Below are 65,079 nucleotides of genomic sequence, written 5' to 3' on the forward strand. Positions count from 1 at the left end.
AAGTTATCCACGTAAAGGTGGTAACCCTTAACTGGTAATGGGTGCACAAGGCCCCAAACTATTTTTCCGCTAACACCCAGAGTGGGGGGACATTCTGGGGGTTCAAAACGGGAATCTCGTCCCTCATACACCATAAAATTGCAAGTGTACCCTGAGGGACTCGCAATTTTTATACATCTTCACCGCCATACCTCACCCGCTTAGTGGGAATGTACTACCGGAAGCTGAGTCTCCCCTTAAAGCTGATGAGAGACTGATCAATAGAGACCTCCCACCCAAGGACATAGGCCTCCCAAAATTTGGGCTGAAGTATTTTTATACAAGCGGTTATATGCGGGATCAGTTCGGAGGGGTCATGCTTCATTATCAGCATAATGCAAACATTTCTGAATGGCCTTGAACCAGGGACCATGGGTCCAGTAGAGGACATCCCTGCTCCAGTCCTGCCTGACACTGGGTTTTTTAACTAGGCCCATATGCAGCACGAGGCCCCAAATGGTCCTCATTTCGGCTGCATTGACGGCGTACCATCCATTGGGTCTAGCCTAAAATGAGCCCGGGTTTGCAGTGACGAACTGTTGGGCGTACAGGTCAACAGTTCAGATTGACAAAGTCGTCACTGAAAAAGAAACTAAAATAGTCTATTTCAGTGAACCCGACGATGTCAATCATGATTTCTGAGTAGCCAACAAACTCAGGAATCAAGTGCTCGGTACGGGGCACCAGTAAACATGGCATGGGACTCACTGGGGGAGGCTTGACTAGTATGAGCACCAGGGGGACTCATACTAGCATGGAGCACAGCGTCAGGAGGAGAGGAGGTTTGTGGCCTCGCATGGCGGCGACTCCGCCGCCTTGGTGGCTCATCATCAGAAGATGATGAGGAGGACGAGGAAATAAGGAAGGTAGGGTCTTCCTCATCCTCTTTGGCGTTTTCAGTGTAGGAAGCAAGTAAGGCATGTGCTTCCTCCGCTGAAAATGCCCTGCGGGCCATTTCCCTACTCTGATGGGGGGTGAAGTGTATGTATGTGTGGGGGAAAAACTTTATTTGTGTATGTGCTGTGTGTGGTTTGTGCTTTACTTCCTGCCCTACCCTAACCCGCCCTAACCCTCCCTAACCCACCACCTAACAGAAAAAATATAAAAATATAAAATAAAACTAATCTAAAAAAAAATAAAAAAAATTTAAAAAAAAGACTTCTAGCGCAAAAAGCTCTGCACCAAAAAAAAAAAAAAAGTTATACCTAATCAGTGATGTGCGCACTGATTAGCGCTTGGTGGCGATAGGCGCAGAAGTCAGTGGGGGGTCCTGCCATTCAGCCCAGAACAGTGGCTGGTGACACGTACACAGACCCCCACACAAAAAAAAAAAAATGTAAAAAATGCTAAGATCCTAAAAAAAAGTACCCGCCTGAAGCCCCAAAAAACGCTGATCAGTGATAAATCACTTACAGCGGTGGGGCAGGCCGCACACACAGCTACGGTCCATCCATACAGCACAGGCCTGCTGCTGGGGGCACGGACCGACTATAGGTGCAAAAATTTTTATAAAAAAAGACTCTTATATTCCCTGAAAAAGCACCTGCATCACAAAAAAATGCTGATCAGTACTATGGGACTTTTCAGCGGTGGGTGGGCTTTAGCTAACGGTGGCAGGCCGCTCTTTTATACTAAAGAGGGCCCAGACACACGATTAGCAAAAAAGGAAAAAAAAGTCTGTGCCCAAAAAAACGCTGTAGGGCCCCTGTAGGGCCCGGGTCACGCAGCTAAAGGTGCTACGGACCCGCGGACACCTACAGGTGGTACGCTGAAAAAAAATATAAAAAATTTTACCACCTAAAAGATCTGTCCCTAATCGCTACTGTGCCAGGGGGCACAGAACAATGCCAGATAGCACTTTTCTTCACTGCGGGGGGAAGATGGAAGCACGGGGCTCTGTTCTGCTCACCAGCTCACAGATGTGTGGTGGGCAGAACGGAGCAACATGCTCCTTCACCCCCCCTCCCCATACTGCTGTAATTGGTGCGGTCACTATGACCGTCCAATCACAGCTGTCCTGGGGGGTGGCAACACTGCCACCTCTCAGTACAGTAGGGAGAGTGATTGGTGGTGTATATTACACCACTGGTTACTCTCCTTTTCCACATCATACGGTCACGTGTGACCCGAATGACCCAGAATCGGCAAAGATCGCCGGTTTGTATTTACCGGCGATCTGCGGCGATCGCCGATATCAGGGAGTCTCAGGACCCCCCTCGGCGATGTGCAGGGATGCCTGCTGAATGATCTCATCAGGCATTCCAGTCCGGTCCTTAAAAGGGTATTCTGGGGAAAAACTTTTTTATATATATCAACTGGCTCCAGAAAGTTAAACAGATTTGTAAATTACTTCTATTAAAAAATCTAAATCCTTTCAGTACTTATGAGCTTCTGAAGTTAAGGTTGTTCTTTTCTGTCTAAGTGCTCTCTGATGACACCTGTCTCGGGAAACGCCCAGTTTAGAAGAGGTTTGCTATGGGGATTTGCTTCTAAACTGGGTGTTTCCCGAGACAGGTGTAATCAGAGAGGACAGAAAAGAACAGCCTTAACTTCAGAAGCTCATAAGTACTGAAAGGATTAAGATTTCTTAATAGATGTAATTTACAAATCTGTTTAACTTTCTGGAGCCAGTTGATATATAAAAAAAAGTTTTTTCCTGGATAACCCCTTTAACTCTTGTCACTACATTCTCATGGCATGAAGGACCTGTTGTGGGGCTTGGAGAATCAACCAGACACCTATCAATTGGATGTGTTCGGATCTCCACAATACAAAAAGGAACCAGTTGGTGATAGATAATTTTAAGTTGACACGAAGTGACAATGTGAGAAATAGCTTGTGGATGTGTCATAGTGGGCACTGGCTGCAGGCAGTATTGTGGAGTAGACAAGTATAGAGTAATTGCTGGAGGCTGGTAGGCTGAAGGCTCATCATCCATATTAGCTGTGCTTGGGATCTTCTGGTCAAATTTTTTTTTTAATATTATCGACTTTACATGTACATTCAGATCCTCAAATGGAACCCTTCTAACTTGTAAGGCTTTTAGGAGGGAACAGCATAGGACAGAGGCAGTTGGAGGACAGGGACTGCTTCCGGGCCATGCCAACTGAGGGTATCAGATGTCACTTATGATGAAGTGGATGACCGAGTTAACCAATCAATCTGCTGGGTTGCTGGTCGAGACATGACTGTTATCTGACACCGGGAGCTCAGGCCTCTCGCAGCGACTCTTGCTGGCATACGCCCTTACTCTGCTGCGACCTCTGCCTGCGCCTGATGAATTTAGGCCTCTGCCACTCCTCTGTGCTGGATGGCAGACCTGGATAAGCGGACCCCTACTAAGAGTATTTGAGTACACTCGAGCACAGATTTCAAGGATCAATGTAATGCAATAGCATTACATTGATCTATGTAAGACATCTGATGATGGCTTATCAAAGGCCCCTAGGGGGGACAAAAATTGTGTATTAAAAAAAAGTTAAAACATGTTTTTAAAAATATTTTTTTTTAAATCCCTCCCCTAATAAAAATTCAAATCACCCCCCTAACACACATCCGTAGGTGGAAAAACAAAAAAGTTATAGGGGTGAGAACATGGTAATGAAAAAAGTTTATTTTTTACTTTTCAAGGTTTACATTTTTTTTAAACCATAAAACGAAACAAAAATGATTCAAGTTTAGTATCATTAGAATCGCACTGACCCATAGAATAAAGATTGAATGTCAGATTTACCTTATTTTGAACCCAAAAAAAAGTATTGCCCTACAAAATTGTGCAATTCCATATATTTTTGTTACAATTTTGTCCTACATATAATTTCTTTCTGGCTTTGTAATACATTGTATGATAATAAAAAAAAGTGTATCAGTGGAAAGTCACGTTACGCAAAAATAAGCCCTAATAAAACTTTGTCAGTCGAAAAATAAAAAAGTTATGGGTCTTAGAAGGTAGGAAAAACTTGAACCAGAAAAAAAATTAGCTGAGTCATGAAGGGGTTAAGGATGGTCGGGTTTAAGTATGGAGGCGTGAGGTGAGCTCTTTAACCCTGCCTTGGCTGAGGAGCCAAGATTATTCTTTTACATTCAGTTGGCTGCAACAAACCTTGTATTATAAGCTCCATAATACAACCAAGTAATAAAGAATTGTACATTGTTTGGCGGGAGCTGGTGTCTTGGAGGTGATGGACTGGGGAGACTGGTCAGCATTGGCTGTAGTGGATCAGCTGACTGAATAGACCTTTCCCTGTCAGGGAATGGTGCAGCTGATGGGCCAAGCATGCCACAGATATGCCAACTACTAGACAAGGTGTGATTGTCAAAGCCTCAGCAGGAACAAAAACCTTCTTCCTAAGGGTGTCTTCACGCCACGATTTTGCTCTACGGTTTCGGAATACGGTTTCGTTTTCAAAACCATATTCAACTGTACCGAAAACTGTGTCCATTGACTTCACATTAAAAACTGTATACCGCATTATGTATACGGTTACATCCGTTTTGAAATTCATCCGTTTTTTTCCCATACTCAAAACCATGGTCTACCATGGTTTTGTGTCCGAATCTAAAACCGTATTCTAACCGGATACAGTTTTTTTTTTAACATAGCAGTCTATGAGAACCGTACATGTTTACAGTTCAGTATGGTTTTCTGAATCCGGTTTGGACTTTTGCACGTGCGCAGACGAAAGCTGCAACTACCTTCTGGAACGTGCTATAAAATGCCCCTTCTTCCTCAAGCCCAGAGAGCTCATTTTCCTGCCCATCAAGTGAAGTCAAGTCATCAAGTCCTCAAGCAAAGCCACATGGCAAACCCCTCCCACTTGTTGGAATTTCAACAGAACAACTGTAACTTTATTCAAATTTTGAAAATTTTTTTAGTTGTATTGAAGAAAATCGTATGCAACCGTATTTAATCGGACAAAAAAAATTCCAGTTTGAAAATGTATACGGTTGACTTTTGGAGCATACGGTTATAACTATACGGTTGGATCTGTTTTTGGGTAATCCGGTTTTGTACATAAAACCGTATTCGGAAACTGTACAGCAAAATCGTGGTGTGAACCCAGCCTTAGGGTGCGTTCATGTGCTATTACATTGATATAAATGGGTCCACAGACAGTGCGCAATAGTGTCAGATTTGCGCACTGACCACGGACCCATTCCAATGAATGGTAGCATAACTCACAGCAGGTTTCCCGCACCGTTGCTAGTTACTAGAGTGTGAACGCACCCTTAAGCAGGGTTTTCTAATTGTTAACAATTGGCAGCTAAATGTTGCAGATCAGCAGCAATTCAAGGGTGAAATTGTTTCCCAGAAACCTGCTGGAGCTGTTGTAACTCCGCCTGGCCGCCAGGGTGTGCTGTAGCCGAGACTCCCACCTTAGTCCTGCACTCCAGCTTTTAACAGACTAACTAGAAGGGAGAAGGAGAGCTAGTGGAATTATGGCTGAAGGGGGAGCGGAAACAGAAGCAGAAGTGAGGAGTAGACTGCAGGTAAGTGTGGGGGAGCTCGGGGTCTACAGGACGGCCATCTCTCCTAGTGGGAATGGGCGCTGCGTAGTGTCGCTGTCTCCTCACATGCTCCAGTTCTTATGACTTGTGTGCACGGGTTCCAGGCTGCCCCTATAATGGCTGTCTATACAGTGTGCGAGTAGTGTATGCAGTGCACAGGGCAGGACTGGCGTGCCCCGATACAAAGTTTATTACTCCGTTTACTGTCACTTCTCCTTGGTGCCTGTTGCTATAGCAACCCCGACTGTCGGCGTCGGTCTGTAGCCAGGACTGGGCAGGGAGGCTTGTGGGGCTGGAGCCTGGGCACACACTACAGCCTGCCAGCTGCCTTGTGTAGGAGCAGTGCCAGGCATGGCGCCCTAGCAACAAGTCAGGACTGGGAGCTGCCATCTGACCAGCTGCCATAGGCTACTAGGGGTTGTCTGGGAGATCTTGCTGCCACCCCAGTGTGCCCAGCAGGGCCTGCAATGATTACAGTATGTACATTGTTTACATGATCTTGCCTCCGCAGGTTCTGCTGTAATGTATGGCGCATGCCCACTCAGCCCACAGAGCCAGGGAAAGCTATTCAGGGGCATTAGAGTGACGGAGTGTGTAAGGTTTCCTTTTATGTTCTGCCTGTACACAATTTCTAAAAATCTTGGAAAATCCTTAAAGGGGAAACAGGAGCTAATTTCTTCCAGAAACAGCACCCCACTTGCCCTCTGGTTGTGTGTGATATTACAACTTTGCTCCATTCACTGTAATACCAGACAAGACATGAACGCTCTGTGACAAGTATACCCCTCACAGAGCGTTCGTGGGCTTAAAAGCTAAGCCCACACAATAGCGGCGGGAGCCAGCTGTCATACATAACCGAGGTCCAGCTGCAACTGTCAGGAGAGGAGTTCGGATCCTTACAGTTAAATAATACCTGTCACTAAATAAAGTTTTCTAAACTAACTCAGGCTATGTTCCCTAACTATTCAAACACCCCCCCCCCCTTTGTCCTCCGAGCACAGCACTCTCACCTGTCCGAAATCGTGAGTCCGAAATCAATGCAAAAGGTCAGGGACCCCTAGGGAGACCCCTAGTGGCTGCATTTTCAAAATGTAAAAAGACATACAAGGAAGCATTATTATTTTTTTTTATTTTTATGAAATCCTATTAGAAAGTTTGTTTAATATGGAATGATTTATAACATATACTTTTTTTTTTTTTTTTTTTTGATGATGACAGGTACTCTTTAACCCTGTGGATCTGCAGTGAGACTGCCGCAGATAGAGTGCAGACAGGGGGAGGGGTCTCTCCCTGTCACCCATGACATACCCTGCAATGCAATTTGCTGGGTTCCAATGGTTGGCCGAATCATGGCCTCAGTCTGCCAGCTACAGAAGCCTGGGAGGTCCAGCCACAGGCTGAATGTCAGTGTATACTGACCTTTATATTATGCTACAGTACAGATGTACTGCAGCATAGTATAACAGCATATTTGATTATGTTTCTAAACCCAAGAAAAATAATCAAAAGGTAATATGTATCACAAAATGTTACCAATAAAAAGTACAGGTTGTCCCACAAAAATAAGCCCTCACACAACCCAGCCAGCCTGAAAACTTTAATGTTATGGCTGTCAGAATATGGCAACACAAAAAAAGTAAAAAAAAAAAAAATGTAAGTGGTTTTGTTGTCAAAAGAAAATCATTAAAAAAAAAGATTTTTATATAGATATATGCTTTCCTGTAGCACCCCATTAAGCCTTCCAGTACTTATCAGCTGCCATATACTACAGAGGAAGTTGTATAGTTCTTTTCTGTCTGATCAGTGCTCTCTGCTGACACCTCTGTCCGTGTCAGGAACTGTCCAGAGCAGGAACAAATCCCCATAGCAAACCTCTCCTGCTCTGGACAGTTTCTGACATGGACAGAGGTGGCTGCAGAGAGCACTGTGGTCAGACTGGAAAGAACTACACAACTTGTGTAGCATACAGCAGCTAAGTACTGGAAGGATTAAGATTTTTAAATAGAAGTAATTTACAACTGTTTTAAGTAATTTTCCTCTGGTTTACCCCTTTAAAGCGTCCTGAAGTTATTAGCACTTAAAGGAGAACCTGTTGGTACAGGCTGGTGGTGATAATGATACATTCCTTTCCCAGATCCGTGGCCCTGGTTGTCTGTTATCGTCCTCATTCTGGCGGCAGGCTCCTGCTGTGCTTAAAGCCTGATGCCAGAATAAGGAGGAAAAAAGCGAACAGGAGCATGGATCGGGAAAAGGTAAGTATTGTTATCAGTGTCATCTGCACGACATGCCTATACTAACAGGTTAGTACGGGTGACACTGATGACAGATTCCCTTTAAAGCGGGAGAGGTCAAATTTGAAAAAATGGATCTTGATCCTTAAGACCAAAATAGAAACAGATTAAGAAAGAACATGTTTCAGTATCTGGTTTTTAATCTGTAAAAACAAATTTAGGGGGCAAGTTCCCTTATAAATCTAGGAATACATGGTGACATGGGTCACACAGGCAATGATTGCTATTATGCTCCCTGAAAAGCTCTGTATTGGCACTGATGCAAGTTATTGGGATCATTTTGTGGCCCCTGCCATAACTTACATTAGCCGCGATGCAGCAGAATCATTGATCTTTGACCTTGTAACATTGTTTTTTGTTAAGGTGGGGTTCACAGTGCATTATTTCGGTGAGTCCAAGCTTTATCATGGATCCTCTTAAAACATGGATGCTGACCTATACTGTGATGCGCTGTAGTGGTGCTGTTTGATGGGCTCAGTAGCGTGGTCTGCTGCGCTCTTGAGTTCAGCAAATAAAATGTATTAGTGAAAATCGGTCTGAACTTAGTCACCAGCTGACTGTGTTTGGGCCACTGAAATGAATGGGGGCATGCTGCAGTGGGTCACAGTATACGTTGGCATCACTGCTTTGAAGGGATCTGACTTTTGGCTTAGACGCATTGCATTAGTGCAGTGTGAACCCAGCTTAATCAGTAGAATGTATATCTTACTTGTAACAGCCACTTACTTTATTGCAGGAACTAGTAGATAAACTTTATCATTTTCGGGACCACTATTTTGAAAGTCACAGTGTTGAAGATGCTATACGGAAACAGTATGATGTGAAGGAAGAAATGGAGCAAACCATTGCTTTAATGGATGAGACTGATGGTAAAACAGCATAGTAATCCTTCTGTACTATGTCTCCTTTTTGTTACTAATGGTCCTCGCTATTTATTTTGTGTCTATTTTTCCTTATTTGTAGATGCCTGGAAGAACAAGGCCTTCTTTTTAATGCTAAAGGGGAAGGCTCTTAATGTGACCCCCAACTATTGCCCAGAATCTGAAGAAGTGCTTTCTAAGGCAGTTAAACTGGACCCAGGACTAGTAGAAGCTTGGAATCAGCTTGGAGAAGTATACTGGAAGAAAATGGATGTGACAGCTGCAAAGACTTGCTTCATGGGTGCTCTGAATCATGTAGGCATTAACAAAGCGTGCATGAATGTGTGCTAGCTTGTAGTGATCTTTTATCTTCATTCCTGCAGATGTAAATACTATTTTTATTTAATTTTCCTTTTGAAGTGTAAGAACAAAGTCTCTCTGCGAAACCTCTCAATGGTGATGAGGCAACAGCGCTCACAAGATGCAGATGAAAATTCTCGAAATATTATGGATAGTGTAAAGCAAGCTAAGCAAGCTGTTCAGATGGACACAAGAGATGGCACCTCCTGGTGTAAGTATTATGCCTATACTCTTTTTTACTTTCCAATAAAAAAGTATTTACATTCTCATGGTCATAGTTATGTCCCAGACTGTACTGTAGTCCCTCATGTTTCATGGGCCTCAGGTCACAATACTTTCCTTTGCTTGTCCATTAAAACTGAAAGACCACCTTCAGTTTTTAGCATTGTTTTGCAGCCAATGTGATTGGTTGGGCATTTAACTAGTTAAATAGGTCATGACATGTATGCTCTCGCTGGCTATGTAGTAGTGCCTCTCTGGGGTACGGTATTAGTCAAAATCATTCAACCTAGTGTGGTTTATTTGAAAAACGTGCAAGCTTACAGTCAGATTAGAAAAATATAAAAAGCTCAATATAGCTGATATATCGAGTGGATTCTCCAAATTCAGCACAAAATGGAACAAGATAAAAAAAAATGTCTGCGGTTTGTTTATATGGTTTTCAGCATATTTAAATCAACTTATCTTGTGGTTTGGGGTCAATAGAAGTGTATGCCTTGGAGTTTTAGGCATGAACACCTTCAACATTTAGTCAATATAGAAAAAGCAGGAAGCCTGGCACCAGTAGTATAGGACTCAATGGGTATATATATATTCCTTATATGTAGGATCACCATAGGAAGTAATATGCTTGCTAAGGATGGTGCTCACACAATGCGGTATAGTCCATATAATGTAGATGAAAGAAGAGGAATGAATGGGAGCAACTCACCCAAGAGGAGGTGGCAAAGTCTTTATTTTATTGCATATCGTGCAGACATAGGTACAAACCACGGGGGGCAGATGTCACAGTGGGGGAGTAGAAGACAGCGGCGGGCCACGGTCCGTATCGTGCTTTCAAAGCACTTTGTCAGGCCCCATTTAGTATACGGCTTTTATGTGCAATGGAAAACCTTAGAGCCATCTGCCAGCAAATCTTGCTTTCCGTCACTCCATGGTTTTTGACCACATGCCTTCTCAGGAATCTGGCCTCAAACTATGACTGCTTCCTCTTTCTGCCACATCCAGGTAGCATAGTCAGTGACCACGTGTCTATAACTTTTATCATCTAATAAATGGGACTCTTGCACTGCGTCTTCTGAGCTGGATCTCTGTTATTCCATTATTGATCAGGTGCTGGGCCAGCATCATTCAAGTCTTTGAGAGGATCACATAGGGGTGATATAAACATTGCTTTGCTGTTTATCTTACAAGAAATTGTACAGTGGTCCCTCAACATACGATGGTAATTCGTTCCAAACGAGCCATGGTATGTTGAGGGATTCGTGCAATGTTAAGTATAGGAAGCTGTACTCACCTGTCGCCGCCACTCCGGACCGCATTCCGCCGCTCCCGATGGTGTCCCCGCCGCTCCCGATGGTGATCCTGGGCCTCCGCTGGGCTCTCCTGGTCTTTTCCGGTCCTCTGCTGGGCTCTCCTGGTCTTCTCTGGTCCTCCGCTGTCTTCCGCAAGGCCTTACTGGGCCTGCGTAGCGATGTCATTACGCCGCTGCTTACACCGTTCCTATTGGATGACGGGACGGCGTGCGCAACAGCATAGTGACGTCACCGGAGAGGGCCGAGAAGACACCGGAGGCCCAGCGCTGGACCCGGAGGGCACTCCGGAGCATCGTGTAGAGGTAAGTAATACTTACCGCACCACACGGGGGAACATTAAGCTGCTATCCGGCAGCAGCTTAAACATTTTGCGCTGCCGGATAGCACTTAATGCGATGGCCCCGACATAAAAAAAGCTCTGAGAGGCCATCGTATGTCGATTTGATCATATGTCGGGGCCATCGTAGGTCGGGGGGGTCACTGTATATGAAAACACTGGAATCCACAGTAAACCTTCATGGCCACCATAGACTTGGAAGATTCCTATTACCATGTACACATTCATCCTTCTCATCAAAAGTTTGAGAGTTTTGGTTCAGCTTAAGATGAAGTTAATTTATCACCAATATCAACCTCTCCCATTTGGCTTCTCTCGGGCCCTTGGGTCTTTATGAAATTGGTTGAAGAGATGGCCTCCTACATAACTAGGAACATTCTCCTGATACCCAGGACAATTTTATCATTGTGGCTATGTCAGCACATGTTCTTAATACTCTTGTTTCAAAGTTGAAATATAAACTACAAGAAAACAATTTTGGGGGTGCAGTGTTAATGTTGGGAGTATTACCTCCTGTACCACAGTGGTAAGATGGGCACTGAAGTCTAGACAAAAATTCAAAAGTAAAGAAACAGTCCCTTTTCTATGGTGGACAGAGCTAGGGAACTTAAAGGTTGGTGGTCCATGAGATCTATAGTCAACATCACAACACAAGTCTTTAGGGTTGGAGAGCACATTGTGGAGATTCCTTACTTCAGGCAGATGGCCAACTCTGTTTCTACAAGCCTTGTCAAATGTATAGCCCTACCCAAAAAAAAATAACCTAAAGGGCAAAGACAAGACTCCCTAGTTTCTTAAGGGGTACCTATCATCAAAACTTTTTATATATTAAAGATTGATTCCTAATGAATAACTTTCTGATTGCTTTTAATTAAAAATGTTGCATCCTTTCATGTGGTAGTTTAAGTTTAAAAAATCCACCACTAGGGTTCTCCCTAGCAGTCCTGGCCACAAGCATTTCTTTTGATTTCGGACTCATGGCATGAGTCCGAAATCACACTGCAGCCAGGACACGTACAAGCTCAGCGCAGCTTCCCGTCTATCAGACAGGCGGGAGCGAGCGCTATGCTGGCACTTCAGCTCCTACTACTGCCATTTCCATAGCGCACTCCTGGGCCGGCCGCCCACCTTTTTGTTATTTTACTGCAGCAGGCATGGAAACTCTGTCCTCTGATCTTCAGAGCTGCTGTGCCTGCCCTTTTCTAATACATCAGCTGACGTTATGCTTACCGGGCCACTCCCCCCTCCCTCTCTCTGACATCCGGCAGAATGAGCAGTTTGGGTCATAGTAAAAAATATATTTTGGGTGGTTTTTAACAACAAAAAAAAGCAGGGATAGTGTCAGTCATGGACAGCTGTGAGGAGGGATTAGGGAAAGTTTAGTTGTTAGGTACGCTTTAATCAGCACTTTATCCCAGAAAGAATGGTCCTTTAAAGGGGCACTCCTGTCCTGAGACATCTTATCCCCTATCCAAAGTATAGGGGATAAGATGTCTCACCGCGGGGGTCCCGCTGCTGGGGACCCCTGCAATCTTGTATTCGCCTCCAACCTGTTTGAACTGCACGCCGCGGTGCCAGCTCACAAACAGCTGGGTGGCGACCACGGGGCCGGAGTATTGTGATATCACGACTCCACCCCTGTGTGACGTCACCCCAGACGGACAATACTCTGGCCTCGTGGTCACCACCGCGGTGTGCAGCTCAAACAGGTGGGTGGCGACCCCTGCGGTGAGACATCTTATCCCCTATCCTTTGGATAGGGGACAAGATGTCTCAGGGCCGGAGTACCCCTTTAAGCCCTGCAGTATTTTAGCTGATCATAAAGTGGGTCTCCCTTCAGGGCAAAAATGTTTGTAACCAGAGAGAACTTTTTTTTATTTTTTTCCCTCTCCCCGAATACAAGGGACTGCACCACAATTATAAATTCATTTCCCCAGCACTGAAGCAGAGAAAAGGGTTGTGCTTTTTTATCAATTTGTCTAATAAACAAGGTAATAGGAGGAAAAGGTTGAAAAGGTGTTTATTCATGAGTCTGAGAGCTCTGTCTCAGTAACAAAGGAACTTTCAACAGAGTATAAAATAAACAGGGCAACTCACCAACTGCGTCTTCTTCAAACTTCTTTATTCAAGAACCATAACCAAATAGTGCAAGACAAGGGTGGAAGGTAGAATCGGGGGGGGGGGATGTAGTTTGGGGCTACGGTGCCATTTCGCATAGTATGCTTCAACTGGCCAACGATGTCATCACGTTGGATACACATTTAAATATCCCTCCCCTCTGTTGATACGGTAACCCTCAAACAAGAGGTAAGTGCAATAAAACATGTTAAAACCAACTGTAGAACTAGGATATTATAATAATGCACGGAGTTCAGTTTGTTCGTTTAAACCAAGAGGTCCCATAGCTTCTAAACGTAGAATCCATCTAGTTTCTTTTCTTAATAGAATTTTGTCTTCACACCATTGTAGCAGACCGGCAAACTGGAAACCACACTTATTACCAGAGTGAAACTCATTCATATGATGTATAAATCTGGTGGCTCCTATGCCGGTTCTGAGGGATCTCACAATTCCTGTGAAAAAGGGGATGTTTGGTTTTCCCTATATAAAAGTAATTACATTTACATATCAGTGCATAGACTACATGAGAGGAACGACAAGTGATACATTGTTTTAGAGTGATCTCATTCCCTGCCAATTTTGATTACTCTTTGTTTCATATTCAGCTAACAGAATAAGCACGAGCCGCAGTTATAATCCCCTTTTAGGTCTCTATTCAGACAGCCAATTAGAACTATTTGCATTAATATTCTTTTTTTAGATGTTCCCCCAATTGTTCTATTTTTCCGATATGTAATTATAGGTTTTTCGAATACAGCTTCTGCTATGTCTGTGTCCTCTTGCAAAATTATGCCAATTGTTGTAAATAGCTTTCTTTATAATAAATAATATTTAGCAGAGTATTAGTGAATGAAAATACAAACCGCTTGTTCGTTCTTTTTTTCTTTGTTCTCAGCAGAGTATTTCCTGCAGTGACAATTAAATCTCTTGGGTATTCCCTTTTGTTCTAGTCTCATTTGTAACTCGGCAGCCTGTTTTAGAAAAATATCCTGACTACTATTAATGCGTTTTAGCCTGACTAGTTGACTATAGGGTATGCTATTTTTTACTTGGGGTAGATGGGATGATTGAAAGTGTAAAATGGCCTTTTTTGCAATGGATTTTCTGAAACCTGATGTTCTGACCTCATCATTTGATAATATCAATCTGTACGTCCAAAAATTCAAAATTTTGGTCACCAAAGACGTGAGTAAAAAACATATTGATCTCATTTACTTGATTTAAATCTACAAAGGCAGAAAATTCTTCTTTTGTCCCATCCCAGACAACAAACAGGTCATCTACATATCTGAGAAAAAGTTTGATCTTACCAATGAAAGGATTTTGAGAAGTAAATACCCATTTGTCTTCCAGTATGGCGAGGAAAATATTTGTGTAGGCACATGAGGTAGGTGACCCCCCCCCCCCCCCCATGGCCGTGCCACGGGTCTGTTTTTACCATTCCCCGCCATACTGGAAGACATTATTACACAAAAGTGAGCGCTTCTGTGTTGAATTCTATAAATTCAGGGGATTTTCCTGTTCTCTGCAATATAGTGGCCATCGCCTGTACACCCGCATCCAAAGGGATGCTCTCCACATCCACCGAACACCGCTTGTATCCAGGCTGCCAATGAAAATTGAGGATTTGAATCAAATCTCCGGTGTCTCTTAAATACGACGGCAATTCTCGGAGCAAAGGTGAAATAAGCCAGTCAATATAACTCGACAAAAATTGTCGGTGACCCAATCCCCGAGACCATAGGATATCCCCGGGGGCTGGGTCACCGACTTATGAACTTTGGGCAAAATATACCACCTAGGCCTTTTAACCCTTCTAGGGAGGAGACTCTTCGCTGTTCTCTTGCTGACGACTTACTGAAATTTACGGAGTAGTGTTCTCGGGTTATTAATTATCTGAGGGCAGGGGTCTTTCCCTGATTTCATGTATGTAGTGGTGTCCACTAACTGTCTAAGGGCTTCAGCATTGTACTCGGCAGTCTCTGTTGGAAGTTACACATGGGACTAATTGTCAGACAGGGAACACCACCTGGCGCAAATCAGCTAACAGAGGTACTGACATACTGACGCTATCATATAGGTAGCAGTGTCGAGTGTTTTCTATGTTTAACTGAGGAAACCCAGTAACAAAGGACTTGCTTAGCCAGGGCCCAGTAGTTCACACTCTGGATCCCCACCTGTATTTTAAAGGGTTGGCCACCTTAAACCCCTTAAGTACAAAGCCCATTTTGACCTTAAGAGGACAGCCAATTTTATATTTGCGTTTTCGTTTTTTCCTCCTCTCCTAAAATTCATAACTCTTTTATATTTCCATTACCAGACGCATATGAGGGCTTGTTTTTTGTGTGACCAGAAGTACTTTGTAAATTCATCACTTATTTTACTATAAAATGCATGGTAAACTCAAAAAATAATTTTGGGTAAGTACATTTTTAAATGAAAATCATAATTTTGCTAATTTGGGGCGTTTTCGCGCTGTACACTCTGTGGTAAAAATGACATGTTTTCTTTATTCTCTGGGTCAATACAATTAAAGTGATACCCATGGTTACATACATTTCTATTATTGTACTGCTTTCAAAAAATCTCAAACTTTTTTTTTTCATCAGTATGTTTGTTTAAAATTGCCCTATTTTGGCCACCTCTAACTTTCTTATTTTTCCGTATTCTGGGATTTATGAGGGCTCTTTGTGCCATGATCTGTAGTTTGTTTTGTTACCACATTTGCATATATGTGACTTTTTGATGGCTTTTTATAAAAAAAAATAAATTGCAGTTTGATGTGACAAAAAAGCAGAAATTTTAGAATTTTTATTTTATTATAGTTCACACCGTTCGCAGTAGGGGATCATTAACATTATATTTTTATAGTTCGTACATTTACGCACGCAACGGTACCAAATGTGTTTTTTTTTGTTTTTTTTAATGCTTTTTTATATTAAAGGACAACTACAGCGGTATGACACTTATCCCCTATCCACAGGATAGGGGATAAGTGTTTGATTGCGGGGAGTCCGACCGCTGGGACCCCCCCGCGATCTCCCTAACGGGGCGCCGCCATAAGTGCTCATGGTGAGCGCTAAGGCGTGTAGCGTCGACCTAGAGGTCGACGGTGACGCCCCGTCTCCTCCCCGTCCCCATACAGTTCTATGGGAGCGACGGGGAGGCATGAACGCTGCCTCCCCGCCTCTCCCATAGAGATGTATGGAGGAGGCGTGCCGGCTGCAACATCATGCTGCGGCCGGCACGCCCCCTGCACGGGAGAGCCGCGGCCCCGTACAGGAGATCACAGGGGTCCCAGCGGTCGGACCCCCCCGCGATCAAACTCTTATCCCCTATCCTGTGGATAGGGGTAAGTGTTAATCACGCTGCAGATGTCCTTTAATATGGGGAGAAGGGGGGATTTTAAAACTTTATTGGGGGAGGGGCTTTTTCATTTAAATTATTATTATTTTTTTTTTTTTACTTTATTTTTTTTTTTTTTACATTTATTTTACACCTTTTTCGTCCCCGTAGATTCAGTGCTGTGCATAGGGCCAGGGACCGCTGGATTCGGACAGAGGCAGGTGAGGGGACCTCCATCCACCATCTCAGCTTATTTGATCCCCCGTGGCAGTGCCACGGGCGATCAGATAAGCCATTATAAGTGCCGCACCGCCACAGATACTGTGATCTGTATTGATCACGGCATCTGAGGGGTTAATGGCAGGACCGCAGCTCCTGAAAGCCGCTGGGAATGAAGCTTGTGTCACAGCTGCGCCGTAAATGTACGGCGCTGTGCGCTAAGTGACACTATGCAGCGCTGTACATTTATGGCGCGTGTCCTTAAGGGGTTAAAGAGGCACTGTCATTATGAAAAACGTTTTAAATATTTTTTAGTACTACTGATTACTTTTTTAAATATACATTTATTTAAAAAAAAAGTAAATTTTTACAAAAAAATTTAAATAGCCGCCACGTGGGGTCATCTATCTTTATGCAGATGGACTACTCTGTATTTTGCAGGATAACAGTGGTAAAGTGTGTTTGTATCCAGTATAGGAGATCACCATTGCACCACTACAGTCTTCAGCTGTTCCTAAACTACAACTCCTATGATAGAGGTTGTAGTTTAGCAACAGCTGGGGGTACAATCTTTGTAAAACTGTTTTAGAGCTGTGTATTCTCCTCCAGCTGTGTGCCTCCAGCTCTTGCAAAACTACAGACAAAGGATGTTTGGGCATGCTGGGAGATGTAGTTTTGCAACAGCTAAAGGTAACACTGCTCTAACACAGTGCATTATAAACACCGCAGCTCCAGCTATTGAAATACTACAACTCCCAGCATGCTGGAACAGCCAAAGCTTTCTGACTCCTGAATGACAAAGAAGCTGATCATACATTGAGGAGTCTGTGAAAGCTGAATGACACACATAGTGACAACTATGTTGATTAGCATCCAGCTTTTAGGGACAGATAGAAAATGTATACATAAAATCTACTGTGCAGTGATTTGCAGACTACCAGGCTGCTTACCGAGCAGATGAGGAATAGAGACGGACAAGCCTCCTCCACAAGGCAAGAACACTAAGCAAGGGAACTACATATAAACACTTTTTGTTAGGGATATATAGGTCCAGGAAACATAATTATATGTACATGATCAGGATTAGGTACTGAGTAACATACAGTGACCCCCCCCCGACCTACGATGGCCCCGACATACGATCATTTCAACATACGATGGCCTCTCAGAGACCATCGCATGTTGAAGGCAGCATTAGCATACGATGCTTTTGTATGTCAGGGCCATCGCATAAACGGCTATCCGGCAGCGCAGACTGCTTCAGCTGCCACTGGATAGTCGTTTACGATGCCCCGTGTGGTCCGCTGACAATCACTCGCCTGTCCTCGGGGCTCCGGATCGTCCTCTTCGGGATCCCCTGCATCGTCGGCGCGCTCAATCGTCGTCGTCGCTGCGCACGCCGTCCTGTCATCCAATAGGAGCGGCGTGCGTAGCAACGTGATGGCGGTGACGGAGAGCGAGGATGCTGGGGAAGCAGAGGCCTTGCCGGAGTGTCGGACGCGGCGACAGCGATGGAAGGCGACATCCCGGGCAGCGGTGAGTACAACTTCCTCTACCAGTGGTCTTCAACCTGCGGACCTCCAGATGTTGCAAAACTACAACTCCCAGCATGCCCGGACGGTCGTTGGCTGTCCGGGCATGCTGGGTGTTGTAGTTTAGCAACATCTGGAGGTCCGCAGGTTATAGACCACTGTCCTATACATTACATTGCACGGATCCCTCAACTTACAATGGTTTCAACAAACAATGGTCCGTTTGGAACGGATTGCTGTTCAGTGATGGCAGTTGCTCTTATGGTGTGCTGTCATGACATAAGTTCCTGTAGATCAGAAATGAACCTTAAACTAAAAAGTGGTTTAAAAAAATACCGAGTTGGTCCCATTGCCAATGCCAGACATCGCTGATCAAGCCAATGTCCAGCATTAAGCCTTCAAAGTTGATTGCAGCGTCTTAAAGTCCCAAATTTAGCATGCCCGGAGCTCAGGACAGCTGTTAGGGCCACCACAACAAAATCATGGGGTCCCAATCAGTTGAGTTTGCAATCAAAAGATTGCATGTAACATTCCCCTATGGGGACTAAATAAAATGGTCAATAAAATGTTAACAAAAAATGTTTTCATTTGAATAAGCTCTTTTCCTAATAAGTTTGAATCCACCCCCCCCTTTCCCCCTCTTTCAAATAAAATTTAAACAAAAAGTAAATGTGATATCACCAAGTGCATAAATGTCAGCTATTAAAATATAACATTAATGAAATTGTGCGGACAATGGCGTAAACCCTTTAAAAAAAAAATATTTTTTTTTTGGTGTAAAAAAAAAAATAAATAAAAAAAAGTCTAATCAAAACAAAAATGGGACAGCTAAAAACTACAGATCACGGCACAAAAAAACTAGCCTTAATACATCCCTGTATACAGAAAATCGATTTTTTTTTTTTTTTTTTTTTTTTTTTATAGGGGTCAGAATAGATTTTTAAAAGTTGAAAAAAATAAAACAATACCTATATAAGTTGGGTATCCCTGTAATCCTGTGGAACTGAATAAAGATAAAAAATTTTACCAAAAAGTGCACTGCATAGAAACAAAGCCCCTAAAATTTGCAAAATGGTAGGGTTTTTTTTTTTCTCTTTAATTTTGCGTCACAAATTTTATTGTGTCAATAAAAATTACAATTGGTGGGGCAAAAAACAAGCCCCCGTATGGGTGGACAATTGAAAGCGAGGAGGGCGAAGCAGGTAAAGCGAAAGTGCAAAAATGAAAAATTCCTTCATCCTTAAAGGGGCAATCCGGCCCTAGACATCTTATTGCGGGGGTCCTGCCACTGGGTATCCTCACAATCTTTCCTGCAGCACCCACTTGTCATCAGCCTCATGGAGCAAAATCTTTGTCTGACTCGCGAAACACTGGCTGGAGTATTGTGACGTCACGGCTACACCCCGGGGCGTAATGTCACGAGGCGGTGGAGCCGTGACGTCACGATACTCCAGGTGGTGTATTGCGAGTCAGACACAGATTTTTTTACTCCAGTCCGTGAGTCATCAGACATGGAGAGATCTTTGTTCCGTGAGGCTGATGACAAGTGGGTGCTGCAGCGGTGGGGCCCCCTCGCAATCAGACATCTTATCCCCTATCCTTTGAATAGGGGATAAGTTGTCTAGGGCTAGAGTACCCCTTTAAAGGGGTACTCCGGTGGAAAACCATTTTTTTTTTTTTTTTATCAACTGGTGCCAGAAAGTTAAACAGATTTGTAAATGACTTCTATTTAAAAATCTTAATCCTTACAGTACTTTTTAGGGGCTATATACTACAGAGGAAATGCTTTACTTCTTAGAGTAGGAGAAAATCCCCATAGCAAACATATGCTGCTCTGGGCAGTTCCTAAAATGGACAGCAGAGGTCAGTAGAGAGCACTGTGGTTGTGACAACAGAGAAATCTAAAAGGTAAAGCATTTCCTCTAGTATACAGACCCTAAAAATTACTGGAAGGATTAAGATTTTTTTTTATTAGAAGTAATTTACATATCTGTTTACCTTTCTGGCACCAGTTGATAAAAAAAAAAAATATGTATATGTGTGTGTGTGTGTGTGTGTGTGTGTGTGTGTATATATATATATATGTATATATATATATATATGTGTATATGTATATGTGTATATATATATATATATATATATATATATATATATATATATATATATATATATATATATATATATATATATATATATATAATATATATAAATATTTCCCACGGGAGTACCCCTTTTTAAGTGTGAGGTTTTAAGATGTTTCCCATAGGGATTTTTGGGTTCCAAATAGGAATCTATGTTCCCATATATTAGTATAATCAGTGTTCCCACAAGCTTTATTAGAAAATTACTAAATTGTAACAAAAAAGAAGAATTTGCACACACTTTAAAATTACACTCAGCTCGGGCCAGTTACATAGCTTTTCTGAGATCTATGATTTTGGGGAGTTATACTCCTCTCTTGCTGATATTTTTTAACTCCCCAAAATCATAGATCTTAGAAAAGCTATGTAACTGGCCCGAGCTGAGTGTAATTTTAAAGTGTGTGCAAATTCTTCTTTTTTTGTTACAATTTAGTAATTTTCTAATAAAGCTTGTGGGAACACTGATTATACTAATATATGGGAACATAGGGATTTTTGGGTTCCAAATAGGAGTCTATGGGAAATATTGATTGACCCCCTCCATATATATTGGTCTGTTTGGGGATAGGTTTTAAGATGTACTACATATTTTCTTGCCTATTTGATGCTCCATTTTCTATTTTCTTTCATTTGCCTTCACAGATATCCTTGGCAATGCCTATCTATCTCTGTTCTTCTGTACTGGGCAAAATCCCAAAATTTCTCAGCAGGCTCTGAATGCATATGTACAGGCGGTAAGTTTTTTGAAAAACACCCTTTTTCACTTCTGCACTAACTATTTATTCTGAGTGAATACCCAGATTGTTCACCTATTTGACTGCTCCAAGAGCGTTTAAGCCAGGGAAAACCTTGTCAGCTACAGAACACCCGACTTGGGTGTTAAATAGGCAGGACTATGGCCCTGAGCACCAGTGTGTGCCTAAAAATAGACCAGGATATAGATCGGGGTCTAGGATAGAAATAGGTGTTTACACTCTGGGCTGGACCCAATTTGGAGAAATGCCACTAGGAGCCACGCTCTCATCTGATTAGGTGGAGAGGCTGTGTATACAAGGGTTAATTCTGTATTTCAAATATAGTAAAACAGACAGTCACACATCCATATACTTTGCTTTTACGCATTATTATAAAACTAACATCAAGTTGTTGGTGTACTTTATGCTCAAAATGTGAAGGCCCTCTTGCCACGTCACAGCCACCTCAATAGAGCAGGTTCCTAACCTAAAATAGCATAGTGCTGGGTGCTGGCCACCACCTCTGACACCAGTGCCCAAGGTGACATGACCCAGTGGTCGATCAGCCCAACTACTGCCTGACCCAGCCCCTGGATCTGGGCAGGAGCATATGGTAGGTGTTCTGTGTGGCGGCCATTGTTGCTGTGGTGCTTTTGTCTTTGAGGTGGCATTGACCAGAGTTTGGTTCTTAGTCGAGCAGCAGTTGGGCTGCCTGGCCCTTAAGTCATTTTCCCCTCCTGTGAGCTTGGTGCCGTGGTGGTTAAGGACTGCCTCAATTCAGGTGAACTCTACGTGACAAGTTATGCTGAAAATGAAAAAGATGACTGTAAAAGTTGTGGATGTGAGACCATGTTTGTCTTTCTATATTTTAATTAATTCTGTGTTAGTTTCTCTCACTTATTTCTGACTTATTGACATTTGATTACAAAGCCTCATTAGTTCATGGACCCAAGGCCACATTGCTCACTATTGTATATCCTCGCTAACCACCTGGCTTTAATATTATAGATTACTTTAAGTTATTAGAGGACAAAAGGAACCCAGTAAACTGCATTAATCTCTCTCTCTCTCTCTCTCTCTCTCTCTCTCTCTCTCTCTCTCTCTCACACACACACTCACACACTCACACACTCACACACACTCACACACACACACACACACACACTGTAAGGTAGATCTCTCTGTCTTATTCTCAGAGAAGGCTTGGGGAGTGTATAAAAGAGAGATGTCGTCATTCTGTGGGCCCTGGAGCACTACAGTGGACTTATCTGGATGTTTATGTGAAACTACTCTCTGTATTTGGTGCTTAGAGCTTTATATATATCGGCCAAGTGTCAAGGAGGTAGGGACGAGCTTCTCAAGTGCCACTGCGGGGCATGCCTTTTTGCTTGCCCTAACCTTACAGCCCCTCAATGACTGAAGTACAGGGCTCAGGTTACAAATAGGGGCTAGTTGGTCAGTGTGAGGAAGTAGACCTGTCTGGCTCAGCCCCGATTCCTTGATACTTGGCTAAGAAACAAAAAGGCAAGTTTGGCACCCACCATCCGCTCCAGGAAAGGTACAGTTTGCTTCTATACCCCAGCAGCTATCCAACAAAGCCTGCAGTTCCTAGCAGCAAATCCAGCATAACCTTTTATGGGTTGAATCTACTCATTCGACCCATAAAGCTGGGGTGGGTAGGTCTTGGGCAACTGGGGTCTTGAAGGCACAAGGGGGAGCAGTACAAGTTGGGGAAAAGCATATGCCCCTTCCTCCTCATCAGTGTTTTTTGCTAAATGGACAGGGATTACCAAGCAGCTTTCTAATATATACCGTATTTATCGGCGTATAACACGCACTTTTAAAACTTAAATTCAAGGCAAAAAGTCTGCCTGCGTGTTATACACCGATAAATCTTTTTGTCACTGATTTAAAGTGGCCGCAGCAGCGGCTGCTTGTTAAGGATTAGCAGCCTGGCCGCGGCCACTTTAAATCAGTGACCAGCGCGTGGTTCCCCCTTTGTTTTTTTTACATTTTCCTTCTTTTCCTCTCTGCTTTTTATTGTATTGTTTTTTTTTTTTCATCTTCGTTACCTAGCCGCGCTCGCCAGGCCAGGTCCGGTGTCGGCTGCGGTCAGTGAAGCCGGATGAGTGATGTCCTCTGCTAGCTCCGCTGCACATAATCAGGGACGTCACTCATTCAATGCTGCTGCCGCTGTGACTATTCTAAGGTGGCTGCGGTTGGGCTGCCAGCGGCGACCACACTGACCAGCGGCGGATGCAGCGAACGATGAGTGACGTCCCTGATGCTGTGCATTCGGCAGAGTACGTCACTCATCCAGCTTCACTGACCGCAGCCCGCAAGACCCGACACCGGACCTGGCCTGCCGAGCACGGCTAGGTAAGGAATATGGGAAAAAAAAAAATATATATATATATATATATATATATATATATATATATATATATATATATATATATATATCAAAGACGGAGGGAAAGGGGATGATGAAAAGGGCGCATGATGTGAGGGGGGCATGATGAGAAGGGGGCATGGTGAGAAGGGGGCGTGGTGAGAAGGGGGCATGATAAGAGAGTGGTGGGGGAATGATAAGACAGTGGGGAATGATGAGAGGGTAAGGGGGGGGGGTGTAAATGTGGCACACGGGCTGATAAAAGGGAAGGAATGATGTGGCACTGGAAGGGGGGACCAAACTGAAGTTCAGGCAAAATCAAAGTTAGAGGGATGATATGGCATTTAGTCTTTCATTTATCTTATATGTATTTTTTATTTTTTTTACTTAAATTTCCCTATTAAAAAGGGGGTGTGTGTTAAACGCCAGTGCGTGTTATACGCCGATTAAATTAGGTGGTTCTACCTCTCACTCTGGCTTGGTGTCATTCGGAAGGTTATTCTGTGGAATTTTAATCAGTATAATTGTCTCTTCATGTAGTTAAAATGTTAGTGATTTCCTGGCATGTTTGAAAAAGCTTCTATTAGAAGTTAAATAGAACAGATATCTTGGGAATAATAATAAAAAACAAACAAACACACAAATACCAAGAACTGATGTTTTAAGGAAAATCATCCGTTGTGAAACAATATTATGTAATTAGAAAAGTAACCTAAATGGTTAAGGAGGCCACCTGAAGTTTTTGTTCCTTGCAGAGATTTCATGAATTCACGTATTCTATTACAAAATCTTTTATCATAGGAGAGGGTGGACAAGACTGCCTCCAGTAATCCTGATCTGCACCTCAACCGAGCAACAGTAAGTTGAAAATCTACAATGGTTATTTATTATCATTTAGACTTTCCCTCATTTTCTTAAAGTAGATGGTTTTAAAAGCCAGGGAGACTAGATGTTTAGTAAGCAGTGGCCAAAATAGGGGTTGGAGGTGTAGTGTTGCATACATGTGTACTGGTTAATGGAATACCTTAGTGTTCAAATAATTTTGCTTATCCAAAACACCCTTTAAGGCACAGAAGGCCTAGGGGGAAGGGGTTAAACCTGACTGGGATAAACCTATATCTAACCTAATGCAAAGAAAAGCAAATAATACAATGGTAGACTAGATGGACCAGGAGGTTTTTTTCTTTCTTTTTTCTCCCCAGCTGGCTATGAAAGAGTTCAATGTGTTTACTTGACCTTCAAATATCCAAGATCTCAATCCAATTGAGTATCTGTGGAATGTAGTGGAAGCTTATTTCTTTTGCTTTTCTACTATTATGTGGCAATGTTACTGTTTTAATTGATCTTGTCTCCTCTTTCAGCAATTTATTATGCATCTCTGCTTTTATTGTAGTACACTTTCTACATTGACAATGTCTGTGTACAGTCATTTGCTTTGCATTGTTCACTTTTGTGGTACCCCTTGTTTTTCTTTTGCTAAACTTGACCCGTTAAGGACACAGACAATTTACATTTTTGTTTTATCCTCGTTGTTTTTTCTTTTAAATAAGATTCTTTAAATGTTCCATCCGCAGCTTGTTTTTATCGGGACCAGTTGAACTTTGTAATGACACCTTTTCATTTTACTATGAAATTCATGGCAACTTTTTTTGGGTTTTATTTTCATACAGGGCATTTTACAGTAGAACTGATACTACCACAATATCAATATTTACATTTTTTTAATTACTGTACTGCGTCAAAATAAAGAAAATCAAGCTTTCTATAACAAAATAAGTATGATTCTATTCTGACCTCTTATCATTTCGTATTTAATATTTTTTTTTCCTGTGATGTGACCAAAAAGCAGCAATTTTAGACATGGGTATTTGTGTTGCACTGTGCCATTTACCTATGGGATCAATAAGGTTTTATTATAATAGCACTTTTACACATACATACAGTATTTTTAAAGAGCACAGTTACCTGGAAGAAGCGGGCTAGTTGGGCCATTGCACCTTGGGGCTAGGGTACACCCCTAGGTGCACCAAACAACTAATTTCCATATATACATTTTTGACAATATCTCTGAAACTGGGGAAGAGAAAATTCAAAGGTAAAGAGGGGTGTAATCGGTGTTACCCACACTATTCCCCAGGCTAGTGCAAGTGATGCTGGTGACTGATTTCCTTTAAAAAGATCTTCTGCAAATGCCCTGGTGCCGGATGCCACAGGACTTCTTCAGAGTCCATGCCTTGAATCAGCCAGAGCTGTTTTGGTTGCACAGTGGGAATCTACATAACCTTAAAACTGCCTTCCCAATATTATGACTGATACATGACTGTACATAACACATTATTATTAATTTTTTTACAATGGATGTTGCATCTCTGGGCCTCAAGGTTTATGCTTCCTGCTTGGAACAAAGTTGGGGTGGGTTCACACTACGTTTTCTCCCATACGGGAGCGCATACGGCAGGGGGGAGCTAAAACCTCGCGCTCCCGTATGCCTTCGTATGCGCTCCCGTATGTCATTCATTTCAATGAGCCGGCCGGAGTGAAATGTTCAGTCCGGTCGGCTCATTTTTGCGCCGTATGCGCTTTCACAACCGGACCTAAAACTGTGGTCAACCACGGTTTGAGGTCCGGTCGTAAAAGCGCATACGGCGCAAAAATGAGCTGACCGAACGTTTCACTCCGGCCGGCTCATTGAAATGAATGACATACGGGAGCGCATACGAAGGCATACGGGAGCGCGAGGTTTTAACTCCCCCCTGCCGTATGCGCTCCCGTATGGGAGAAAACGTAGTGTGAACCCACCCTTGCTCAGCTTTTTAGGCTCCCAAATTTAGTATAAGCAGCCAAACTGGACCCTACCTCAAAGGTGCCAGTTGTGAAAATGGATGATAGGCTCTACAGTATAATTTTTTTTTTTTTTTTTAGCACACTTTAGGTTTGATGCTTTTTTACAGTGGTTGCATGTAAAAATTTTTGTTTTCATTCAGTTGTGCAAGTATGAAGAGAACTATCAAGGAGCACTGGATGGGTTTTCTCGAGCTGCAACTCTGGAGCCTTCTTGGACTGAACCTGTTTTGAGGGAAGAACAGTTACTTGATTACCTGGGCAGGTTGTGTGGCCTTCTCAGCAACAAGGTATCCACCTCCTCCTCCTCCTCCCCCTGAATGCCAGCTGATATTTTGTGGTCAATATAATGACTAGTTAAAATTTTTTGCTATAGGTTTGGATCAAAACTAGAGGTCACTGAATAGATAACGTATGTTTCTCCAGTCTGTTAACCTACCTCCTCTTGTTAAGATAACTCTTGTTCCTTCAGCCTATGTTAGATGAGGTAGGTACATAGGCTGGGAGAACAAGCGTTAATTGGGACAGATAGAGAATAAGGGAGAATGTGGGTGAACGTATAGAATTTTAGGAGTGAAGGAGATAGGTGGAAGATAAGATGTATTATCCAGTTAAATGTAGGAACATTGGATGCATGAGGGCATGTATGTAGTTAGGAAATATTTGTCTTTGCTCAGTTTATACATTTGAGAAGGTCCTGGGTGGAAGTTTGGGTGTAACCTACATGTTTTTATGTTTGGAATGTGACTTATAGAGACCACTACGGGATTACCCATCCAACCCATACCTTGAATTCAGAAAAGCATTAGTTACTGTAACTAGTATTCCATTTTATCTAGAGACTTGTCATTGTTTTGTCTTGCCAATGTGCTTATTTGTCTTTCCTCTTTTCAAATATGTTTTAACAGGGAAAGATCCGTGGAAAACGGCTACAGAACATGCTTAGTAGTTTAACTCCAGGACTCCTAGGCCATTATGGAAGTTCTGGTGGACTCCAATTAAAGACCTTAAGTGCTTTGCAGCCTGGAAAAAACTCTGGTTGTGTGGTGCTTGGGAGGGTCGTATTCAGCCTAGTGCCTGAAGAGCGAGTGCCATTGTGAGTTAAAGCCTTTTAAATGACACAACCATCACACGTACTATGAACAATTTTGTTAGTAGTACAACAATCAAATTGGTAAAACAAGCCAGGGTTGCTCGCAACTGCTTGGTGCCCCCTGACCTTCTGCTCCACATGCCACTAAATAGTACATCCTCTGTATAAATGATGCTGAATAAATCAGCCACATGGCACATTCATTTACAAAGTTACCCCAGAATTATATTTCATGGGGGCTTCGGCAGGTCACCCACTAACTTGATTTACTTGAGACATCTGCTAAATGCCCTAAGTTGAAGGGGTATTCCAGTTTACATAACTTGACTGCTATTGAAAGTATGTATAAAGTAAAAATTATTTTCATATAGTATTACATTTAATATTGGTGTCTCACCTGATTATAAAGCTAGGCTCAATATGTGAGGTTTATAACTTGGAAGCACCATATGAACTGCACATGAGTGGAAACTCGCTCTAACAGGGGAGGAGGACAGCAGCCTGGAATAGATATCAGCAATACATGATGGGGAACTGTAGTCTGCTACCCGCCTGGTCTGCTGCTAATGCCAAGCCCACTCTTGCAACACTAGTGTTGTACTGTTGTTGCAGCCTTTCTCTCCTGAACCCCTTTAAAAGTCTTACCTCTTCTGCTCTCCGTCACTTGTTTCTGCTCTCAACACATCTCAGAAAGTATACCTTCCGAGACAGGGCCAGTTTCTATCATCATGTGTGGGTGAAATCACGCCATGTAAAAATCCAGTAGCTACAGAATGTCTGCAGATATTGGTCATTGTATGCAGGCATGGTTTAGCCTGCACGTGATTATTGGGACTGGCAACCACCCCCACTTGTTTCAGCCACTTTAGAGGGTGCAACTTTGATGACATTGCATTTAAAGGTAAACTGCCAGCGTCAATTCACATTCCAAATGAATGACACTGCTGGATAAATGAAAGGTACCTTGTGTCTCCTTGCCTTATCTGCCTGGGCTCCCATAACACGTAAAATGCTTTTTATTCTCTGCTGTCAGGTGCCAAGAAGGGTTTGCAAGCTCCTAAAGTAAAGCAGGCTGGTATGCCTTCTCGCTTCTGCTCCCATTCCGTCCCTGCTTGATTGACAGTCAGGTAGAAGCCGAGCTTCATTTCCTCATTCCATACCTGCACACAATTTGTATGCACAGCGCGGGAACAAGGCTTGACAACTGCTTGGCACTGGAGCGAGAAGGCATTCTAGTCTGCAGCATTTTGGGGGCTTGGGAATTCCTCTTTGCACAGGAAAATAAAAGCATTTTGTTACCTTTTTATGGAAGGACCGACAGATATACGAAAAGGTACAATATGTCTCCTTGCTCTAATGGCTACCAGCAGTTTGGAATGTGAATTGCAGCTAAAAGATTGCTTTAAAGGAAAACGGTCAGTAAACTCACCCCTGCCCCCTTAACCAGAGGTACTGGCTGGTAGTGTGGGGGATGCTGATCAATTTGCTGCCTACCATGCCTGGATCCGCCCTGCCCTTTCGCCTGTTAGCTTCATTCTTCTGGATATGCAAATGAGCTGCTTATTGGCACAGGTGGGGTTACAAGGCTCCTTCTGGCACTGTGACATCATCGCCGCTGACCTGGCTTATGAATATTCATCCTCTCCTCAGTGGAGTCCAGTACAGAGTGGGGAGGAACAGTCAGAGGGAGGGCATGAATATTCATAAGCTGGGCGGCGCCGCGGACGAGCGGCGCTGATGTCACAGTGCCAGAAGAAGCCTTGTAACCCCGCCCATGCCAGTTAGTAGCTCATTCGCATATCCAGAAAAATAAAGATAATGGGCGAATGACAGGACAGATCCGGCATGGTAGGCAGCAAATTGATCAGTGTTCCCCGCACTACCAGCCAGTACCTCTGGTTAGTGCAGGGGGGGGAGTTTAGTGACAGTTTTCCTTTTAAGTAGTGCCCCTAGTGTAAGCTACAGTGCCCAAGAGGACCAAGGTTTGGGTTTTCAAGCAGGATTGTGTAGGGCAGGTTCACTTTTTACCTGTTCCATCCGATGAAAGGGTGGGGGTGGTGTTTCTTCTGTTAGTTTGATCCCATTGTTGTACTATAGATCTTAAGAAAATAAAAGTGCAACAAAATGTACTTACATTGAACTGTGCTGTAATATTTGATATGAAAGATGTACATGTCCCAAGGGAATGTCGTCCGAAAATTATTAGAAATTTTTTTTTTATATATAAAAATTATCTTGACCTTTTGCAGTTTTTCATCTGCCCACTTAGCCTAATAGGCTGACACTTTGTTTTGAAAAGAATGTTTCAGCAGGGTCCTCCTTATGACAGATGGGATAACAAGGAAAGGTGACACCAGTATATAGATGGGATCAAGCCATTCACTATAGGTGATGGTGAGAGCTCACCTTCTGTGTTTCTAGAAAACTGTCCCATAAAAGCAAAGTAAGTCAGCTTCTGTCTGCTTCCCATGTTGCTGTAAAGCATTCCTCAGGCAAGGCCCTCCCTCTACTAATGTACAAAAAAATGACAGACTATAAAAATGTTTCAGTTCCTGGCTTAAAGAATCGTGTCCTCCTAGAGGTTTTTTGTTTTTGATTTTTTTTTTAAGTCTGTATTTTGATGTCCCTTTGTGTTACTATATATCACTTTGTATAAATAGTAATGTTGTCTTTTGTGGATTTTTGTAGCACATTTGGACTTGTAGATACAGAAGGAACTTGTTATGCAATAATGGTTTACAATATGGTAGAAAGCTGGGGAGTGCTCATTGCAGACTCTGTTACCATCCCTGAACCTCACTTGAAACAGCATAATATTCAACACAAAGGCCAGGTGAGTTATCAGTGGTTTGTAGCCAATCCTTGCATCCGCCATGAGAGGACCAGTAAACTAGCAATTAGGGCTTGTACACATTGTTTTCCGGCAATGCAGCCCGGGCGAAAATCTGCTGGAAGAATGAAATGTCATTCTTTTGGCTGCTCTGGAATCGTGAATTTCCCTGGTGTTTTCTGCCATGGAAATTCTGCAATGTTAACAGTGCAGCAGAATCCTATAAAAAAAAACAATGGGATTCTGCTGCAAACAGAGTTCCGCCACAAATTCAGAGGTGTTGATGGGCCCTAAGGGGGAGATTTATCCAGAGGAAAAATTGCCCATAGCAACCAGTCAGATCGCTTCTTTCATTTTTCAGAGGCCTTCTTAAAAATTAAAGAGGCAATGTAATTGGTTGCTATGGGCGTCCAGTCCCCTGGACAGGTTTTGAGAAATCTTGCATTTTTGTGTTTCCTTCCTCTCCTTTTAAGCGCCTCCTTTTATTTTTCCATCCACAGACCCAAATTAAAGGAGATGTCCATTGCTCACTTTTCTTATTTTATCCATTCCGGGCTGCAAAAGAAAATAAGCTTTCTCTTACCTGCATACGCTCCCCCGGTGCTCCAGTACAGGCGTTCGGTCCCGGGGCTGTATTCTTCTTGCTTTCTGTTAGCCTGAAGCTCCGTGTGACGTGTCGGGCTATCACTGGCCGAGGCGGGACATCGCTGCGGCCGGTGATAGGTTGAAGCTCCGTGTGACGTGACGTGTCGGGCTAACAGGAAGTAAGAAGAATACAGCCTGGGGACCGAATACCTGTACCGGAGCACTGGGGGAGCGTAGGCAGGTAAGAGAAAATTTGTTTTTTCTTTTATTTTTCAGCCCGGAACGGATAAAATAAGAAAAGTGAGCATTGGACATCTCCTTTAAGGCTTGTGTGTGGTGTGTGTTTTTATTTTTATCATAAAATTTTACTGTAAAACTGACATTCTTCTGTGGGTCAATGTGATTAAAATAATATTCATGTTTTTCTTCTTTCTGTACTGCTTTTCAAAATGTCAAACCTTTTTTAAGTATGTTAAAAATTGCCCTATTCTTACCCATTTTCTTTTTCCATATATGTGACTTTTCAAATTTAACTTTTTTTTTCCAATTTTTTTTCTGGGATGTGATCAAAAATCAGCAATTTTGTCCTTTTTGTCTAAAATCATACACAAAAAAAACCTCTAACCTGCCATGTGTTTTCTTTTTTTTTTCTAGTACATTATTTTACTGGAAATTTGTCTAAATCTTTTGTGGCACTATCAATATCACTTTTTTAATATAATATATATTTTTTTTTTCTAAACAGACATTTGTCTTTCAAAGTATACGTGTTGACTCCCCTGTACGGTTGTTGGTGAATGGCAAGCCTCAAGGACCGAGTGCTCAGGCCAGCGCAACAGTGGCTTACAGACCCCAGAGCGAGTAACTTCAGGACAGCGGGATCTAGCCTCAACGCTGTGAATTGGGGACTTAGCAGTTCTAGTTCTGCTTTGATGTCCCTCATGTTCTGTGGTGAAGAATAAACTTTGACAGGGTTATAACACAGACAAAACTTACAAGCTGCACTTATCTGGTACAATACAGTTAGTTTTCTAATGCCTTGTTGCAAGCCTCTTCTCGCATTAAGAGACAATTTAGAGTGGCTTCCTGTAACATGTGCCCACATTCCTTTATTGCTTCATATTTGTACTATTTTCCCAGTCTTTGCTCTTTTGTTTTACCGGCTGTAGTTCTATTTATAATGCAGATTCTGAATTGTGTTTATTTATTTGACAATACTTTGTGTTACCTCCTATTTAGAGGAAGATTAATATTATTTTTTTCTATAAAAATATTAAAATTTACAATTATTTGTTACTTTTTCCTGAATATATTGACTGTAAACGACTATTTAAATGATGTCAAACCATTATTTAAGATTATGAACAGTAAGTAGCAAAGCACTTTGTAATGTTTTTCATATTTGTTTTAATAATGTGTCCAATCACTTTCTAAAGAGACATAATTGAGTACAATATACTGTGTAAGACACTCACTGCACGCTTTATCACAGATTTTTTTTCTGCAAATTGGTTTTGAATCTTTAACATTTATAGCAGAATCTAAAACAAACACATATTGATGCAAACTTCATTGTGGTTTTCATGCGATACATTGCAAAGGGGTAAAAATCTGTGGTCAAAATTCACAACAGAATAACATTGATGTGCTAAATCCACAGAATACCCTTTAATTCATTCAGGAATTTTTTGCTACTCCATCAACTTGTATTAGCCTGTATTTTAAGAGTACTACGCTGGAATGTTTTATCATTCCATTGTGCCCGAGCTGCGAGAAGTAAAAAAATCAAATATTTTTTTTACTCCCTTTCGCTCCCCCAGTGTGCAGATAGCTCTCTTCTGTGGTCTTGGCCTGATCTTCTCCTGCAAACCTTACAGCCCGATGCAACACACTGCAATCGATTTATTGCTGGCCGCAGGGATGTCCCACCTCAACCGGTAATACACTGAGCTCAGTGTCATGTAATGGGCTTGGGCCTCCCTGCAGCTTGGGCCCCTTACATGACACTGTACTCAGCTTATCACTGGCTGAGGCGGGACATCCCTGCGGACGGCCATAAGCTGATCGCAATCTGATGCGTCGGGCTCCAGGATGTGGAAAAAAAATGGGCACAGAAGAGCGATATCGGTGAAGCGGCGAAAGTGAGTGTTTGTTTGTTTTTTTTATTTTAATTTTACTTTTTGGAGCCTGGGGTCAATGGAATAATAAAACATTCCAGTGGAGTACTCCTTTTAACCCCTTAAGGACCGAGCCCTTTTTCACCTTAAGGACCGGAGCGTTTTTTGCAATTCTGACCACTGTCACTTTAAACATTAATAACTCTAGAATGCTTTTAGTTATCATTCTGATTCCGAGATTGTTTTTTCGTGACATATTCTACTTTAACTTAGTGGTAAAATTTTATGGTAACTTGCATCCTTTCTTGGTGAAAAATCCCCAAATTTGATGAAAAAAATTAAAATTTTGCATTTTTCTAATTTTTAAGCTCTCTGCTTGTAAGGAAAATGGATATTCAAATTAAATTTCTTTTTGGGTCACATATACAATATGTCTACTTCATGTTTGCATCATAAAATTGATGAGTTTTTACTTTTGGAAGACACCAGAGGGCTTCAAAGTTCTGCAGCAAATTTCCAATTTTTCACAAAATTTTGAAATTCGATATTTTTCAGGGACCAGTTCAGTTTTGAAGTGGATTTGAAGGGTCTTCATATTAGAAATACCCCATGAATGACCCCATTATAAAAACTACACCCCCAAAAGTATTCAAAATGACATTCAGTCAGGGTTTTAACCCTTTAGGTGTTTCACAGGAATAGCAGCAAAGTGAAGGAGAAAATTCAAAATCTTCATTTTTTACACTCGCATGTTCATGTAGACCCAATTTTTGAATTTTTGCAAGGGGTAAAAGGAGAAAATTTTTACATATATTTGTAACCCAATTTCTCTCGAGTAAGCACATACCTCATATGTCTATGTAAAGTGTTCGGCGGGCGCAGTAGAGGGCTCAGAAGGGAAGGAGCGACAAGGGGATTTTGGAGAGAACATTTTTCTGAAATGGTTTTTGGGGGGGCATGTCACCTTTTAGGAAGCCCCTAGGGTGCCAAAACAGCAAAAAAAAAAACACATGGCATACCATTTTGGAAACTAGACCCCTTGGGGAACGTAACAAGGGGTAAAGTGAACCTTTAATACCCCACAGGGGTTTCACGACTTTTGCATAAGTAAAAAAAATAATAATAATTTTACCTAAAATGCTTGGTTTCCCAAAAAATTTACATTTTTACAAAGGGTTAAAGCAGGAAATACACCCCCAAATTTGAAGCCCAATTTATCCCGATTCAGACAACACCCCATATGGGGGTGAAAAGTGCTCTGCTGGCGCACTACAGGTCTCAGAAGAGAAGTAGTCACATTTGGCTTTTTTGAAGGAAATTTTGCTCTGGGGGCATGCCGCATTTAGGAAGCCCCTATGGTGCCAGGACAGCAAAAAAAAACACATGGCATCACATTTTGGAATCTAGACCCCTCCGGGAAAGTAACAGTTATACAGTGAGTACTTACACCTCACAGGTTTTTTGAACAGTGGGCCGTAAAAGTGAAAACATTTTTTTGCAATATATTGATAGTGTTACCCCAAATGTTTCATTTTCACATTGGGTAATAGGGCAAAAGGCCCCCAAAATTTGTAGAACAATTTTGTCTGAGAAATAAAAATACCCCATATGTGGATGTAAATTGCTCTGTGGACGCACTGCAATGCTCAGAATAGAAGGAGTGAAAATTTTGTTGAAATTGAAGTCGGGGGTCCCGTGCATTTATAAAGCCCCCAAAAGCAAAAATAAACCCACATGTGACACCATTTTAGAAACTACACCCCTCAATGAACGTAACAAGGGGTACAGTGGGAAATAACACCTCACAGGTTTTTTGAAAAGTGGTCCATAAATTGGAAAATTTTATTTTTTTACACTAAAATGCTGGTGTTATCCAATTTTTTACATTTTCACAAGGGTTAATATGAGATATTGGGTTACAAATTTTTGAGGGCTTTTCCCCCTGACTATAAAAATACATCCACATATGGGGTAACATGATGGGCGGGCGCACAACAAGGCTCAGAAGTCATAGAGGTCACTTTGTATTTGTGGCCTATGGCATATCAGTAGCTGACGGTTACATACATTCCGAGGAAAATACAAAAATGAAACACCCACATGTGACACCATTACAGAAAGTACCCACCCTGAGGAATGGGTATAGGGGTAAAGAGGACATTTTTAACGCACAGGTGTTTCCTAAATTTATTTTCCAGGAATGGATGAAGGGTAGCTTTTGAAAATTGCAATTTTCAACCTATGCTCTGCTTCATCTTTCTGGGAACAACTAACATGTGACTCCGAATTGTCGCCTGGAAATACGACAGAGCTCAGCGAGAACTCTTCGCATTTGAGGTGGATGTTTGTTACGGACCTAACAGTTACATACATTCAGAGGAAAATACAAGAAAGGAACACCCACATGTGAGCCTATTACAAACAGTACACCCCCTAAGGAAGGTGTATAGGGTGAAGTGGAGATTTGGAACAGACGGGTGTTCCCTTCATTTATTTTCCAGGAATGGATGAAGAGTACTATGGGGGGAAGAAAATTGCAATTTTAGAACTGATATGCCAATTATTTTCCCAGAATGATGACCCAGAGTACAGCCAAAAGTAAAAATGATGCCCGCCCCAAACCCTATACTCTGAATCATCATTCTGGGAAGGGGATGTGTGGGGCTGTCCCTATTCTGTTACCTCAAATGCGCAACCCACTCAGGTGGGGAGAGAGAGCGTTGCGCATTTGAGGCAACTGCAAACCTCCAATGCCGTTGACTCTGTGTCCCATAACCCATTTTTTGGGGGACAAAGATGTTATGAGGGGCATTGGGAAAGAGGTTTTGGGTTTGATTTTTTGGGGGTAGGGTATTTTGGTATAAAATTTGGAAGTCAATGTACCCTGGACTGGTACATTGGAGCCGAATTCTGGGGAATTAAAATCAGGGAAAAGGATTAAAAATTTAGTACTCCATGGAAGTGTGATACTCCCTGAAGCAGTTTTTAACGCAGAGGCCCGGATGATCGGGGCAAGTGTCACATTGAGTGGTGGTGTCCTTCCGAATCCCCCTCCTGTGACACACTCTGCATTTTTTCTGAGATCGTCCTTTCTTTCCAGTGTGGGGGACCTCACCTGGAAAGTGTTGGCCGGGGACGATCCGGGGCACTGAAGTTCCAGAGGTGCTCTGACCCGCTCTTTGGCGGTCACCAAAGATGAGGGCCCTTAGAACTACCTCTTGAAACTCCAGGTATGTCCCTGTGTTGCCAGCGTTCTGGTACAGTATAAAAGAGTTGTACATGGCAACCTGTACCATGTAGACCGCAACCTTTTTATACCATACACGTGTTTTCCGCATGGCATTATATGGCTTGAGGACTTGATCAGAAAGATCAACTCCCCCCATATACCGATTGTAGTCCAGAATACAATCGGGCTGGAGGACCGGTCCCGCGGTACCTCGCACAGGGACAGGGGTGCTGCCATTCCCATGAATTGTGGTGAGCATAAGGACATCCCTCTTGTCCTTATACCGGACCAACAACAGGTTCTCATGGGAAAAGGCACGGGACTCACCCTGGGGGATAGGAGCATGTAGGGGATGGGGCGGAAGGCCTCTTTGATTCTTCCGGACTGTCCCACAAGCGACCGTGGATCTGGCGGCGAGGGATGTGAAGAGAGGGATACTAGTATAAAAGTTATCCACGTAAAGGTGGTAACCTTTATCTAGCAATGGGTGCAAAAGGCCCCAAACGATTTTCCCGCTAACACCCAGAGTGGGGGGACATTCTGGGGGTTCAAAACGGGAATCTCGTCCCTCATACACTATAAACTTGCAAGTGTACCCGGAGATACTCTCACAAAGTTTATACATCTTCACACCATACCGCGCTCGCTTGGTCGGGATGTACTGCCGGAAGCTGAGTCTCCCCTTGAAGCTGATGAGCGACTCATCAATAGAGACCTCCCGCCCCGGGACATAGGCCTCCCAAAATCTGGCCCCGAAGTGATTGATGACCGGCCTGATTTTATACAGGCGGTCATACGCGGGATCAGTTCGGGGGGGACATGCCGCATTATCAGCATAATGCAAACATCTCCGAATGGCTTCGAACCGGGAGCGTGCCATGGCCATACTGTAGAGGGGTGTCTGGTAAAAGACGTCCCCACTCCAATATTGCCTGACACTGGGTTTTTTAACTATACCCATATACAGCGCGAGGCCCCAAAAGGTCCTCATTTCGGCTGCATCGACTGGAGTCCAGCCGCCGGGTCTAGCTAAAAGTGAGCCCGGGTTAGCGGCGACGAACTGTTGGGCGCACAGATTCGTCTGTGTAACCATCAAATTAACAAAGTCGTCACTGAAAAAATGACCGAAAAAGTCCTTTTCAGTGAACCCGGCGATGTTAATTTTGATTCCTGAGTCGCCAACAAACTCAGGAATCACGGGCTCGTGGTCCGCTGGCTCAGCCCAGTCAAGTTCTCCGGTACGATGTACCAGTGATCTTGGCAGGGGGGCTTCACTAGTATGAGCGCCAGGGGGACTCATACTAGCATGGGGCACAGGGTCAAGGGCAGAGGAGGTTTGCGGCACCGCACGGCGGCGTCTCCGCCGCCTTGGTGGCTCATCATCAGAACTAGATGATGAGGAGGACGATGAAATAAGGAAGGTGGGGTCTTCATCGTCCTCTGAGCAGCTCTCGGTGTCGGAGGCAATTAGGTCATATGCCTCCTCCGCCGAAAACACTCTGCGGGCCATTTCCCTACTCTAATGGGGATACGGCGGTGTGTGTGTGGGGGGGAAAACTTTATTGGTTTGTGTGCTGCGCGTGGTGTGGTGTGGTGCGATACTACCTCCCTAACCCGCCCTAACCCGCCCTAGCCTAACCTAACCTAACCCGCCCTAACAAAAAAAATATATAAAATAAAAAGGAGACTTTTTTTTATTTTTTTAAAAGGGGACTTCTAGCGCAAAAAAGACCTGCGCCAAAAAAAAGCGTTTATCTAATCAGTGGTGTGCGCACTGATTAGCGCTTGTGGTGGCAGGGGGCGCAGAAGTCAGTGGGGGGGTCCGGCCACTCAGCCCAGAACAGTGGCTGGTGGCTTGTTCACAGACCCCCACACAAAAAAACCGAAAAATAAAAAAAACGCTTTACCCCGAAAAAAAATGCACCCACCTGAACCCAAAAAAAACGCTGATCAGTGATAAATCACCGACAGCGGTGGGACAGGCTGCACACACAGGTACGGTCCGTCCACACAGTACACTCCTGCTACTGGTGGCACGGACCGCCTATGGGTGCAAAAAAAAATACGCGTTAACCGAAAAAAGTGCCTTTACCACAAAAAAAAACGCTGATCAGTGATAAATCACTGACAGCGGTGAGGCACGCCGCACACACAGGTACGGAACGGCCACACAGTACACGCCTGCTACTGGTGGCACGGACCGCCTATGGGTGCAAAAAAAGCGCTAGAAAACGCGAAAAAAAGCGCCGGCACCACAAAAAAAAACGCTGATCAGTACTACGGGACTGATCAGCGGCGGGTGGGCTTTAACAAACGGTGGCGGACCGCTCTTTTATAACTAAGAGGGTCCGCACACACGCTTAGGGAAAAAAAAAAAAAAAGATCTGCGCCAAAAAAAAAGGCTGGCGGCAGACCGCAGCGACCCAGCAGGGCCGGGGTCACGCAGCTAAAGGTGCTACGGACCCACGGACACCCACTGAGGTACGCAGAAAAAAAAAAAAAAAAGGCTTTTTTTTTTAACCCTAACCTGTCCCTACCTAATCTAAAGCTAACCCTGTGTGATTTCTGTGCCAAGGGGCCACAGAAAAGGGGGCAAGGGGCACGTTTTTCAACTGAGGGGATGGTGGGCAGCACGGGGCTCCGTCCTGCACACCAGATCTAAGTGGAATGGGGGGCAGAACGGAGCAACGTGCTCCTAGCCCCCACCATCCCCTCCCATTACTATGTGATTGGTGTGGCCACTTTGGCCACCCAATCACAACTGTACTGAGGGGGGTGGCCACAATGCCAGCCCCCAGTACAGTACGGATGGTGATTGGTGGTGTATACTACACCACCAGTCACCATCTATATCCGGGTCACAGGGTCACACGTGACCCTGATGACCCGCAACCGCTGCAGAACGCCGGTAAGTAGTTACCGGCGTCCTGCAGCGATCGCCGGTATAGGAGGTCCTCCGGACCTCCTCCGGCACACTGCCGGGATGTCTGCTGATAGAAATCAGCAGACATCCGGCTCCGATCCCCGCCCGGCAAGCGGCGGGGAACGGAATCGCAGCGCATCGCTCATCTGAATTGATGAGCGATGTGCTGCGATCGCCGACATGGGGGGACATAATGGCCCCCCTGGGCGATATGCCGGGATGCCTGCTGAACGATTTCAGCAGGCATCCGGCTCCGGCGCCCCTCCGGCTAGCGGCGGGGGCCGGAAATGCTCAGGGCGTATCCATACGCCCTCGGTCCTTAAGGACTTGGAAACGGGGGCGTATGGATACGCCCTATGTCCTTAAGGGGTTAAGGGCAGTATTTGGATATTATTTATTAGTTTGTATAATTTATACACGGCAATTGGTAGAAGTATAAAACTACAATACTATGTATTGCATTTTTTATGTGCTCAGATGGGGGGCATGGTTAGGTTATGGGATAGCCTAGGCACATTCTTTAAATGGGCACTGTCAGATACAAAAACTTTTGATATGTTGTAAAGCATTCACCAATAGGTTTTGCAATTGCTTTCATTAGAAAATTTTTTGTATTTCCTCGTCCGTTTGTGTCCCTCTACTGTCAGTGACGACAAGCTGGGAGTTGTAGTTTTGCTAATGTTAAGGGAGATGTGAACAGACAGCATACTGAGGGAGGGGGTGGAGACCTGCACAGTGAGGCCACGCCCCTCCCTTTGAGAGGAATTCAGACTAGTGAGCTAAATTAAAAGTGTAATAAAAAAAATAAAAGGTGTTAGACACATAAAAATTACATGTACATGGTCAGGATTAGGTACTGAGTGATATATTTAAAAAAAGTTTTTTTTTTGTTGGATCTGACGGGTACGCTTTAAACAGGGGCCCTCCATAGAAGCCAATACATATTGTCCATCTGTTATTGCTGTAGTAATAAAAAAAAAATTTAAGACAGAGTACCGATACTTTAATTCTAGTACTTGCCGATACCAAGTACGAGTACTTTTATTTGAAAGGGAATCTGACACCAGCGTGACCCGGTTTCTGGCGCTGCTTACTGTATATGTGGGTCCTTGTTGTGTACAATGGAGGCGGCTGCTGTAGCATGAGCCAAGATTTCTCTCTTCTCCATTGGACAGAACAGGGAATTTGTATTGGCGGCAAGAACGATGACTGATGATCACATGGTGAGCAGCGGTAGAAACCAGGTCACCTGCACTATCTACCTATAAATTTAAAGTTGGTGCAGGTGACTCTGCTGTAAGATTTTCTTTAATAGTAGGTAGTACCCCCTTGTAAGTAGTATAGATAGTTGAAGATATTAGACAGCAGCCCACCCTGTAGACAGCAGCCCCCCCCCCCAGACATTTGTATCAGCCCTCCTGTAGCCAGCAGGACCTGCCCCCTTTTTAGCCAGCAAGAACTCCCTTTTAGCCAGCAGGACCACCCCCCCCCCCTTGTAGCCAGGAGGACCCCACTTGTGGTTGCTTACTTGCCTGTCACCGCTCCGCTGTCCCGTTCTGCCTCTCCCTTTACTGCTGCTGCTCCGTTCTGCCATCTGCATCCTGTGGTCTTATGGAGGAGCATGTGACACACACACGTCACTCTGCTTCCTCCGTAGTGTTACGCTGGGCGCAGAGGAGGACGTGGAGTGATGTGGGTGTTACATGCTCCTCCATAAGACCACATGATGCAGAACGGAGCAGCAGCAGTAATCGGAACGTCAGAACAGGGCTGTGGCATGATGCGGATCAGAGAAGCAGCGGAGCACTCCACCAGGTATCGGCTTTGGTATCGGGGATATTAGAAGAGTCCCCGATACCATGCAAATACCGGGTATCGGCCCCGATACTGATACTAGTATCTGGACATCCCTATGCTGTAGTATTAAATCATGTAATTTGGTGCTAATTTTGGTTGGTATTGTTACATACCAAAACACAAATCTTTTTTTACATTTTTTTTTTTTTTCTGTTTGTTCTACTCCTGCGTTTTCCTTGAAATACTGACCAAAATACTATATGCGAACCAAGGTTTAAAAGTACACGCCATAGACAAATTACAAAATGCCCCAATTTGTGGGGTCTTTATAGTGCAAAACGGTGATATCAAAACTGTCTGCCCTTACTTAATGGTAGTGTACTAATAGCAAGAAAATAACGTTGTATTTTTTTTAATCAGTAATGTGTAGCAAGCTTGTCTACGTAAACCAAATCTATTTTATTTTTTATATATATTTTTTATTTCATGCTAAGGCCAGTTTTACACAAGTATTTTTCAGCTGCTAGTCCTGCCCCAACCACAAGTCTGATGACACTGTCAGATTGGGTCATCGGAGTTAGTCATCTGGGACTTGCAGTTGTATTATGGGGCGAGAAGACAGAGCCACAGTCTCTGTTGGCCAACAGACACAAATGGGCCCTGAGAGATCCATTGACTTTAGAGGGGTTTATCTTTTTTTCAGGAAAGGTAGCTCAGTACTACTCCACCCAATCTCACCCTCACCTCCACCATGGATCTGAAGCCTTTAACCATGGCAATATCCACAGGAAGAATAATGCAAATCGCCAAGGTGTTAACGTGGAACAATATTCTTTATTCATAAGGATAGGGGATAAGTGTTAGATCATGGGTAGTCTGACCGCTGGGCCCCCCCGTGATCTCCTGCATGGAACCCCGGCTCAGTGCATGATATGAGCCTTTTTGACCACAGGCCACACTCCCCCTTCATGCAGTTCTATAGCACAGCCGGAGATTGCCGAAAGCAGTGCCCCGGCTCTCCTATAGAGCTGCATGGAGGAGGCGTGTCGGCCACCTCTTCGTGTTGTGGTTGACACACCCCATTCATACTGAGAATCGGGATGCTGTGCAGGAGATCATGGGGGGATGAAATCGTAATCCACTCCTACGCTACAATTAAATAGGCAACTAAGTAAAACAGATACATATGTAAAGATGACACATTATCAAAATATGCATATGGCTATAAACAAAGAGTAATCTACACATCTGGCTTCCATCTGTCCGTTTATTTAGCAAGATGTGACCAGACAAAATAAATTACAGATAGTGTTTTTTTTGGTCCAGTCAGATCCTTCTAAACACATGGAATCTGTGACACAAAGGTGGACCTAGCCTAATGCAAGATTGTTGAATCCAAGAAAGAAGCCATTTTAATTTGTACACTTTAATACTTTTAACACCTTTTCTATCAAAAGCTACAGGTGCATTGCATTTTTTTTTTTTTTTTTTTTTTTTTTTTTAAACAACTCTTCCAGTTGAATAAATACATTTTTAAAAATGCATTCCTTTTTGTGAATGAGAAACCATATGTAACATTCCCTGGAAGCAAAATGTTAGTTTTGGTTCCTAATTAAAAATAACAATACACCCTCCCCCAAGATGGCGATGGTGCTGTCATGATGAAGTCATGAAAAGCAAATTATCGGTAAGTAATAATTCCGACGCTCCAGTGGAGTAGCCCTTTAAGATCACACAGTAGACAAGTGCTTTGAGGCTACAATAGAATTGACAAAAGTCCTGTTCCTCAACTTTTCCTTCAGTACAGATTTTACCTTTTGGTTTCGAAGGGTGTAAATAAAAGGATTAAGAAGTGGGACTATTATAGTGGTCAGGAGTGCAACTTTTTTATCATAATCTTTAATCTGGCCTTGAGAAGGTTTTATATATGAAAAAATACTACTGCCATAAGCCAGCGATACAACCAGTGCATGTGAAGAACAAGTGGAGAAAGCTTTTTGCCTTCCTGCCACAGACTGGATTTTCAAAATGTTTCTCACTATATTAATATATGAGGCCAAGGTCACGAAGAGAGAAGTTAGCAAGATAATGGAAGACGTGATGATCTCTTGTAAGTGGATAGCTGCAGTATTAACGCAGGCATTTTTAAGCAATGGGATGACATCACAAAAGAAATGATTTACCAGCTTGGAGCAAAAAGGCAATCTGACTATCCTGATAGTAAGGCCAAGAATAGAGAAAAATGCAGCGGCCCACACAGCTACGATGAGCTTCACACATTGCTTCTGGTGCATAATAGTAGAGTAATGTAAAGGGTAACAAATGGCAACATAACGGTCCAAGGACATCACAGCTAAAAGTAAAAAATTTGCAACACCGAGAAGAAAGAATGAATAGGATTGCATTAGACAGTCAGGCACAGATATGGTTTTCCCTCCAGGGGTGTATCCATGTAGCATTTTTGGTATAGTGGTGTTGATAAAACAAATATCCAAAATAGATAGATTACAGAGAAAAAAATACATGGGGCTCTGAAGGCGCTGGTCTGAGAAGACAAGAAACAGAATAAGAAAGTTTCCAGCCATTGTGAAGATGTAGGTAACTATGATAAGTACAAATGAGGCCAAATTGTTTGAAAATAGAGGCAAACCCAACAGGATAAATTCTGCTACTCGGGTGGTATTCCTCCATTCTAATACAGGATCTTTAGATCTATGAAGGAAGCTCATTTCTAGAGGGTAAGGATAGAATATTGTCAAGACATAAGGTATCCAACAAGAGTAAGACTACGCTGATGGAAATGTGGCAAGTATTCCTTCTTGTAGATAACGCACCCGGGATTATGCTGTTGAATTCTTATAGGTTCAACTTTTTGTGACGTCTTCCTTCTCCTTAAGAACATTAAGCATGTTCTTTAGACAAGTATTTTACACAGGAGAACTAATTATTAGGTGTTTTTTAGGAATATGTTTTTGGATGTTGGCCATTTTAATTCTCTTTTGGGCTTTAAAGTTCTTGATGCAGAAACATTCTGGGAAACTTTCCTATCTTCTTCACTTAAAACCTTCACTATCAGAGAGAAATGAACTATGTTCCCAACCTACTATCTGTGCATTCAGCTGACAGCCTATTGTGTTGTAATGAGACCAATAGTGCAAATCCACATACAGTGAAACCTCTCTAGAATCTAGAGCGTGCTTCTCTCTGTACTGAAGAACAGATTCTTCTAGGATGGATTGATTTGGTTGGGGTAACAATTTGGTTAACACAAATATTCTTTGGGGGGGGGGGGGGGGGGAGAATAAACTCTATTCTGTAGCCTGACTTGACCACATTTAAGACCCAAGGATCCTGAATCTCCTGGATCCAGGAATTTAGAAATAAACATAAAGGGGGAATGGTGGATGGACTTTCCACTTGAGAGATTGGAAGGGAAGGGGAAAGGAAATTGTGGGTGGAGGCTATGGGAGAGTCATAGATCAGACTTGTGGTCTTTACCGCGACTGCGTCCCCCACCACGTTTTTGGTTGGACTGGTGCTTCTGAGGTCTAGAAGCTCCCTGGTTTCTACCACTCCTTCCTCTTCCACGCCCACGAAAGCTCTGAACAGGAAGGCATTTCCCTTTTTTATCAGCAAGGCCTTCCATAATCTTATCCAGCTCGGAACCGAAGAGTCTACCAGGCTCAAAGGGAAGACCACAGAGGTTAAATTTCGAAGAATTATCCGCCATCCAGGGGCGGAGCCATAAGGGGCGTCTGCTAACAGAGGCAAGAGCCATAGCTTTTGCAGCCAATCTAAGATGTTGCTGAAATGCCTCGCACAAAAAATCCAAACTTAAAAGGAGAGTCTTGAATGAGTCCAGAATTTCTTCTCTGGGAACATTCCCTTCAATATCTGACTGTACTCTGAGAACACGTTCTTTTGCAAAGTCAGCTACTTCAGATGTTGCTATAGCCACATTTGCAGAGGCAGAAGCTGCCGAATAGCAGCGTCTTAATAGCGAGTCCACTTTCCAGTCTAATGGATCTTGGAGATTACTCCCATCATCCGCTGGTACCAAAACCCTTTTTGAGAGCTTGTGACTGCCATATCCACCTTGGGGAGTGGAAGCCAGGATTCTGTCTCATTATCTGGAAGCGGATACATCAACTTAAATCTCCTAGTAAGAACAGGAGTCTTATCAGGGTGTTTCCATTCGGACACCAAAAGATTTTTAAGGGACTCGTCCACTTTGAAAGCCAAAGGCCCTCTAGAGGTGGACGTAGAGGCTTCCCCTCGGTCAACATACTGATCCCTTGACCGGATGGACCTAAGTAGTCTTTGTGTTTTGTCAACTGGGAAGAGAGAGGGTAACATAATCTCCTCAACAGACTGCTCGGACCGAACATCCGACATCAGAGAGTCATCAGGAACAGAAGTCGGATTGGGTAAGACTCTAGGTCTCTTAGCAACCACAGCAGATTTTAGCTCATTAATGGAGTTTCCCATAAACTCCTTCATCCACATGAACATGTCCTGGATGGTAGGTTCCGCAGGATTGGGGGGAGGGCGGCAGGCCAGACATCTATTAAATTCATAGGAGTCTGGTAAGTGGGTACCACACTCCGCACAGGTTAGATATCTTTTCTTAGAGGTAGTTTTGTGGCTACCAGGGTATGACTCCCCACTAGGGGGAGTAGACATTCTGGAAAAAAATAAGAATTTTTTAGAAAACATTTTTTTGCACCACCAAAGCAGAATGCATAGACTGCAAAGTACCTACGAGAAAGACAGAGAATGTTATCACATAGAATATTATTACAAAACCACCAGATTTTGTAGTCACTCTAGCAGCTAGGCAGCAAGAGACCTACTGCACTGAGGAGCTGCTTTAAATAGGGGAGCGGGCAGGCTTTTTGAAATAAGCACCGCCTCTGCCGGATGTGACATCACTGTGTATATAACTACACCAGTAAAAAGAAAGAATACAGAGTATTTTAGATCTATGCCCCTTCCAAACTAACGGAAAGGGCATACCAGAGAATCCCAGAGGGAAAGGTAAAGAAAAATCTTAAAGATGTGCGCTTTTATAGTGCAAACGCCGGACCGTAAGTCATCAGATGACAGCGGGGACGAACGCAGGCAGCATAGCTACCCAGATTACACGCATTACGGTAAGAGAAGAAGAAGGAGGGAGGGAGGGGGAGGGAAGGTATCCAGCCCCGGTCCAATAAAAATAGGAGACACAGAAGCTCCTCTATACATGCCGCTCCCTGCTTTAATCTATGGGCAGCGGAGCGCAGGGAGCTACATGATGTGTCTCGGGCGGCGTGTCCTAGGACAAAACGCCGCCCAGGCAAACAGACAAAAGAAAGGCAGAAATGAAATATAAAAATATACCCCCCCCCCCCCCCAAAAGGAGGGGGAAACCTTTCATGCAGGCTCAGAGATACACAGGGCCTGCACCGTCCTGCTGTCTGCACAGGACAGTCAAAAAAACGTTTCAAAATTGATGTGTTCAAAGCAGGAAAAATGGTCAAAGGATCTGAGTGCAAGCAAGAAAATGACCGCAGCACACTGCTAGCACTGAGATATGTGTAGCTTTCCGTTTAGCCAAGCACACTGTTTTTCTCAATAGCAGTATTAGGGTACGTTCCCACACGGCGTATTTTGCTGCATATTTGCTGCGTATTTTCCTACCCATTGACTTCAACAGAGAAAATAAAATACGCAGCAGCAAATACGCAGCAAATACGCCGTGTGGGAATGTACCCTTGCAATGTAAAACGTCTTATATTACACAGATATCTTAGCACTAGCAGTGTGCTGCTGTCATTTTCTTGCTTGCATTTGTAGTTCAGCTACAGAATTTTTTCATTTTATGTTACAAAGGATCTGAGTAACTTTGACAAGGACCAGATTGTAATGCTAGATGACAGGGTCAGAGTAGTTTTTGAAATGCCAAAATTGGTTTAAGGGTATGTTCACACTACATAATTAGCGTGGAATTCCAAGCACTGAATTGCTCGTCTGAATTCTGTGGTGTGAATGGGTCTTCCTTGGACCCATTTACAGTGCGAAATTTCAGCGGCTGAAATTGATCCGCGCAAAGAAAGAACATGTTCATTCTTTGCACAGAAGTCCGCAAGCACTGCATAGCTGGTAATGGTGACGGTGTAGTGCCGCACGGTATTACCGCTCAAGTATTTCGGCGGCGGCCGCCAGATGGAATGTCCGCCTGCGGAATTCTGTGAGCAGAGATTCCGTTCCAAATACGTATTTTGAACATACCCTAAGGAAGGATAACTGGTGACAGGATCATGGGTGATTAAGGCTACTGAGGTAACAATTGCTGAATATGTGAATGCAGACTATGGTAGAAAGGTGTCAGAACATGCAGTTCATTGCAGCTAGCCGGGCATGAGGCAGTTAGTGTCTATCCTGACTCTTGGGCACATACACAGGGAAAAATAGCTGTTTCAGAGCTCTTGTATCTCCACTCTATGAAGAAGAAAACCTCTCAGTCTGTGCCTCCTTTATTGGTCCTTTTATATGTATCTCATTGACTAATTAGGATCATTGCTAATCGCTGTCTCTTCTGCCTCTATCTAGGGGACAAAGGTTTAACCAATACTGTTTGGTGCTTCCTAGGGACTTCCAGGATGTGTTCAAAGGGTTAAACAAGCTTAAGCACTGATCTTACACTGCCAACACACAAAGAAGGATGCCTCACCTCAAAACAAATTTAAGTTTGATGCTGGGCACCCAACTCTGTGTGTTGGCAGTGTAAAAATCAGTGGCTAAAACCTGTTTAAAGAGATCCTGTCATATCCAACAAAAAATATGTTACTCAGTACCTAATCCTAATCATGTACACATAATTGTTATATGTCCAGCACCTATATTTCTCTCATAAATACCTTCTTTCTGTTGCTCACTTAGTTTGTCATTCTGTGCTCTGGAGGGGACATGTCCTTACTCTGCATGACTCATCGCCTTGCAGGCTGCTTGGAACCACTTCCTCTCTGTTTTCATGCTGCAGTCTGATAGGACAGGAGTGAGCACAGAGGAGTGCTAGTCCAGCCCTCACTTCTGAATTTTGTCTCTGCCTGTGCTTTCACTTGGACGAGAGGATTATGTTCTGGATGATATGGGGACCCTTAGTGGTGTTTTTATAAGACATGATTGCTATAGAAAGAAAAGACAAATTTCTTATGAAGTATATTAGAAAGGTTAATGTTTTGTCAAGATGTACAACATATAAACATTATTTTTTTAATCTGACAGTGTCAATTTAACTCTTTGAAAACATCACTTATCAAAAAATTACCAATCTGCTCACATGAATGTCAATTGAGTATGATGTCGGACATTCCTCTCTGGGTATTGGCAGTGTGAGATCAGTGAAACCTGTTTGACCCTTCACTTATTAAAACACATTTTTTCTACATCGTTAAAGGGTTACTCCGGCCCTAAGACATCTTATCCCATCATGACCCCGCCCCCTGTGTGACCTCACGCCCCACCCCCTAAATGCAAGTCTATGAGAGGGGGCGTTTCACGCCCCCTCCCATAGACTTGCATTGAGGGGGCGTGATGTCACATGGGGGGGCCCCGTGGTTGTGAGGCTTCAGACTCGGAGCCTCCAGTGCTGCGTGCAGCTCACACAGGTGGGTGCTGCACAAGAGATTGCGGGGGTCCCCAGCGGCGTAACCCCCGCGCTCAGACATCTTATCCCCTATCCTTTGGAGGGGATAAGATGTCTTAGGGCCGGAGTACTCCTTTAACTGTTGTTTTTTCTACAACCCCCCCCCCCCCCCCACAAAAAATGTTTTTACTTTTGTTTTCCTGATTATGTTTGTACCCACATTTAAGAAAGAAACATTTTCACATTATATGAATAAAAGCAGAAAAGGTTTTCTTAATGCTCATTTATAAGAAAAAGCCTGAATAAGAAACCAACTGCAGCCTTGTGCGAAAACCTTAGCCTAATGGAGGGTGTCATGCCACACTGCACCACAAGAGGGAGCAATGCACTAGCTACCAATGAAGTCCAGAGTATCAAGGTGACGACAAGCGGGGACGCTTCCAAAACTAGATCCACCCCAGGAAAGAAATCCTGCAGAGGCCTCGCTGTGAGGAGACCAGTGTGGAGCCGATCATCACCCAGGAGCCTGACCACCCGGACACTCCAGAACACAAGTGAGTCTTCAAGACCACACGATCTACCCTTTGTCCTGTGCCCATGCTGTGCCAGTGCCACGCAGGCAACTTGGGCCCCAGAATAAAATGTGGAACAGCCCTCCCCCTCCCCCACCATGTGCAGCTTACAATACTCATGCCTTATGTGGCTATGGTCAGCTGTTCCCCATGTGCCCAGCTTGTAAGGCACTGTGCCCTAATTGTCTTTTTAAGTAGTAAAAACGTAAAAAAAAGCATTTATTTATTTATTTTTGTGTGGAAAACTACAAAATATTGTGGAAAAAAATGAAAAATTGTTTGGCATTTTATAATAATTTATATGGTGTTTACTGGGCAGTAAAAATAATGTTATCTGGGGGTCGGTGCGATTATGACGATAATTAATTAATGTAGCTTTTTATGTTCTTCTTTCTTCTCACAACCTTTTCCTTTTCCCCCCTTTTTTGTGTTGTCATGTTGTGCCAGCCGTAACCTTTTTTGTTTTTCGTCCGACACCATTGTGTAAGGGCTTATTTTTTACGAGCGGTAGTTTTTACTGGTACCATTTTTGCCATACATGCTACCTTTTTGTTAATTTTTATTCCACTTTTTGGACCAAAATTTGCAATGCTTACGCTTTTTAGTTTTTAGTTTTAGGGTGTTCACCATGCAGGATAAATATTATCGTTTTATGGTACATGTCCCATTATGTATAAGTTTGTGATAATACAGGACTTTATTGGGAAAGAGTCATTCAGGTTTGTTTTTTTTACACTATTTCTTAATGAACCTTTTATTTTTATACTTTTTACCTGTTATTCTTGTTCTACATTACATGTGTACTGCAGCACAGTATAACTGTCAGTATTACACTAACATTCAGCCTATGGCTGGACCTCACAGGCTGCCGTACTTGGCAGACAGGAAGCTGTCAGCTGGCCTCATGTTGCCATGGAAACCAACAGGACCCCACAATCAGATTGTGCTGTTGCCAATGAGCCCCCTTTTAATCCTAAAGATGCCGTGTCAGTACTGGCTATGGAACCTATAGGGTTATTTGTTGGAGGGAGGGAACATGCTAATGGCTATCTGGGCTTGCTGGGAATTATAGTTTTGCAACAGCTGAAGCCACACTGTGTGGGAAACACTGCTCTAGGAACAATGCATATATAGATGCGGTATGACTAGTAAGCATAGTGCCAATACTGTCTTTGGCACTGGCATCTGTCTGGCCGGGTGAGCTCTGCAGAATACAGTGGTCCCTCAAGTTACAATATTAATTGGTTCCGGGACGACCATTGTATGTTGAAACCATTGTATGTTGAGACCATAACTCTATGGAAACCTGGTAATTGGTTCTAAAGGCACCAAAATGTCATCCAAAAAATAGGAAAAAGTGAGGATAAAAAAAAAAAAAAAATTAGTAGATAACTAATATAGATAAAGCAAGTCCTTACATATAAAAGTAATAAAGATCTGCTGGGAGCTGTAATCACTGTCTATGTCAGTGTTTCCCAAGCATGGAGCCTCCAGCTGTTGCAAAACTACAACTCCCAGCATGCCCGGACAGCCAAAGGCTGTCCGGGCATGCTGGGAGTTGTAGTTTTGCAACAGCTGGGGGCACCCTGCTTGGGGAAACGCTGGTCTATGTAGAGGACAGGAGCTTCTTCCGGGTCCTGTACAGTACATGAAATGTCCTAAAAAAGTAACATGGAGTCGCCCTCACCTGGTGTACAGAACATGTAATACCTCCCTGTACTGTAGGGGCCGCTACCAGACACCAGTCAGTGCATGCACTTCAGTAATACAGGTAAAGAGTACAGAACATGTAATACCTCCCTGTACTGTAGGGGGCGCTACCAGACACCAGTCAGTGCATGCACTTCAGTAATACAGGTAAAAAGTACAGAACATGTAATACCTCCCTGTACTGTAGGGGGCGTTACCAGACACCAGTCAGTGCATGCACTTCAGTAATACAGGTAAAAAGTACAGAACATGTAATACCTCCCTGTACTGTAGTGGGCGCTACCAGACACCAGTCAGTGCATTCACTTCAGTAATACAGGTAAAAAGTACAGAACATGTAATACCTCCCTGTACTGTAGGGGGCGTTACCAGACACCAGTCAGTGCATACACTTCAGTAATACGGGTGTTTTATCAGTAAATGCCCATTCTGATTGGTCGGTTCTTCCAGTCATTGACACGTTTCACAGATCTGCACTATCTGTAACATTTTATGTTGAGTCTGGTTTCAACGTACAATGATCCAAAAAAGACCATTGTATGTTGAACCTATTGTATGTTGAGGGGTCACTGTACTGCATCCTGCCTGCCTGCCACCACTCCGGAGGGGCACCATATATGAGAAAGGCCAGCAGAGATAATATAGGAGATACTTCTGTCCATTATATCTATCATCTCATTGTATACATGAATTGTGGCCTCATCTGATGATAGTTCCAACATCTTGGTGTAAAATGTCACAGATTGGGGTGTCAGTTGGCATGTGTTGGCATGTGTTTGTATTGAAAGGGAACCTATCACCTGTTTTATGCGGGCAGAATGAAACGGGCGCAGGGAGCGCGACTCCCATACACTATGGATTTATTTTCCAAAAATAGTTTGTATTAGGATAGAAATGTTTATTTGGTGTTTTATTCCCTGCATTTTCTAATTAAAAGTCATGAGATTCTTTTATCATGTGACTTTCTATTAAAGAATTGAGGGAGTAAAGCAGCATATGCTAGCCATAGGTGTTTTTCCTAACCTATAGAAGTCTATTGGAAGAAGAATGCCACAATTTCTGGAAACAATACGCCATACCCAGAGCATGCTGCAATTTAGCAAAACTGCCACTGAGCCTAAAATCACCACTAAATGGTAAAAAGACACCTACATATGGCGTTCCATATCTCCTTATTGACTTCCAGCTAACATTTGGACCAAAAAACCACCATGTGGCAAGTATGACATTTTCGGGACCTTGTACAGGGGATACAGCCAATACCCCAGTAAGGGGCCCAGACCCCAGTTGCACCCCCTGCAGCAGCCCCAGCACAGAAGCATAAGACCGATGTTTAAACAGTGGTCTCCTGCTTCTGTACGTCTGTTGGCCACATCATTCACCCCCCTACTTCCCTTATCCCCCGTGCCACTTTATTTCCTCTGTGCCAAATCATACACCCCTTTATTACCCCCCTGTTCCACATAATTTCCTCTTGATCCCCCCCCTTGTGCTATTTCATTCCCCCTTTATTCCCCTCTGTGCAAATTCATCACCCCCTCTTTACCACCCCCTGTGCCATTTCATTCCCCCTTTATTCCCCTGTGCCACTTCATAAAGAGGGGGGTGATTAATTTACACTGAGGGTAATAAAGGGGGAATGAAATGACACAACTGGATTAAGGGGAAATTATGTGACACAGGGGGTACAGGGATGTGAGAATTGTATCGCCCGACACCTGGGACATGCAGTTCCGGGCACCGGGCAGGTGAATTCTTCAGGCATTTAGCCCTGCTTTGGGCAAGCAGTGCTAAATGCCGGAAGAATTCACATATGAATGTCTTGCCCGTCACTAAACTGCTGTAGACTGCAGCTGCATGATGCAGCCTATACCGAGCCTTCCTGGCAGAGGTGCGCGCGGTGAGTGACGTCATCGCACGTGCCGCGCAGGACGCCGGGGCACTGAAGTCCTGCGCAGCGCTTGTGATGACGTCACTCACCGCGCGCACCTCTGCCAGGAAGTCCCTGCAGGGAACAGGGAGATGTAAGTAGAAGTGAGTTACCTACTCAAACTTGCCTACTTACTATGTAAGGGAGGACCTGCCTACCACTAGGGGCTATAACCTTCAGCTGTCTGGGCATGCTGGGAGTTGTAGTTTTGCAACAGCTGGAGGCACCCTGGTTGAAGAACACTCACTTTGGTGGTATAATTGTTTAAATGGGAGCCCTACCTGCCGGGGGTCATATTTCTACCTACTTGGAAGCCCCACCTAATCAGTGATGGGTGTCATATCTATCTGGGGCCTGTCTACCTACTGGGGAGCCCCACCTGATGGAGGTCATATCTATCTGGGGGCCTGTGTACCTACTGGGGAGCCCTACCTGATGGAGGTCATATCTATCTGTGGACCTGTCTACATATGGGGGAGCTCTTCCCTAATGGGGGACATATCTATCTGGGGCCTGTCTACCTACTGGGGAGCCCCACCTGATGGAGGTCATATCTATCTGGGGGCCTGTGTACCTACTGGGGAGCCCTACCTGATGGAGGTCATATCTATCTGTGGACCTGTCTACATATGGGGGAGCTCTACCTAATGGGGGACATATCTATCTGGGGCTCTGTCTGCCTACTGGGGGAGCCCACCCTTCCTGGGGGGACATATCTATCTAGGGCATTATTTACTTACTAGGGGAGCCCAACCTGCCTGACTACCTGATGAGGGGATGTACCTACCTGATAAAGGGACATACCTTCCTGAAGGGGGAATTACCTACTTAATGGGGCGGACTTACTTATTATTGGCCCTATCCACCTAATGGGGTGACATACTGGTCTGCCTATTAAGTTTCTATTAATATTTTCGTACTATTTTGGTTGAAATTATTTTATGTACCAGGACAAGTGGACCTAGTACGCGCTGTCACATGACATTTAAAAAAATAAAATAAAATCAGTAATTGGTATCAGAGAGTACTTTAAAGTAAGTATTGGGACTCCTACTCAGTCTTACAAAATGGTATTGGTACATCACCATTCCAGTGTTAGTCTGTGGAGGGTTCTGCTGCTGTCAATGTACATTACTGAAGCTAATCTCTTGCCGTTTCACTGTAACAAACACTGTAACTGTAACCTCTTTTTATTTCTTTGGCCCACAGATCTTCCCGTAGAGGATGGCTTCATCTTCGTGGTTTTTCTTATTTGTTGCTATTTTCGCCAGTTTCTCTCTCATCCATTGTCAAAATTACAATACATTTGTGGTAAAACACATTGTTGAAGATCAAGACAAGATCAATTGTAACCTTACCATAAAAAGCCGCAACCTCAACAAGAATGTCTGTAGGTTTCATAATACTTTCATCCACGATTCTAATGCCAGGAAAATCCGTGAGCTGTGCTCCCCATATGTGCAGTCTACAGTGGTCTCCAGCGGTACATTAACCCTCACAGATTGTAAGCTGCTAAAATCCTCATCTCCAGACACAGGCTGCGCCTACAACCAGACAGGAGTGAAGGGAGTGGTGTACGTAACCTGCGAGAGACAAGTCCCAGTGCACTTTGTGAAATTCGAACCAAGTTTAGCAGCACAGTGCGCCCCCTGTATATGGACTCTCGGTCTGATTATTCTCCTTAGGGATCTGTTGTAACCCATCTCTGCTGATTCAACTTTATATATGTAACAGATCTCGCTAGGTCAGATGCAATCATAAATGTGTATTATTGGGTTGTTTACATTTGGATAATATTTTAAAGGGAAACTACAAGGTAATGGGTTGTCTCCATGGGCACCCTCACGTGCACACCTGCATGATCATCTTTTACCCCTCAGGAGTGCTAGTATTGTACACGGGGGCAGCATGAGGCATTATGTGACTCATTAATGTATTTATGCATTTTTTAAGACTTTACTTCTCGTTTTCTTACTCCATTGTGTCTCTGACAGAGGTTCCAGTTGACACAACAGTTTTCCAGGCAAAAAATGACTTAGTTGGTTATATTTTAGGGTGTCTTGTTCTCCTCTTTATTGCAGTATTTGTGCCTTTAAAAGTGCAATATGGTATTTTAATCATCTTCATCCATGTCTTCCACCTTGGGAGAACTCTGGTGGGAGTTTTTTTTTCTAACTATGGCCATTGTGTGGAATATAACAAAATAACACCTACTTACCTCCAGCAATCGGCGGTGCCTCCAGTGTCCTGTTCTGGTCCACCGTAGCAATTGTCTTCTTGAGCTGCAGCGTGACGTTTCTCCACAGAAGCACCCGGGCCCAATATGTCATACTGCTGCTCAGTGAATCTCTGGCCGCAGCGATGTACTGCATTGGCTGGCGATTTGCTGAACTGCATTATGACACACTGGGCCTGGGTGCTTCTGTGGAGGACAGTAATGTGTCAGCTCAGGAAGACAATTACCGCAGGGGAGCTGGGCAGGACAACAGAGGCACAGCAGAAGCGCTGGAGGTACGTAAAGGTTTATTTTTTTATATCCGACACAATGACAATAGTTGTAGCTCCCATCTCGCTTGAGTTCTCCTTTAACCCCTTAACGACCATGGACGTGTATACACGTCCATGTGCCGTTAAGCAGGTATGGCGTGGGCTCCCGACTCGAGCCTGCGCCATACAAACTAGCCCCCAGCTGATTCTTGTAGCTGAGGGCCGGCGTTAATAGCCAACCGGCTATTAACCCTTTAGATTGCTGCTGTCACAGCTGACAGCGGTGTCTAAAGGTACCTGTTCCCTGGTAGTCCGGTCGGGTGGATCGACCAGGCTTTATCAATCAAGCACAGAGCACACAGATCAATGTGGTTCTATGGAACCACATTGATCTGTATGAGGAATCTAATGATTCCTCCTGAAAGTCCCCTAAGGGGACTAAAGGTGTAAAAAAAGAAAAAAAAGTTTAAAAACACACATACTAACCCCTTTCTTATTAAGGCTAGGACTCCACTGAGATTTTTGCCCTGCGATTTTTTTTTTTTTGCTTAATAACGCCCGAAAAACTGCCACAGTTTTTCCCTGCAATTGGCTTTTTTTCTGGCGTTTTTACGTCTGTGTGGAATTTGTCTTTTTTGGCCCCTTTGGCGTTTTTATTTTACAAAATAGTTGGGTACCAAAAAAAAAAAAAGGATGCAGTAGGGATGTAAAATGTATTTAACTAAATGTTTATTTTTGATAACAAAATTTTAATATTTTTTTTTATAAAGTGTGTGTTTAACTTTTTTCTCTTTTCCCCCCACATTTTTTATGTAATACTACTACTCCCAGCATGAAACACACTTCTCCATGATGGGAGTAGTAGTAGCTGTAATATAGACAAATCGCCCTGGGTGTCAGTCCTGACACCCGATGCGATCGTCCATTATATAGCAGAGAAGCGGAGCAGCTCTATACAGCCCTCACATCTCTGCACTATACTCCAGCCAGTGATGTGAATAGAACATCATTCATATTTTCCGCCCAGACCTGTGATTGGCTGGATGGTTGCAGCCAATCACAGCTCTGAGGAAAATATGAATGAATGAGTGGCTGGCCCGGAGTATAGTGCAGAGCAGGGATGCGAGCGCTGTATAGAGCTGCTCCATCTCTGCTATAGACAGGACGATCACAGTGGGTGTCAGTAGTGATACCCGCTGTGATCTGTTCTTACCTGCAAGTACTACTACTCCTAACATGGAGCACACTCTGCTCCATGCTGAGAGTTGTAGTACCTGCATTAATAGACAGATTGCAGCGAGTGTAATTTCTGACACGTGTTGCGATCTGGCTATTAATGCAGGTACTACAGCTCCCAGCATAGAGCAGAGTGTACTCCATGTTGGGAGTAGTAGTACTTGTAGTTAAGGAAAGATCACAGCGGGTATCACTACTGTAAATAAATTGTACCTACCGAAATTTATATTTTTTATTACGAAATGTTTATTAATTTTTAAACAGGGATCAATTTATGTGAGCGGGTAAAGCACTAAAAATGTAGCCGACAATAATAAAAATGTAGAGTGTGTGTGGTTTTCACTTTAAAAAAAAAAAATTTTTTAGGTAGTACTACTACTCCCAGCATGGAACACACTGTTTCATGATGGGATTAGTAGTTACCTGTACTAATAGACAGATCGCCGTAGCAATCCTCCTGTATAATGTATAGATGCGTCCGGCCGCTCTTCTATGGTCCCCTGCACTGACTTATATATACACATATTCATATTTCCCGCAGAGCTGTGATTGACCAGATGGTTCCAGCCTATCACAGCTCTAGGAATATGTGTATATATACATCAGTGCAGGGGACCATAGAAGAGCGGCCGGATGCATCTATACATTATACAGGAGGATCTCTACGGCGATCTGTCTATTAGTACAGGTAACTGCTACTCCCATCATGAAACAGTGTGTTCCATGCTTGGAGTAGTAGTACTACCTAAAAAATGTAAAAAAAAAAAAAAAAGTGAAAAACACACACACTACATTTTTATTATTGTCGGCTACATTTTTAGTGCTTTACTCGCTCACATAAATTGATCCCTGTTTAAAAATGTAATAAAAATTTCGTTATAAAAAAGATAAATTTCGTTAGGTACAATTTTTTCCATCACTACTGTACCTTTTTTATTATTTTTTTTAATGGTACCCTACGAAATTTTAATAAAACAGGTATCTCCATCACTTTTTTGGATCGCTAAAGTCCAAAAAAGAATAAAAACCACCTTCCAAAACGCAAAATTTAAAACCAACATGGCCTTTTTTTTTTTTGGCATTTTTGCCCTCCCATAGTCTTCTATGGTAGGAAAATGCCACGATTTCAGGGCAAAAAACGCCAATCCAGCCTCTGAGCCCAAAATTGCTGAAAAACGCCAAAAAGATTAGAAAAACACCAAGTGAATCTAGCATTTTGCAGTTTACTATTGACTTGCAGCTAACATCTGGACGCGGTGTTTTTTCACTGAAAATTGGCGTTTTTGACAGCATTTTTGCAAAAAAAAAAAACTCTGGAGTTCCAGCCTAACAGTTCAAACCCCTTTTCTCAAATTCCATATAAAAAATATATAAACATAATAAAAATAAACATGTGGTATCGCCGTGTGCGTATATACACATACTATAAAAATATAGGGTTAATTAAACCACACGGTCAATGACGTACACATAAAAAAAATTCCAAAGTCCAAAATTTTATATTTTTGGTCACTTTGTATACCCTAAAAAAATGTATAAAAAGTGATCAAAAAGTCAGATCAAAACAATCATGGTACCAATAAAAACTTTAGATCACGACGCAAACAACCACCCCGTAAACCGAAAAATGTTTAAGTTATAGGGGTCAGAAGATTAAAATTTTAAACATACAAATTTTGATGCATGTAGTTATAATTTTTTTAAAGTTGTGAAATAAAGATAACCTATGCAGTGACCCCCCGACCTACGATGGCCCCCTACATACGATCATTTAAACCTACGATGGTCTCTCAGAGGCCATTGCTTGTTACATAGTTAGTACGGTCGAAAAAAGACATATGTCCATCAAGTTCAACCAGGGAATTAAGGGGTAGGGGTGTGGCGCGATATTGGGGAAGGGATGGGATTTTATATTTCTTCATAAGCATTAATGTTATTTTGTTCCATGAATTTATCTAATCCTGTTTTAAAGCTGTTAATTGTTCCTGCTGTGACCAGTTCCTGAGGTAGACCGTTCCATAAATTCACAGTCCTCACGGTAAAGAAGGCGTGTCGCCCCTTGAGACTAAACTTTTTCTTCTCCAGACGGAGGGAGTGCCCCCTCGTCCTTTGGGGGGGTTTAACCTGGAACAGTTTTTCTCCATATTTTTTGTATGGGCCATTAATATACTTATATACGTTTATCATATCCCCCCTTAAACGTCTCTTCTCAAGACTAAACAATTGTAACTCCTTTAATCGCTCCTCATAGCTAAGATGTTCCATGCCCCATATTAGTTTAGTCGCGCGTCTCTGCACCCTTTCCAACTCCGCAGTGTCCCTTTTATGGACAGGTGCCCAAAACTGAACAGCATATTCCAGGTGAGGCCGTACCAATGATTTATAAAGAGGGAGTATTATGTCCCTGTCCCTTGAGTCCATGCCTCTTTTTATACATGACAATATCTTGCCGGCTTTGGAAGCAGCAGCCTGAGATTGCATGCTATTCTGTAGTCTGATCTACAAGTACACCCAGATCCTTCTCTACCAGTGACTCTCCCAGTTTAATCCCCCCTAAGACATACGATGCATGCAGGTTATTAGTACCCAGATGCATAACTTTACATTTATCCACATTGAACCTCATTTGCCAAGTGGATGCCCAGACACTTAGTCTATCCAAGTCATCTTGTAACTTATGCACATCCTCTATAGACTGTACTGTGCTACAAAGCTTGGTGTCATCTGCAAAGATAGAAACAGAGCTGTTAATACCATCCTCTATATCATTGATAAATAAATTAAACAACAGCGGGCCCAGTACTGAACCTTGGGGTACACCACTAATTACCGGGGACCAATCAGAGTACGAATCATTGACCACCACTCTCTGGGTACGATCCATGAGCCAGTGTTCAATCCAGTTACAAACTAAAGTTTCCAAGCCCAAGGACCTTAACTTACCTGTCAGACGTCTATGAGGGACAGTATCAAACGCTTTGGCAAAATCCAGAAACACTATATCCACAGCCATTCCTCTGTCAAGGCTTCTACTCACCTCTTCATAAAAGCAAATTAGATTGGTTTGACAACTTCTATCCTTAGTAAACCCATGCTGGCTATCACTTATAATACTATTATCCCCTATGTATTCCTGTATGTAATCCCTTATAAGTCCTTCAAACTATTTACCCACAATGCACGTTAAACTTACCGGTCTATAGTTTCCTGGGGAAGACCTAGAGCCCTTTTTGAAGATTGGCACCACATTCGCCCTGCGCCAGTCCCTTGGCACAATACCAGACACCAGAGAATCTCTAAATATCATGAACAGGGGTACAGATATTACTGAACTTACCTCTCTAAGAACTCTTGGGTGTAGTCCATCTGGCCCTGGAGATTTGCTTACATTTATATCACTTAACTTACCTTGTACCATCTCTACATTAAGCCAGTTCAGTACATTACATGATGTGTTACCAGCACTGACCTGGCCAATGTCAGCCCCTTTTTCCATAGTGTATACAGAACTAAAGAACCCATTCAGTAGCTCCGCCTTCTCTTGATCGCCCGTGACAACCTCCCCATTATCATTATTAAGGGGTCCTACATGCTCTGTCCTTGGTTTTTTTGCATTTATATATCTAAAAAAATATTTAGGATTAGTTTTGCTTTCTTTGGCCACCTGTCTCTCATTTTGAATTTTTGCTGTTTTTATTACATTTTTACAGATTTTATTAAGCTCCTTGTACTGTTTAAATGTTATAGCTGACCCATCAGATTTGTATTTTTTGAAGGCTATTTTTTTGTTGTTTATTGCTCTTTTAACATCATGTGTCAGCCATGTAGGATTTAGTTTTAATCGTTTATATTTGTTCCCCTTTGGTATATATTTAGCTGTTTAGTTATTTAGAGTTGATTTAAAGATGTCCCATTTACCTTCTGTATCAGTATTTGAGAACAGTATTTGTATCAGTATTTGTTGAAGGCAGCACCAACTTACAATGCTTTTTTATGTCGGGCCATCGCATGAACGGCTATCCGGCAGCGCAGACTGCTTCAGCTGCCACCGGATAGCCGTTTAAGGTGCCCCCTGTGGTCCGGTGGGTGTCACTCACCTGTCCTCGGGGCTCCGGCGTGTCCTCTTCGGGATCCCCTGCATCGCCGTGCTCTCCATCATCGTCATCACGCACGCCGTCCCGTCATCCAAAAGGAGCGGCGTGCGCAGCGATGTGATGACGGCGATAAAGAGACGCAGCAGAGACGGTCCGGGGACGCGTCGACAGCGATGGAGGGCGACATCCAGTGCAGCGGTGAGCGGCGGGGACAGGTGAGGATAACCTCCTATACCAGTGGTCTTCAACCAGCGGACCTCCAGATGTTGCAAAACTATAACTCCCAGCATGCCCGGACAACCAACATTGCACGGATCCCTCAACATACGATGGTTTCAACTAACGATCGTTCATTTGGAACGAATTACCATCGTATGTTGAGGGATCAATGTATAAATTGGGTATCATTGTAACGGTATGGACCTACAGAATAAATATATGGTGTCATTGTTACTGAAAATTGCACTGCGTAGAATCGTTAGCCCTCAATTTTGCCCCACTAATATTTTTTTTCTGGGTTTGCGGAACCATTGTTTGGAGTGCCGTCTTCCACTTTTACCTATTGGAATCGTATGGCCGTGGTTGGGTCTTGAGGACGGAGCACCCCTGGACTTTAAGTCCAACACTCTACAGTCTGCTCCATATGGTCATCCATAGCATGCAGTGATCATACATGTTATATTAGAAGGCTGTGTCCTTTATTTATCAGAACTTTTCTAGAAATGCTTATTATTTGTCTGGATAACCAGAGCGGAATGCATTTCTCACTATGGGGACCGGCAATGTCAGTGTTTGGTGCTCACATGATCTCCACCCAGAATGTATCCGCGTGGAGATTCTGTACGGTGCATGGACCCTAAGGCTATGTTCAACAGCGGAATTTCCGGGCAGAATTCTGCAGAAATATTCCGACCACTGTTTCTGCAGATTCAGCTCAGAAATGCATCACTGTCTACATAGACGGCACACTTCTGAGTGGTCCTAGCGCCACCAGAACATGCAAATTTTGCAATCAGCCCATATTTTCCAGGCGGACATACTGCTAATTTTTCACCGTGTAAACATGGCGTATCTATATTAATTGAAAAAAACAAGTTCTCAGCACTTATTTTTCTTATGCAATATTGCCTGCTTTTTTTTTTAGTAGCAAATGTTTCTAGGACATTTGTTACCCACATGCATTATTATATACTGTAAAATATACCGTATGTACTTCAGTTGTCAATGTTTATTTGAAAGCTTCAAGCAATATCATATGACAGGAGAACCACTGGTTTGTTCTTCTTGGCTGTTTTCACACTGGCATCAATGGATCTTTTTTTACACAATTTTTACACAATTTTTACATTACATGATGGACCTTAACGGACCCCACTGAATAATGATTGGTCTTTGCATTTTTATTTATGAGGCCAAATAGTGCAGCAAATAGTGATCCATGATGTCGGTATGCACACAGCCTCAATGCTGTATTCCAGTAGACATATACTACACTTTATGTCATCACATACAGTATTCAGGAGAATCAGGCATTGGCCAGGTTTAGTTCAGCCATGATGTCTCTGGTCAGCCAGCTTGTGAAATAATAACCTCACTGTATACTTACTCCTGTATATAACTATAACCTCAAAATAAAAGATTTACATTTGTATTACCTGATTCTGTATGTACTGTATATATATATATATATATATATATATATATATACTTTTTATATATTTAATTCAGGGCTAGGGTCCAGGAGAGAAGAATTGCTCTTTTGCTTCTGTTTACCCTACATTATACAGTCATGGCCGTAAATGTTGGCACCCCTGAAATTTTTCAAGAAAATGAAGTATTTCTCACAGAAAAGGATTGCAGTAACACATGTTTTGCTATACACATGTTTATTCCCTTTGTGTGTATTGGAACTAAACCAAAAAAGGGAGGAAAAAAGCAAATTGGACATAATGTCACACCAAACTCCAAAAATTGTCTGGACAAAATTATTGGCACCCTTAACTTAATATTTGGTTGCACACTCTTTGGAAAAAATAAATGAAATCAGTCACTTCCTATAACCATCAATAAGCTTCTTACACCTCTCAGCCGGAATGTTGGACCACTCTTCCTTTGTAAACTGCTCCAGGTCTCTCTTATTGGAAGGACGCATTTTCCCAACAGCAATTTTAAGATTTCTCCACAGGTGTTCAATGGGATTTAGATCTGGACTCATTGCTGGCCACTTCAGAACTCTACAGCGCTTTGTTGCCATCCATTTCTGGGGCTTTTTGACATATGTTTGGGGTCATTGTCCTGCTGGAAGACCCAAGATCTCGGACACAAACCCAGCTTTCTGACACTGGGCTGTACAGAGCGACCCAAAATCCATTGGTAATCCTCAGATTTCATGATGCCTTGCACACATTCAAGGCACCCAGTGCCAGAGGCAGCAAAACAACGCCAAAACATCATTGAACCTCCACCATATTTCACTGTAGGTACTGTGTTCTTTTCTTTGTAGGACTCATTCCTTTTCGGTAGACAGTAGAATGATGTGCTTAACCAAAAAGCTCTATCTTGGTCTCATCTATCCACAAGACATTTTCCCAGAAGGATTTTGGCTTACTCAAGTTCATTTTGGCAAAATCTAGTCTTGCTTTTTTTATGTCTCTGTGTCAGCAGTGGGGTCCTCCTGAGTCTCCTGCCATAGCGTTTCATTTCATTTAAATGTCGACAGATAGTTTGCGCTGACACTGATGCTCCCTGAGCCTGCAGAACAGCTTGAATATCTTTGGAACTTGTTTGGGGCTGCTTATCCACCATCCGGACTATCCTGCGTTGACACCTTTCATCAGTTTTTCTCTTCTGTCCATGCCCAGGGAGATTAGCTACAGTGCCATGGGTTGCAAACTTCTTGATAATGTTGCGCACTGTGGACAAAGGCAAATCTAGATCTCTGGAGATGGACTTGTAACCTTGAGATTGTTGATATTTTTCCACAATTTTGGTTCTCAAGTCCTCAGACAGTTCTCTTCTCTTTCTGTTTTCCATGCTTAGTGTGGCACACAGACACACAATGCAAAGACTAAGTGAACTTCTCTCCTTTTTATCTGCTTTCAGGTGGGATTGTTATATTGTCCACACCTGTTACTTGCCTCAGGTGAGTTTAAAGGAGCATCACATGCTTTAAACTATCTTATTTTTCCACAATTTTGAAAGGGTGCCAATAATATTTTGTCCAGACCATTTTTTGAGTTTGGTGTGACATTATGTCCTATTTGCTTTTTTTCCTCCTTTTTTGGTTTAGTTCCAATACACACAAAGAGAATAAACGTGACTATAGCAAAACGTGTGTTACTGCAATCCTTTTCTGTGAGAAATATTTCATTTTCTTGAAAAATTTCTGAGGTGCCAACATTTACGGCCATAACTTTAGTAGTTCGAGGAGACAGTATTGTCATGTATTGTTGTAAGAATAATAAAACATGTCACTTAGCCGGTAACATGTTGCGGATATTGCTGGATTAATGACCTTGATCAAACAATCCCTGCCTTTTCTTACATAATTTCCTATAGTGGGGTGGAAGCGTCCAGTGTTGTAGTGAATAGCAATTAAAGGGGTACTCCAGTGTAATTATTATTATTATTATTTTTTTTTAAATCAACTGGTGCCAGAAAGTTAAACAGATTTGTAAATTACTTCTATTAAAAAAATCTTAATCCTTCCAGTACTTATTAGCTGCTGAATATTACAGAGGAAATTATTTTCTTTTTGGAACACAGTGCTCTCTGCTGACATCATGACCACAGTGCTCTCTGCTGACATCTCTGTCCATTTTAGGAACTGTCCAGCATATGTTTGCTATGGGGATTTTCTCCTACTCTGGACAGTTTTTAAAATGGACAGAGATGTCAACAGAGAGCACTGTGCTCGTGATTCAGAAGAGAGCTCTGTGTTCCAAAAAGAAAAGAATTTCCTCTGTAGTATTCAGTAGCTAATAAGTACTGGAAGGATTGAGATTTTTTAATAGAAGTAATTTACAACTCTGTTCAGAGGCGGCTCTCTAATTAGGCGATTTAGGCGGCCCCCTAAGGCCTCGCGCCAAAAGGGGCCTCGCGGCCTCCTAAATCGTGTAATTTGCCTGTTCCCGCAGAATGACATATATAAATGTCATGATGTGCAGGTAGTTCACGCATCATGACATTTATATATGTCATGCAGTCAACCCGGCGATGCCCGGCAAGCCCCCCCAGGACCATCTGTGGATGGTCCTGGTCAGCTATCACTGTGATTGGTCCCTGTGGACCAATCACAGTGATCGCTGACTGGGGGGGTTAAAGTTCAGATCCCCCTGCTCTGCCCGCCAATAGAAGTGGGGCAGAGCGGGGGAAGAGGATTCCGGGAGCTGCGGGGGGGGGGGGGGGTCGCGGCACATACCTGCGGAGGGACCGGTGGGGACGGCGCGGCAGTAAGGACCGGGGACTGGCGGGAGGCACACGTGGAGGTGGTGGCAGACTAGTCTAGAAGGCAGCGACGGCAGGCAAGTGGAAGCAGCAGTGAAGATTGCCGTAAAGTGATATTCACTGCTGCTTCTAGGACTTTCAAAACTGC

General features: G+C 43.1%; 2 protein-coding genes across 3 annotated transcripts; one reads left to right on the plus strand and one right to left on the minus strand.

Annotated features, from left to right (window-relative positions):
• The first annotated feature begins 5,272 nt into the window (after window positions 1-5,272).
• Window positions 5,273-32,672, plus strand: TTC5 (tetratricopeptide repeat domain 5). Of its 2 annotated transcripts, none has more exons than XM_056528382.1 (10): window positions 5,273-5,529; window positions 8,575-8,707; window positions 8,802-9,013; window positions 9,119-9,269; window positions 20,931-21,022; window positions 24,216-24,272; window positions 26,399-26,545; window positions 27,164-27,351; window positions 30,037-30,181; window positions 31,509-32,671. In XM_056528382.1, exons 1-10 carry the CDS (start codon window positions 5,479-5,481, stop codon window positions 31,626-31,628), a joined length of 1,296 nt encoding a protein of 431 aa, XP_056384357.1. In that variant the 5' UTR covers window positions 5,273-5,478; the 3' UTR covers window positions 31,629-32,671. The 2 variants fall into 2 exon arrangements, with proteins under 2 accessions (XP_056384357.1, XP_056384362.1); XM_056528387.1 differs by lacking the exon at window positions 5,273-5,529 and adding an exon at window positions 5,770-6,023 and having other exon boundaries at window positions 31,509-32,672.
• Window positions 32,673-42,471: 9,799 nt separating this feature from the next.
• Window positions 42,472-44,559, minus strand: LOC130368327 (olfactory receptor 6M1-like). Its single transcript, XM_056571870.1, has 2 exons — window positions 44,328-44,559; window positions 42,472-43,560 (listed from the first exon to the last, which is right to left on the minus strand). Exons 1-2 carry the CDS (start codon window positions 44,557-44,559, stop codon window positions 42,560-42,562), a joined length of 1,233 nt encoding a protein of 410 aa, XP_056427845.1. The 3' UTR covers window positions 42,472-42,559.
• Window positions 44,560-65,079: the final 20,520 nt, after the last annotated feature.

Source organism: Hyla sarda, chromosome 1, assembly GCF_029499605.1.
Source record: "Hyla sarda isolate aHylSar1 chromosome 1, aHylSar1.hap1, whole genome shotgun sequence".
In the NCBI taxonomy this organism is placed as follows: Eukaryota; Metazoa; Chordata; class Amphibia; order Anura; family Hylidae; genus Hyla; species Hyla sarda.

Bases quoted from the DNA above. Each gene is read 5' to 3' on its own strand.
- TTC5 (XM_056528382.1), top strand. From the start codon at position 5,479: ATGGCTGAAGGGGGAGCGGAAACAGAAGCAGAAGTGAGGAGTAGACTG. The intron at 26,546-27,163 runs GTATCCACCTCC...ATGTTTTAACAG, and splicing joins GTGGCCTTCTCAGCAACAAG to GGAAAGATCCGTGGAAAACG. The intron at 30,182-31,508 runs GTGAGTTATCAG...TTTTCTAAACAG, and splicing joins ATATTCAACACAAAGGCCAG to ACATTTGTCTTTCAAAGTAT.
- LOC130368327 (XM_056571870.1), bottom strand. From the start codon at position 44,559: ATGGCGGATAATTCTTCGAAATTTAACCTCTGTGGTCTTCCCTTTGAG. The intron at 43,561-44,327 runs GTAAAGACCACA...CTTACCCTCTAG, and splicing joins TGGTGGGGGACGCAGTCGCG to AAATGAGCTTCCTTCATAGA.